The 72,089-nt window shown below is 46.5% G+C and overlaps 1 protein-coding gene across 3 annotated transcripts; it reads left to right on the top strand.

Moving 5' to 3' along the window:
* Positions 1–1,595: 1,595 nt before the first annotated feature.
* On the top strand, positions 1,596–50,663 carry LOC144805757 (uncharacterized). 3 transcript variants are annotated; one of them, XM_078672241.1, is made up of 4 exons: positions 1,596–1,732; positions 3,826–3,895; positions 24,283–24,461; positions 44,416–50,663. In XM_078672241.1, the coding sequence occupies exon 4, from the start codon at positions 45,696–45,698 to the stop codon at positions 47,484–47,486; it is 1,791 nt and encodes a 596-aa protein (XP_078528367.1). In that variant the 5' UTR covers positions 1,596–1,732; positions 3,826–3,895; positions 24,283–24,461; positions 44,416–45,695; the 3' UTR covers positions 47,487–50,663. The 3 variants fall into 3 exon arrangements, with proteins under 3 accessions (XP_078528367.1, XP_078528365.1, XP_078528366.1); XM_078672239.1 differs by lacking the exon at positions 1,596–1,732 and adding an exon at positions 2,062–2,373; XM_078672240.1 differs by lacking the exon at positions 1,596–1,732 and adding an exon at positions 2,067–2,193.
* The last annotated feature ends 21,426 nt before the right edge of the window (positions 50,664–72,089 follow it).

Below are 72,089 nucleotides of genomic sequence, written 5' to 3' on the forward strand. Positions count from 1 at the left end.
TCACTCACCCTCAACCCCTCACCCTCACCCACCCTCACCCACCCTCACCCTCACTCACCCTCAACCCCTCACCCTCACTCACCCTCAACCCCTCACCCTCACTCACCCTCAACCCCTCACCCTCACTCACCCTCAACCCCTCACCCTCACTCACCCTCAACACCTCACCCTCACTCACCCTCAACCCCTCACCCTCACTCACCCTCACCCTCACTCACCCTCAACCCCTCACCCTCAACCCCTCACCCTCAACCCCTCACCCTCACTCACCCTCACAACACATATTGTGTTACAATAGGTGTCACATTTGCGAAAGATAAAACTATCTAGAGATGTAGCATAACGACCAGAGCTGCCATATAAGTCACGTAAATACAAAACATGTTGCATTCCAAATGCTATAGGTGTCACATTCGCAAAAGTTATAACTATTGGCATTGTAAATGACAAAGCCATCAATTTAGCAATTTTAACAACGAAAAAATAAATAAATTATGTCATTTACAAGACCAATAACTACAACTTTTCTAATGCGAAACCTATTGCATTCCAACCCCACTCACCCACGCAACGCCACTCACACACACAACGCCACTCACACACGCAACGCCACTCACACACGCAATGCCACTCTCACACACCACTCATCCACGCAACGCCACTCATCCACGCAACGCCACTCATCCACGCAACGCCACTCATCCATTTGCAAAACGAAAAAAGTTAAACTCTTCTATTGCGAGACCTATTGCATTTTCAATGCTTGTTGTATATAGGGACGATCTCCGCGCCCTTCCATGATATAGGGATAGGCTGCCCTCTGCTAATTGCATTGCACAGTAAGTTGATCTACGGTGCCCATACCTCTCGGTCATGTCTAAAGAGGTCTCCCGGGATGTTATCTGGGCTGGCGCTTTGGGCGGCTTAATGGCGGCTGTAGCCTGCTTAGTATCTAAGATACTAAAATACAGTGGTTCAAACTCCTTGGACATTGTCAGTTCTTTCATTATGCAGAAGTTCTCGCTTGAAGGGGAACCCGGGCATGCATATAAATGTGCAAAGTGTCTGAACCATGTTTTAGGATCTAGATGGTAGTCCTGGGCTGGCTTGCTCGACTTATTGCCGTTTGCAACAATTGATCTCCTGCCCTTGCTGCGGCTAGCAAGTCTTCCCAACCAGAGTCCTCCCAATGTCTACGTTCTTGTACAGTCTGAGCTTGCTGTGCTTGAGATTGTGTGCCTTTTGCCTGCGTTGTTTTGATTCTATGGCTGCTATTTTTATTTTTTCCATTCTGTAACAGTTCTCTCATGTAACGTAACTGGTTCTATTGGTTCTATTGTACGGTGCTCTGACACCTTCGGGTAAAGTCCCCGCTTTACAAGACTGCATTAAATAAATGACCTCACCTGGGGTTTCATGTGGGTGCTGTGCTCTCTGTTGTGGGTCGGGTTAAAAGACCTGTGGATGAACCACTGCGCATGCGCCAGGGACAGACAGGGCTTCCCACAACGCCGGCTAACGATGCCTTGGATTACCTGCGCATGCGCGGAGGACAGACACTGCCTTCCGCTGCGGAGCGAGGGTAAAGAGGGCCTTGGATGAACAACTGCGCAAGCGCGGAGGACAGATACCGCTGTTACAACAATCCAACTCCAGAAGTCGATGCAAGAAAGATTTCATTTAGTTCACAGCACGGAGCGCAGTAAAGGGCGACAGCTCAGAGCCAGCACAGGTGGGACTCAAAGAAGCACAAGAATTCCAGTGTCCGCGCGGGGACACAATGAATGAGATATAACTGCCTCCCGCCGCAGAGCGCGAGGCGCCTCGCGCCACAGCACAGGGTGAGAGGTATTTAAATGCAAAGCTCCTCGGTCCGCTCCTCTGGGGGAAATATCTTTCCTCTGCGCATGCGCAGTGAGGCTGCGCGTCCTCTGTGCAGGGCGGTTCACAGTCCGTACCCCGTGCAAGGTCCTAACTCGGCGATAGGACGTCGTGTCTTCGCTCCGCACATGCGCAGCTGTGACGCGCGGTCCTGCGCGTGCCCAGCAGTGAGACGCCATGTTTTGTTGTGTTGAGCTCGCGCGTCACTCGGAAGGGGAATAACACACCGGACCCCACACACTCCTCACAGGCGGCCGGGCCCCCGGTGCCCCCTCCCCTAGACCCTGCAGCCCCAGCGGGGCTCGAGCAGAGGTGAGGGAGGCCTCTGACCCCAGGGTGACGCACGAGCGCGGGGCATCTTCAGGACACTGAGAGGCAGCATTCAGAGCAGGGGCTGCAGGGCTTTCCAGACTCTGAACTGCGTCATACATGTGTGACTTAAGAAAAGAAAGTGCATTCAAATCAACAGTTCCACCATCTTTCTAAAACAATGTACATATGCCAGCATAGAACAACTGTATATAGCGTTTTCCTACTTTGCTTTCCCGTGTGTGGGTCTGTGTGTGTCTGTCTGTGTGTGTGTCTGTTGGTCTGTGTGTGTGTCTGTGTGTGTGTCTGTGTGTGTATCTGTGTGTGTGTGTGTCTGTCTGTGTGTCTGTTGGTCTCTGTGTTTGTGTGTCTGTGTGTGTCTGTCTGTGTGTGTGTCTGTTGGTCTCTGTGTGTCTGTGTGTGCGTGTCTGTGTGTGTCTGTCTGTGTGTCTGTGTGTGTGTGTGTCTGTGTGTCTGTGTGTGTGTGTGTGTCTGTCTGTGTCTGTGTGTGTCTGTGTGTGTGTCTGTGTGTCTGTTGGTCTCTGTGTCTGTGTGTGTCTGTCTGTGTGTCTGTTGGTCTCTGTGTGTGTCTGTCTGTGTGTCTGTGTGTGTGTCTGTGTGTGTGTGTGTGTCTGTTGGTCTCTGTGTTTGTGTGTCTGTGTGTGTCTGTCTGTGTGTGTGTCTGTTGGTCTCTGTGTGTGTCTGTGTGTGTGTCTGTGTGTGTGTGTCTGTGTGTGTATCTGTGTGTGTGTGTGTGTCTGTCTGTGTGTCTGTTGGTCTCTGTGTTTGTGTGTCTGTGTGTGTCTGTCTGTGTGTGTGTCTGTTGGTCTCTGTGTGTCTGTGTGTGCGTGTCTGTGTGTGTCTGTCTGTGTGTCTGTGTGTGTGTGTGTCTGTGTGTCTGTGTGTGTGTGTGTGTCTGTTGGTCTCTGTGTGTCTGTCTGTGTCTGTCTGTGTCTGTGTGTGTGTCTGTGTGTGTCTGTTGGTCTCTGTGTCTGTGTGTGTCTGTCTGTGTGTCTGTTGGTCTCTGTGTGTGTCTGTCTGTGTGTGTGTCTGTGTGTGTGTGTGTCTGTTGGTCTCTGTGTGTCTGTGTGTGTGTGTGTCTGTTGGTCTCTGTGTGTCTGTGTGTGTCTGTCTGTGTGTGTCTGTGTGTGTGTCTGTTGGTCTCTGTGTGTCTGTTGGTCTCTGTGTGTCTGTGTGTGTGTGTCTGTCTGTGTGTGTGTCTGTCTGTCTGTGTGTGTCTGTCTGTGTGTGTGTGTGTGTGTGTGTCTGTGTCTGTTGGTCTCTGTGTGTCTGTGTGTGTGTGTGTGTCTGTCTGTGTGTGTCTGTGTGTGTCTGTGTGTGTGTGTCTGTGTGTGTCTGTCTGTGTCTGTCTGTGTGTGTGTGTGTGTGTCTGTTGGTCTCTGTGTGTGTGTGCGTCGGTCTGTGTGTGTCTGTGTCTGTGTGTGTGTGTCTGTGTGTGTGTGTCTGTTGGTCTCTGTGTGTCTGTCTCCCATTCCCTGTAGGGAGAGTATGTAGCTCCCCGTTGTAGAAGAGTCAGTCAAGAAGGAGCACACTGCATTGAATAATTTCTTGGTTATTATTATTACAGGAAATCACAATGATTGATTGTCTCTTTTGTATTCTTCTTTCCCACAGGGTCTTCCACTTCAGTCCCTTAGGTGAGCCTCGGCCGCCGTCGTCCCTCAGACAGAAGGAAAAGGCTCAGGTAAGTGTTTTTGCTTTATGGTTTAGTCAAGGGAGGATGTGAGGGATAAATAATAGCTATGCATAAATGTGAAGGAAGGGGGTAGAGGTTGGAGTAACCAAAAGAAAAAGAGTAGCCAATGATTTCTGCTCTTGTCTTTGTTTCCGTCTCACTTATTTCCTTTTCCCTGAGTCCCTTTCACCCCTCGGCCTCCCCTCCCATCCCTCTCTGACTCAGCCCCTTTCCAAAAGCCCCGTAGATGCCCACTCACATGTAAGAGCCACGTCACTCCGGGGCCATGGCGTGGTAACTCCACGTCCTTCAGTGAGGTCTGGTCTCCTTCTGTTTCGACTTTCCCTCCTCGCCAACAAGCTGTGACCTCCCCAAGGCTCCAGTTCTCTCTCTCGGAAGGCTGTTCGGTGTTCTCCGTTTTTCCGGTCTTCCCTGCTGGTTTCTCCGCCTTAGGTTATGGCTCACTTGAGCTCGTGGAATGCCTTTCTGGCAGCTTGGGGAGGATTTACCAAGTCTTAGTTCCTTTTCTCTTGCTTCAGTAGGTCGGTTAGTGGTGCTGCTATTTCAGAATAGTTGGGTTTAAACCAGCGGTAGTAGCCTTGTAAGCCCAAAAAGGATCTAATGCCTTTTTTGGTGGGAGGGAAGGGGGTGTCTAAGACTGCTCTCAATTTCTCTTGTTGCAGAGCGATAGCCCCATCTCCCAATAAATAGCCCAAATATTTGACTTTGGTGAAGTTTATCCTGGTCTTTTTGGAGTTCACGTGGAGCCCTGCAGTCCTAAGTGCTTGGAATATCTTCCCACAATGGACGAGATGTAGTTCCAAGTTAGGGCTAAATATTATGAAGGCTAAGGAGTACTCTTGATGTTGGGAGCAAACTTTGTTCATAAGTCTTTGGAACGTCGCTGGTGCTCTGTGTAACCCAAAAGGCAGTGCAGTAAACTCGTATAGCCCATTAGAGGTGCTAAAGGCGATTTTTCTTGGTCTTCCTGCTAATAGTCTTTTGTAAGATCGAATGTGGTTATATATTGGGCTAAGCCTAATTTCTCGATTCATCGACGGGTATGAGTGAAATTTCGAGATGGTATTGACTGCTCGGACGTTTATTCAAAAACGGATGGAACCATCAGGTTTCAGAACTATGACAATGGGGGAGACCAGTTACTGCTGGAAGGTTTTATGACTCCTAGTTGTAACATGCTCTCTATTTCGTCAGGAACTGAGTCCCGCCTAACGCCTGGTATTCTGTAGGGGTTTTGTTTTATTACTTTATTTGGTGGGGTAACAATGGCATGCTCGAGTATTGTTGATTTTCCCAGGAGGTCGGAAAAGATGGAGGAGAAGGACTCTAAGAGGGTCTGAAGAGACACTTTTTGTTCCTCTGTTAGATGTTCGTTTATGGGCAATTTATTCAATGTTGAAGGAATGGGTTTTGAGTCAGGCAAAACGTAATGGGTGTCTTTGGGGAGGGGTCCCAACCATTTCTTTAGTAGATTTATGTGGTATATCTGGGTTTTGGTTGAGGAAAGGCGTAACCGGTAAGTAGTGAGGCCTACCCTTTCAGCACCGTCATATGGTCCCTTCCATTCTGCCCGTTTTTGGCGTATAGAGGAAGGTAGGAATAGGAGCACCCAGTCATGGACCTGTAACTGTTGTCACCTCTTTCCTTTATTGTAAGACATCTGCTGGCTTCTTTGAGCTTTTTCTAGGTTTTTGTGAGCAAAATCTCACAATTTCTGTATGCGGTTTCTTAGGCTTTGGGTGTATTCTAGATGGTGTTGTGTCTCTTCTTGTTTCTCTTGTTCCCACGCTTCTCTTGTCATTTCTAGCTAGGTTTGTGGCTGTCTCCCGTAAAGAAGTTCAAAGGGAGAACAACCCAAGCTTCTCTGAACCTGGCTTCAAATAACAAAGAGGGCGAGTGGCAACAACATGTCCCATTCTTTCCCTTCGGTAGTTAGCATTTTCTTCATGGTTAGTGTTGGACTTGGCCCTTCTAGCAGGTTCACCCCTAAACTTTTTGCTTTTAATGGTGACCTAGTGATGGTGATTTTTGTGTTCTGCGCACTTTCACTGTGTCCCAGTGGAAAGTGCGTGCGCACTCTGAGTGCGTGGAGTAAGGTTGGCCTGCCCTCCCATAGGAATGCATGGGGAATGTATGTGTCCCTGGTAGTTCCTGATGCGTGGGGTGTACAGGCTCGAGTCTGGTATGTGCGGACTGGTGTGATTGAATGCTGGAAATGATGTATGCGGCGTGTATGTGTCTAGTGTGGAAGTGCCACTTCTAGACATGGCTGTGTGTGTGCTGTAAAGGTGCTGGCGTGTGATTGGCTGGAGCTGGCTGGGATGCCAGGCTCCATGAGTCATGATGGGTCTGCCCGGTGGTGAGTGTGGAGATTAGCGTGCTGATGGCTGGGGAGGAATGCACCTGGGTCCTGAATAGGGCTGGGCTTTCCCCACACAATGCTGGCTCCGCCCCCTGTGGTGCGTCTAACGGCCCTAGCCTGCCTAGTGAATAGAGTGAGGGGCTGAGCACATCAAGGGTGCTCCCAGACCAGCTGCGACTGGTTCTTCCCCCACCCTGCACACAGACAAAGGATTTATTAGTATAAAAAGGGTCTGTGTCCCCTTGCAAGTTGTTCTTTCCTGATCTTACTGAGGGGGGCTGCTGCTGCTGCTGGCGCCAGGAGGAACCGCCACTTGGGACTGCCTTTCTGCCTGGAGGGCCCAGTGAGCCCAGCCTTGCCCCCCCATCTTGCTGCATTCCAAGGACTTTCTCTGGACTTGTGCTGTCCTCTAGCGCTGGGAGCGCTGGAATTGCCTCCTAGCGCTTGGAAGCGCGTTATTTGCGCCTGGACGCGCTTTATTTTCTGGTTATAGCGCTTTATTTTACCTCTAGCGCTGGGAGCGCTTTGTTGCTGGAGGCCGGTGCCCAACCACAACCATTCCCCCCAATCTGACCTGCACCTAGTCTTGTTCTGTGTGTTTTATAAGACAGGAAGAGAAGACTTTATCCTTTCGATTTTAAAGCGCCACAATTTTAAACAATGCCAGGTGACACGTTACTTCTTTAAATCTCTGCCTGAACCCTTTGTCTGTGGTAGCCACCTTTTTGTGGGCCTGTATGAAAAGTAGAAAGGCGCGAGGTTGGTTTTAACTAATAATTATATGCAGAAATGAGTAATTTGATGTAAACTAACTGGATTCGGTCTATGAGGCACATGATGCACTTTATGGGATAAAATGTCCTGTAAAAATGATCTGATGTTCTTTTTAGATAATTCTACTTGCTCTAGGATTTTAACTTGTTATGAACTGGGGCTGGTTGTTGATCACTGATTTAAATTGTGCTTTTATGATCTGTATTTAAGAGATCGAATACAGATTTTATCGATTGATTGTTTGCATGTGTGTCTCAGAGTCTCACCCCTCTGTGCTCCCTCCACCTGCTGCTTGGAGCTGCTGCTGCAGTGTCCCTGGCATGGCAGTGACGAGCTCATGGGAATCCAAGGCCCGGGAGCAGTGTCTGTCCTCAGCGCATGCGCAGCTGTTAATACAAGGCCCTCTTGAAGGTGTCTGTCCTCCTCGCATGCGCAGTTGTTAATCGAAGGCCCTTCTTAGCTCGTGCTCCGCTGCGGGCCGCAGTGTCTGTCACCAGCGCATGCGCAGTTGTTAACCCATCAAGACCTCTTTAACCCGCGCTCTTAGTTAAGTCCTGGGGTTTTCAGTTTTTCTGAATGGAAGACAGTGTGGACGTTCCCAGTTGCGTCCCCTCTCGGTTGGACTCTCCAGGCCGTGCTTCCCTGCGGGCTGCTCAATTACACACTCTTTATGTTTCATGGGCTCCGCTATTCTCAGCGCATGCGCGGCCACAACAAGCAGACATCCTGCGCATGCGCACTTGTGACAAACTGAGTGTCCTGCGCATGCGCAGCTACAGATCAGGGCGGCCCTTGTCCAGCGCGCGCTTTGTTGTCACGTGGGGCCCTCGGTGTGTCCCCTCCACCAGGCCGACACTGCCCCCTCGAAACCACAAGAGAGGTAAGGGGAGACAAGGACTCGAGGCAGTGGTGGAAGAGCATTAACGTATGATTCCTGAGAGGGGGCGGGCCTGTGGGTGTCAAGGCGGGGCCTGTGGGGGGCGGGGCCTGTGGGTGTGGATGCTCCTCCTCTGCCGGGGGCGGGGTCAGTGAATGTGGGGGCGGGGCCTGTGGGTGTGAATGCTCCTACTCGGGCGGGGGCAGTGAATGTGGGGGCGGGGCTTGTGGGTGTGGTGTATGTGGGGGCGGGGCCTGTGACAGTGGGGGCGGGGGTCTGTGCGTTGGGGGCGGGGCACGTGGGCGTGGTCAGTGGCTGGGGGGCGGGGTCAAAACGATACACCTACACAGCCTGGAGGCATTGACTGTTTCGTGTTCCTCACTGGAGACTAGTTTGTCCTCACGCTTCAACTCTGGAATGTGTTTTTTTGGAACCCTAATCGCTCCAACTTTAGTTTGTATCGTGTAATTTTTGGTGGATTTATACTCTGTAAATATGTTACCATAATATCTAATCCTATATACTTCGCTCTATTGTAAAGCGCTCTGACTCCGCTGGGTAAAGTATGCGCTATAAAAAATGCCTAAATAAATCCAATGCCCTGCGACCAGGCTGTTGGAGGCTCGTCGTGGCCTTGGGGCTCCCAGTCACATGTCCTCAGGTCTGTAGACTAAAGACTGTTGCAGCTTGCAACTCAGAACTGGCAATTCCTCAGGCTCCGGCGGGCTGCTTTTGGAGGCTTCAGGCATGACTCTGCGAATCTCAAGTTGCACATTCTTACCTTTCTCCTGAGCCACCGCAACCACAGACTTTACCCACTTGCTGACCGCATCTATAAAATAAGTTTTTGACACAAGTGTGTCCACATGAGCATCTTTTAATTTGGCTGATCTGGGGTTTGCAGCAAATATTTTTTTTAACCCTTGCGTGCGTGCGTTGGCCAACAGCCGTCGCAAGCACTACCTCAGTAGTGCTGCGCACGTCCGTTGGCCTACACGGCCCCGGACGCGCATTCGAACGCCCACATCGCAGCGGAATTGCCACCGCAATAAACGGGTTAAAGCCATGCTCTTGTATTTACAATCAACAGAAGCTTGTGCAGTGAGGGCTGGTGCTGTTCCTGACCTCCCATTCATTTTGTGGAAGTGCCTGGACCAGTCTTCAGCGCGTTCCTTGCTCCCAAATGGTGCCTCTCAGGCCCTAGACCCTTGCTGTGGTTCGGTGGGCTCCTAAATCAAACTTTTGAACTCTTCATGAGTGGAAATGAACCCATTCGCACTGGAATCCCACTGCTCGCACGGAACTTCAGCACAAGCCCCTGCCGCCTATCCCCTTGCACGGAAAGCATCAATCGATCTGGAAGACCAACAACGTAAAGCTCCAGCCCGACCTTCTGCGACACCTGGCCTGCTCTTTGTGCCATGTCCACCACCGCCATCAACTCTCTCCTTACTCCCTGCGACCCTCTCCAATGCGAACGGGGCTCTTGGCTCAAAACTTGAGAGGGTAAAACCTTCAGCTGAACTAATCTGGGGTTCTATCTAATTCGCGCTCCATCGTGATTAGCTTGAACTTTTTACTTTAACCTGGTCCAGCATGACCAGATTGCCTCGGTTGACGCTTTATGTTTTTAGGTGCTGTATAGAAGTTTATACTTTAAAAATTCATATCTCCGGTTATACTGATTGGATTTTTGTCTTTGGGTTTCGATTTGTTGATTAAATTGAGCTCTATTTTTCTAACCTGGTGTTGATTTTGTGTGCTGTTTATGCTGTTTTACTGTTTGAAGTGTTGCACAAATATTTACACATTGCCTCTAAATTAAGCCTGACTGCTCTGTGCCAAGCTACCAGGGGGTTGACCACAGTTTAAATATGGGGTTTGCTTGTGCCTTATACTGACTAGGATTGTCAAATTCTGAAAAGGAGCATACAGTTATTACTAGATTCCTAAATCCATTATGCTCAAGCATGTAATTAAACCTCATTTCCTTTGCAAACTATACAAAATATTATAAGTTCCACCAAATCAGAAAATACAGCGCAGAGTCTTGAGATTTCTTTTTTTCAATGTATTCTTTATTTGTACTCAAATGCATCAGCCCAGCCAACGTGTTTCGTCCAACATGGACTTCATCAGGGTTGGAATAGTCTTTTATAGAAGCTCACCAAGGTGCTATTTCTGTAATCAGATGTAGTATAGATATATAGGCAATCACCGTATCATTCATGATTGATTTAATTCCTTCGATCCATATTGAAATAGTTTTATTGAAGAACACCAAGTCGCTTATTCTTATTAAGAGATGCAATATCAATAAGCTGGTAATCACCATCGCATCCACTCAGCTAAAATCATGAAAGGATTATTGCCTTTGATAAGTCCTAGCATGTAGTCTCGTCGGGTATGCAAAGCCATCTATCCGATCTGATAGACAGACGGTCTTGCATGCAGCGGTGATTGGCTATATATCTAGGATGAGACACTGGACGTTGTGCACCAATTGCTGGAGTCCAGGGAATTACATAGCATTACTCCCGTCCAGTTTATAATGGCTTGTGCCACACTGGCCATGAAACAAAACTTTTTTCAGTTCGAAGAACAAGTGTACCTACAAACATCGGGTACCAGCATGGGGAGCGTTTACGCCCCCAGTCTGGCGAACCTTTATGTCCACTGGTTCGAGCAAAATCATGTATTGAATAATGGAAACCCTTTTATCGATAACCTGAAGACCTGGAAAAGGTATATCGATGACATTTTCGTAGTGTGGAGAGGGACAAGCGATAGATGCCTGGAATTCCTTGGTTGGTTGAACAGCAGAAACAACTACCTTAAGTTCACTATTGAGATCGGACACCAACGACTGGCTTTTCTCGATTTACTAATTGTATCTGGTCCCGAGGGCCTACAATCAGAGCTCTATAGGAAGCCCACTGCTAGGAACTCCCTGCTGCTATTTGACAGCAACCATCCGAAAGCATTAAAAGAGAGTTTACCCTTCAGCCAGTTTTTACGGGTTCAAAGGAATTGCTCCACGAAAACAGCTTTTAAAAAACATTCCAATGATCTGAGCATGCAACTAGTGGCACGAAAATATCCACCTAAACTTGTTAAAAGGTCCATGAAAAGGGCGATGAACAATAATCGCGAAGCACTGTTGGAACCCAGACCTCCTAAGCCGGATCTGGACCGTCTCACTTTTGTTCATACCTTTGGTAGTCTCTCCAACAAGATTCAAAGTGTTGTCAAGAAACATTGGCCAATACTGAACTCTGGACACTTAACGCTTTCACGCCCCTTGGTTTCATTCAAGAGGGGTCCAAATCTGAAAGACAGACTAGTACACACCAGGCCACGTGAAGATCCACCAAGGGCGGTAGGGTCACTATGGAATCTTCCTCCTGTTCAGGGACATCATCCCTGTGGTAATTGCCAGGTCTGCGCGCAGACAACGAGATCATTGGAAATTGATATTGGCACTGCTAGACCATGGAAACAAATGAAATTTACCAATTGCAATAGTGACCATGTGGTCTACCTCATCACCTGCCCCTGTGGCTATAAGTATGTGGGCATGACAACACGCAAGGTCCGCATACGGATATCTGAGCACAAGAGCACCATCAGGTGTGCCAGACAAGCCACCAAGTTAACTGCCCACTTTCTGGAGGTGAAGCATCTAGCCACGGAATTTAAATGGACTGTTTTGGAGCAACCCTTCATCCCCAAACACATAGCGGATGTGACCAAATACTTGCTGACGAAAGAACAAAGATGGGTACTGAAATTGGGGACTCACAAAGACGGATTGAACGATGATATTCCGTGGTCCGTTCTATGAACCATTGTTAGTCAGCGTAAAAGGGTTTCTATGCACCATGTCAACAGCCTGGACACTCCCCTTTCCGTTTATATTCACACACTGAACATTGAGCAAACGGTTTTGAGAGGGTGTTCCGAGAGCCAGTACTTATTTGAGATTTGAGATCACCTATATTAGGCTCTTGTGTTCACTTTCCACCCTTTGAGGAAGGTAACTCACGGGGTTCTGTGGCGTCACCCCATTGAATTTGTCCACCTTGACCCCACTGCATTTGTCCATCTTGACCATTATAGGGACTTTATTCCCTTCCTAACGTCCTAACTGTTCTCTTGGAATACTCAGTACATTGTACAAATAAAGTCAGTTGGTGACGACTCAAGTGAATTTTCACAGTCTTTTGCATTTATTTAATCAGGCGTTACGGTGGTCAGCTGCCCGTTTACAGTCTCAAGCCACCAAGGCGTATTCACCGCTGCCCCCCTTTTGGCCTTATTAATTTACAGCCATGCAGCATGTCCAGCAGTAATATTACAGAAACGCTTTGTTTTCTTTTCCCTAGCCCCGTTTAACCCCCACGGAACTTCGCTAGCGCTGTGCTTGTGGTCTGTTTACACTCGCATTCGTCGTGTGTTGTTTCCGTTGCTATGACTCAAAACGACAGATCAACCAACGACTTGATTTGGTTTTTAGCCCACATAGCCAATCAAATCGCGGGCCTCTTCCACTCTCAGCTAATCGCACGGGTTAGTGAAGGGCTCCACGTGACCGCGCGACCAATGGCAGCGCGGCTTATAAACAGCCTATCCTCGGTCGCTCGCTACCTCCCCAGACGGCCAGGACGCCGGCCCAGGAGTACCGACGGATAGGTAAGAGGAACCCTCCCTTCTTTTCTCCACAGTGCTATCTTCTTTTAATGGAAGGTATCCGCTCTCGAACGGAGCCTCGACCCCGTCATTGCGGGTACGATTTTATTATTGATAAGATACTGATTCCATCTCTTGCTGGCTACTGAGATAAGGAAGTGTTTCGTCCATGTTTGTGCATACTGTGTTTTGATGTGTGTTCCACATGTCTTTTAGAGCGGTGCTTCATCTTCCCCTGAGCCGCTGCCAGGTGGGGTGAGGCCAGTCCACCTTACAGATCGAGGTAAGGACTGAGAAACGTTTGGCTTATGAAATTTCTTTCTGAATGTTTCAAAATCGGGCCATATGTGCTTTAAATACTCGTATCCCCACAATCTGAATGTGATGTTATGTTAGATCCACATTGATGGACTTTCTTGCCAGCCCACAAGATAACGATAGTTATACCTAACCTTTTTCTCTTTCCATAGTGATCAACACAGACTGTAAGGGCACCCGGAGCATTCAGGTGACAATGTTCACTTTTCTGTTTTCCCGGTGCTTCCCTTCACTTTACGTATTTCACTTGGTGCAGTAGTTTAACTTCATTGTTGGTCCTGATGAATGCAAAGACACAATAGTCCCTCAATTGCAGAAACTAGTTGACCATTCTCACCTCAGGTTGTCCACATAATTAGACAGCCTTGGGTTACATTGATTTTTAACATTGCTATGTCAGGCACACACCGAATAAATTTTGTCAAGTGCCTTTTTTCAAACCAATTTTAACGCACTCCTTCTTTGGTTTTCCTCACTCTTTCACTCTTTTCAACACTGCACACCCCAGTCCCATGTTTCTGGCCGCTCATTAACATCGAGTGGCATACCACACTGTCATTGCCATTATCCACTGAGGAACCCCCTTACCACCGGGTTGACCTTTGTGTGTGGCACCGATTTTCTCAGACGGGTGGTACGGATAAAATCCCAAATGATGAAGGGCGGATCCGTATGGTGACTGATGGGTATTTCTCACACTCTGCTGAGAACTTCTGTGGCGTATCACTGTGGTTCCCTGGTTGTGGTTGACCTGTTGTTACTTTTGGGCACATTCTTTGAGACCCTCTGGTACTTCTGTTGTTTATATATCTATCCTACATCTGATTACAGAAATTACACCTTGGTGAGCTTCCTTGCACCTGCTTCACTAATGATTGCTGCTCCTGTGTGGGCGTAGGGTAGGCTTCAGTGAGCTCTTACCCCTTATTTTTTTTAAACTTTATTTTGCGTTTAGGTATGAGTAAAGAAGTACACTAGGACAAGTAAAATCCTTTGGCAAGTACAGGTAGACATAATACACACTGTCAAGGGTTCAATCAATGCCGCAGAGTGATCACATGTTACATAAAGCAAGTCCCTCGGCTGCTAACATATTTTCTGTTACAATCGTTCTTGACTCTAATTCACATAAACGGTGTTTACAAACATGACATAGGGATACATCAACTGTACCGACATAAAAAAAGGAGTTTAGCATCCGGTGTAGTTGATTATTGACATGTATCTCGGGACAGTCTAACCCACCCCTGTTGGGACTATGCCCTGTTCTTTCTGGGTAGGGGGTCTTGTCGCTGCGCCTCTAGGTATGTTCTGAAAGGTCCCCAGATATCTTTGGGCCTGGAGGGGGGGGGGACCGTTATTGCGTATAGGTCGCTGTTTGTGGAACAGGACGCCATGCTCTTCAGCCATCCCTTTATCGATGGTGCTGTTCTGCTACCCCAATGAATGGATACCTCCCTTTTGGCCAGTAGTAAGCTTATGGCAACAAACCTGCAAATTGCCGGTGGGAACTGCTTTACATATCCCAATAGAGCAATCTCGGGCAAGGGGGTCATCGGTACCTTAACCAAGCCACTCGCTATCTTATGTATTCCTACCCAGTATGAGTGTTTGCGTGGACAGGTCCAGGCGAGGTGGGCGAAGTCTGCATTTGGAGCGTTGCGTCTTGCACAATGGTGCAGTCTGGCAGGGTCTATCCTGTGGAGTCTGGAGGGGGTAATGTATATCCTACGAAGAAACTTAAAGTGTATTAGTTTGTGTCGGCTATTAAGGGAGACATTTTTCGTAACTGCACAGCAGGCAGCCCACTGTTCGTCTGTGATCGGAATACCCAAGTCGGTCTCCCATGGATCCAAATTAGTCTGGGGGTTGCATACATATAAAATCGTGTCATCTGCATAAAATGATACTAACAATGGGCCGGTGGTGAAGTGTAAACACCTATGAAGGTGTTTCTCTTGGAAGTGCCGTATTAGTGGGTCCGTGGCTAAAATGAACAACAGAGGCGACAACGGGCCGCCCTGTCTCATTCCGCGTGAAAGTGAGAAGGGAGCCGTCAATGTACCATTTAGATGAGAAATAGCATGAGAGAATGAAATAGGGTAAGAACCAGAGCAAAAGAGAAACAAATTAACATGAAAGTGACTGCAAAATCAAGGGAATTATAGAATAGAGTGAAAAAGTCAAAGGTTAGCATTTAGAATTTGTGAGATGATGGATATCAGCCAGAGATTGTCAGATATGATGTCCCACTTATTCAGAGTGCTTAAAGGTGCACACTCTGCAAGTAGGGTGGAGGGAGAGAAAGATGAGAATGGAGAGTAAGAGGAAACCCAAAGGTATCAGAGAACAGAGTGAAAAAGAGGAAAGAAAGAGGGTGATGCAGACAATGGTTGAGAAGAAGAGCAAATAAGGCAAAAATAAAGAGAGAGATAAAAGGAGACAAAGATGAGGATGAGAGAAGAACAGAGGGAGAAAAAGAGCAGCAGAGCTAGAAGAGAACAAGATCAAGAGAGCGAAAATACAACAGTCAGTGAGACATAAAAAGTAAAAGCAAGAAAAAAAGTGAGAAAAAAACAAGATTGAAAGAAAAAAAGGGTGTTGAAAAAGAGGAAGAGAGTTAAAAGAAAACTGAGATAATACGGGAAAAAGAAAGTGAGAAGCTAGAAAGACAAAGTAAGATTTAAAGTAAGAGCATGAAGGTCCACTTGAGTGAGGGAATGAGAGGCTGAAAAGGATAGAAGAGGGACCACATTCGTGAGAGACATGTTAGGAGAGAAAGTAAAGTGGACTGAGAAGAAAGGCTCAGTGAAGGAATTTGTGATGTTAAAGTTTTTTTTCTCATAACTTGACGTACTTTTCATAAAAACTATAACCAGGCGCAGGTAGCAATGTCTTTTGCACGGGGATTTACTAATGAAAATCAAAACAATTACACTACTTGTAGGTGGTGGGAATAAAGAAAAATCAGCAATATTGATCCATTAAAAAAATTCAGGATAAACAGTTTTGAAGTTAACTCACAATAGAATAGTACATAGACTTTCAGTGCCAACTAGTTCTCACAAGGAAATACGGTCTGTAGACTGCTGTTTTAGTGGAAAAGTTTGCCAGAGAGTAATCGCAGGCACATCTGTGAAGTATAAATAGTCCAGTAATCATGATCTATACAAGACTTTAATTGCCAACGTGCTGCACTCCAAAGAGTAGGCAGTCGAAGCAGTTACAAATGGAGGCTGCATAGATTGAGAGAGAGAGAATTTACTAACTAGCCTATGGCTTAACTGGAAGATCCTATTATAAATTGATATCTGAGCGTATAGGTAAATGTAAATTAAAATGTAAATTGATACTTGTATAGCGCACTACTCACCTGCAAGGGTCTCAAGGCGCTTGTACGAAAACCGCTGTGGAACCCATCCTGGCTTTCCCTGTGAGGCGTCCACTCCTGGGCACCCCCATGGTGGAGCCCAGGCATCCTTAGCGTTGTGGGGGCCGTTGTGGAGATTAAGCAAGCTATTGCCCAGAGTTGCAGAGTGGGACTCCATGATTGGAATAGGCACCGAGGCGAGAATGATCAGGTCCGTGGAATTTTGAGCCCAAGTCCTGCCGAGGCGGGGAATTGAACCCTGGTCCCGGGCTAGACCTCTGCATCAGGGTCTGCCGCTCCAATCATTGAGCCACACTTCTCAGAGGTAAGGGCTGAGGAGCACATTGGGTGTCAGTGAGTACCCGAAAGTGGATAGGATCACTCATCAGTGAGGCAGTAAAGCCAGAGTCTTAGAAAATGCAGACCACTGCCATTGATCACATGTGAGTTTTAATTGCGACAGTGCCCTGTCCCTCAGGACCAACTAGCCCTCCTGTTACCTCCAGTAAGCCCCATACAGCTGGACTGCTGAGAGTGTTCAAAGGCCACGCCACCTTTTTACACCATTCTGCAAACGCGACTCCTGGCACACTGCTGCTCAGGGGATGAAGTTCACTTTAGTCCTGAGGGCCTCAGGACACAACAGGACCTCATTGCCCCATCAGCAATGCGCCACAAGGCGCGTTTGCAAAGTGGTGTAAAAAAGGGAGTTTTCTTTTTTGTTTTTTAGGAGGGGGCTGTGTGGCCCGCCTTCTCTTAACATTTTTTTTTTATTTCAAATCTTTTTTATTAAAGTACAAAAACATAACAGTACAAAGAAAAGGAAGGACGTCATGCAATAATTAGCTCGCAAGATAGGTACAATGAACAATGCCTGGATAATTACATTCAATGTGGTCAGCAGGAAATAAGAAGATGCAAGTAACATAACACAACCGTGGGAAATACACCATCGAGACATATAATTGTCAAGCAGAAGAAGCATTGTTTCAGATATCCAAACATACCTCTCTGTCTCTTGGAGCGGAAGGAACTAAGAAGACAAAGAAGACAAAGAGGGAAGAAGAGGGAGAGAGGTTAGACAAGGAGAATGGAATGACCGCAACAAGGTTTGTAGAAATTGTTTGTGTCCGGACATCCGTCATACCTGTCGGGAGTAATGCCCAATGTAGCAGCAGCGGTCATGTAGAGACATAGCAAGCCCTTTGTTAGTGCATCTAAGGTGGGTCATAACAGAGTTCCAAGGAGTCAAGCAAACTGCATAGTTTGGCGTGAGGCCTTTGCCAGGGGGAGGAATGTAAAACGTCGTTATCCGCACCCCTCAATGAAGCTAGCCATTCTTGCCAGTGCACAAAGGAGACGTCAGAAGCGTTCTTCCACTTGCTAAGGATAATTTTGCAAGCCAGCGTTGGCATAAGGTCTAGGAGGTATCTGTCATGTTCCCTAGTAATGTTCGGATCAATCGCTCCTAGGAGAATATATGAGAAGTCCCTAGGTGGACTGAAGTGGAAGGTGCGATGGGTGTAGGCATATATCTTATCCCAGAATGTTTGGAGCAACGGACAATAAAAGAACATATGCGCCATGTTACCCGCGTGTACTTTACAGTGCCAGCAAAGGGGACTGTCCAGAAGTTTGAGCTTGAAGAGTTTCTCAGGTGTCCAGTAGGATCTATTTATCAACATAAGTTTGGTCTGGGATAATATCGGGGATATTTTATTGTAGAAAGGGGTGAGAGGAATCTTGTCCCAATCAAAAACCAGCTTAGAGGAGTTTGTTTCCTTTTCCCAATCCTCTCACACTTTCTATGTATTTTCTGTGGTGACGGTGATATGAGTTTATATATTTTTGATACCATGTGGCCTTGTGACATAAGATGAGCTAGCTTGGTGCATAGAGTGGGTTGCTGCGGGACAATGGCTCAGGCAGAGACAAGTGCTTTAAGGCATAGAAACCTGTAAAAGTTGAGCGGTTGGAGATCAAATTGCGATTGTAAGGTGGCAAAAGGTAGCGGGGAAGTTCCGTCGTAAAGGTCCCGCATCAAATTCAGACCCTTGTTAGCCCAGTCCTCCCAAAAGAGGATTCTGCACTCATCCTTTATAGCCGGGTTAAACCAGAACGATGCTAGGTTTGATTTGGAGAATTTTATTTTAGCTTTACAGTGTCTCTTAAGGCTAAGTAGAGCCCGCCTAATGTTGAGAAATATATATTTTGATTGAGTAAAGGCTGGAGAGTCCATAGTCATTATAGCGGAGAGAGGCAGGTTGTGAATGATGGATTTTTCAACATGAACACACACAGGAGTGTATTCTTGTTGGTTAAGGAACCAATTTGCTCCTTGTTTGCACAAGAATGCCGTTTGGTAGCATCTAAAGTTAGGTAGACCTACACCCCCTTTGTCTTTTGGCAGTTGAAGTTTTTTCAGGGAAATTCTCGGTTTCTTATCCTGCCAAATAAAATTATTAAAGAGTTTATGTAACTTGGAGAGGAAATCCACAATCCCTGGGCCACTATTGGCCCCGGCGACCCCATCCCCCGGGGCCTGGTTTTGTTTTATTTATTTTTTTGCAGGGAGGGGGTCCCCATGCCCCTGGGTCATTTCTGACCCCGGGGACCCAATCCCCCAGGACCTGGCCTTGTGGTAAAAAAACATGTTGCCGGTAGGGGGGCAGCGTGGCCTCACTTCCCTGGGCCACCTCTAGCCCCCGGGGACCACATCCCCCAGGGCTGCCCTTCCATTAAAAAAAAGCAATAAACTAAAGGGGAGGCGGCTTTGTGGCCCCCCTCCCATGCCATTTGTTAAAGTTCAAGTTCAGTAATTTATATAGCGCACTACTCACCTAGGGGGTCTCAAGGCGCTTAAGGGAGGGTGGGTGCATTACTTATCGAAAAGCCAGGTTTTGAGCTGCTTTCTGAAGGAGAGGTGGTTCTGTGTAAGGCGGAGGTGATTGGGGAGGGAATTCCAGGTTTTGGCCGCTAAGTAGGAGAATGATCTTCCTCCCATGGCGGATCCATGGATGCGCGGAATTACGGCGAGGGCTTGATTGGACGATCGTAGTTGGCGGGTGGGTGTGTAGAAGGACAGACGTGTGTTGAGGCATTCAGGTCCTAGGTCGTAGAGGGCTTTGTGTGCGTGGGTGAGGAGGCGGAACGTTATTCTCTTGTTGACGGGGAACCAGTGGAGGTCTTTCAGGTGACTGGAGATGTGAGCTTGATGGGGGATGTCCAGTATGAGTCTGGCTGAGGCGTTTTGTATGCGTTGCAGTTTTTTTTGTAGTTTGGCTGTGGTTCCGGCATAAAGGGTATTTCCATAATCCAGTCGGCTAGTGACCAGTGCGTGGGTGACTGTCTTTCTTGTATCGGTGGGGATCCAACGGAAGATTTTTTTGAGCATGCGTAGGATGTTGAAGCAAGAAGATGAGACAGCGTTGACTTGTCTGGTCATTGAGAGGGAGGAGTCTAGGATGAAGCCCAGGTTGCGTGGTGGTCTGTAGGTAAGGGTGCTGTACCCAGAGCCGGTGGCCACCATGAGTCGTCCCAAGAAGAGGGGGATGATCCTAAGATAAGGACTTCTGTTTTGTCAGAGTTTAGTTTTAGACGACTGTTCTTCATCCATTCGGCTACTTCTTTCATTCCTTCGTGTAGGTTTGTTTTGGCGGTGTTTGGGTCTTTGGTGAGGGAGAGGATCAGCTGGGTGTCGTCTGCGTAGGAGATGATATTGAGGTTGTGTTGTCGCGCGATGGATGCGAGGGGACTCATGTAGACGTTGAAGAGGGTGGGGCTGAGCGATGATCCTTGTGGTACGCCGCAGATGACTTTGGTGGCTTCTGATCTAAAAGGGGGGAGGCGGACTCTCTGGGTTCTTCCATCAAGGAACGAGATGATCCAGTCCAAAGCTTTTCCTTGTATTCCGACGTTGCTGAGGCGTTGTATGAGGGTGCTATGGCAGACTGTGTCGAAGGCGGCGGAGAGGTCAAGTAGGATAAGGGCAACTGTTTCTCCGTTGTCCAGTAGCGTTCTGATGTCGTCTGTAGCAGCGATGAGGGTGGTTTCGGTGCTGTGTTTGGCTCGGAAGCCAGACTGAGAGGGGTCGAGGGAGTTGTTGGATTCAAGGAAGGTGGTGAGCTGGTTATTGACGGCTTTCTCAATGACTTTAGCAGGGAATGGAAGGAGTGAGATGGGGCGGTAGTTCTTAAGTTCAGAGGGGTCTGCTGTGGGTTTCTTCAGAAGGGCGCTGAGTTCGGCATGTTTCCAGCTTTCCGGGAAGGTTGCGGAGTTGAAGGAACAGTTGATGACATCGCGGAGATGGGGTGCGATGATGGAATCTGCTTTGTTGAAGATGTGGTGGGGACATGGGTCGGTTGGTGAGCCAGAGTGGATGGAGTTCATCAGGCGGATGGTGTCTTCGGTAGTGATTGGGTTCCAGGCGCAGAGGTTGTGAGAGTGCTCTTTTGGTTCGGAGGTGGGTGGAATGGACTTTTCTTCGGAATGGTTTTCAAAGCTGTTATGTATGTCGGCGATTTTGTTGTGGAAGAAAGAGGCTAAAGAGTCGCAGAGGTCTTGGGAGGGAGTGATGTCGTTGGTGCTGGCGGTGGGGATTGGTAAATTCATTGACGATGTTGAATAGTTCCTTGCTGTTGTGGGCGTTGTTGTTGAGTCGATCCTTGAATGCTGATTTCTTTGTGGATCGGATCAATTGGTGGTGTTTGCGGGTGGCGTCCTTGAAGGTGGTCATGTTATCAGTGGTTGGGTTTTTTCTCCAGCTTTTCTCGAGAGTACGACATAATTTCTTGGATTTCTTAAGGTCATCATTGAACCAGGGGGCCTTTTTGCTGCCTTGTTTGATCTGGAGGTTTTTCAAGGGTGCTAGTTCGTCAGCGCTGTGGGTGATCCAATGTGTGCGTTTGTTAGCAGCTAGGTTTGGGTCCGATGATAGGGTAGGAGGGTTTTGGTTAAGTGATGTGAAGAGTTGGTCGGTGGTGATTTTGTTCCAGTTTCTTCGAGGAATAGGTTGTGGGGGATTGTGGGACGTGGTCTTTTTGTAGCTGAAGTGAACGCAGCTGAGGTCCGTCCAATGGAGAGCTGTGGTGAGATCGAAGGAGATGTGCTTGCTGGAGGTGAAGATGGGGTCGAGTGTGTGTCCGGCCAGGTGGGTGGGGGTGTCAACGAGTTGTTTGAGTCCGAGATTGACGAGATTGTCCAGAAGGTTGGTGGTGTTTCTGTCGTTATTCTTTTCCAGGTGGAAGTTGAGGTCTCCCAGTAGTATGTAGTTCTCGGAGGCAAGGGCATGTGGGCTGATGAAGTCAATGATGTCTTCGCTGAATTGCGTGCGTGTTCCTGGTGGTCTGTATATGAGGGTGCCTCTAAGTGTGGTCCTGGGGTCGGGGTGGATCTGGAAGTGAAGGTGTTCGGCGGTCGCGAGCTTGTCGTTAGAGCTGGTCGTGATTTGGATGGTGTTCTTATGGACGATGGCGATGCCTCCTCCTGTTTGGTTGGTGCGGTCTTTTCGGATGATCTTGTAAGTGTACGGGATGGCTATGGCGATGTCGGGCGCTGAAGAGGCGTTCATCCAGGTTTCTGTAAGGAAGGCGACGTCCGGCGAAGTGGTGTTGAGTAGGTTCCAGAGTTCAATGGCGTGTCTGTGGACCGAGCGGGTGTTGAGTAGGATGCACTTCAGGTGGTTAGTGTTGGAGCTCTGTTTGGAGGATGTGGATTTAGGGTTGGTCCTGATGCAGTCGAGTTTGCAGGAGTGGCAGGTGAAGGGTCCATGGGTGATTCCAGGGGCGGCTTGGTAGCAGTCGTGGAGTCGGCCGGGATTGAGTGCTGAGAGGGATGCGGAATCGTACGTAATACGGGAGGAGTGGGTTTTGCGAGGACCAGGGGGTATGGCGCTGGGCGCAGTCCAGGCACGGACGGGCGTAGACGGGCTTACCTTTGGCGCGCCTTCGGCGCGCATGGGGCGCGACCGCTGCGCGTAAACGCTGTGCGCAAAAGCATCTGTCATAAGTGAATAGTGGAGGGGGGTTGGGGCGGGGGAGGATCAGCTGGGGGGCGGGGTGGAGGGGCGGGCTGGGGGGCAAACAAACAACAAAATGGCTGAGACAAAAGCGAAACCAGGTGAGTGACTAAGGCAATGCGATGTAGCGCTACGATATAGCGCTACGATGTGGCACACTTTAAATGCTACTAATGAAGCTGACCAGCGCAGTGCTACGATAACAAAATGCTCACTATGTATGCAGGCAATTTACACAGTTCTGCTCAGTAATACTAAAATAAATCGTCACAATTTTAAATGTGATCAGTGTCTGGCGCAGCAGCGCTACGATACCAATCTGCCTTGAGGGAAGAGCCCGCTGTGAAGGAAACCAGCACTGCGATGTCGGGGATCGTGGGGAGCGACCTCCTCAACAGGAGTCAGGATGGTCACAGCGCGAGTGCAGGCAGGGTGATTCCTATACTATCTGTGGGGGGGAGGATCAGCTGGGAGGCGGGGGCGGGGTGGAGGGGCGGGCTGGGGGGCAAACAAACAACAAAATGGCTGAGACAAAAGTGAAACCAGGTGATTGACTAAGGCAATGCGATGTAGCGCTACGATATAGCGCTACGATGTGGCACACTTTAAATGCTACTAATGAAGCTGACCAGCGCAGTGCTACGATAACAAAATGCTCACTATGTATGCAGGCAATTTACACAGTTCTGCGCAGTAATACCAAAATAAATCGTCACAATTTTAAATGTGATCAGTGTCTGGCGCAGCAGCGCTACGATACCAATCTGCCTTGAGGGAAGAGCCCGCTGTGAAGGAAACCAGCACCCCGGGGGCCGACCCTCAATTTAGGGGGAGCCCCAATGCCCCCACGGTCCCTGCCGGCTCGTCGCCTCCTGCGGGAGCCATAATTGCTTTTGGGCAAGGGGAGCTGCTAACATGCAGCTCCCCTTGCCCAAAAGCAATTCTGCTTTGCTTCTTGAAAGCGAGAGCAGGTTTCCTGCTCTCGCTTCCAAGAAGCAAAGCAGAGTTTTCTATGGCATGGCAGGAGACATTGCAGCTGGCCCTAGGGGGTGATATTCCCCAGGCCATCAAGGGCTCTAGAATGGGGGCTGCGCGGCCCCCCCTCCCAACGAGTACAAAGCCCCTTGGAGGTGGTGGTCCCTGGGGCCCATGGTGTCATGAATTCACCCGCCTGTACTCCGGTTTGTTCCTTCCTTGATGCTTCTATTACCCAACTCACTCTGAACTCCACCAGAGAGGCAAGGATAGGACTCACTTGCTGCCCTGATCGAACACCGGGGGAGGGGGGAATAGGGACGAGAGAAAAGAGAAGACACACTGGATTCTTGTAGACCGACTTGACAATTCAGTCGTGTAGAATGTCTCTCGAGAAAGGCAAAATTACTGGGCTTCAGTTTTCAGCTCGTGTATAATCTGATAAATGTACCCGATTAATCTGAACACCCTAAATCACTTTTTTAGGTCAAACATCTGCTTTGGAACTATTAATCAGGTATACCTGAATTACCCTTGACCTTTTCTCAAAAGGATTCTTGAAACTAAAAGAAAGAATAAACAAAAAAAACACTACAGGTGCACTAATAATCTGTGATTGCTCAAATTATCTCAAGAGTTACTGATTTCCTTTACAATATTTGCTCCGTAATTTCACATTAAATATATATAAATAATAACAACAATCGAGCTCTCTGTTTCCTTTCAGTCTTCTAATCAGACTCAAGGTATTTACACAAATGTCTGTTTTACTTTAACATTCTTCACTTACTCAATGTCCTTAAAGTCCTTGGATTGTTTCAGGAAGAGTTTCAAAACGTTCTCTTGATTTATGGAAGGTCAAGAGGTCTGCCACAGTTTTCACAAAGTTTAAATTCTTACTGGTATGTGTTCAAGCATGCTAACGCTTTACCATTCAGAGCGAGGTGTTGCTTGGCATCCCTTTGTTGATTCTCTTTTCTTTTCTCTTTTGTAGGAAATCGGAAACAGTGCCGGGAGAGGATCTGGAGCCGGAAATTCAGAAACAGGAAGGAATGTCTGAAATGTGCTCCGGGGAGCAAGAACACAGCCGAAGACACTGAGTGAAGACAGGGAAGGAAGCAGGGTGGAGCGCTAAAGAGCTTCGGAGTATTTGCCACCAAGGTTCGGAGTCAGGTGAGTGTTTAGGCACGAAGCGAAGCATCGGGAACCAAGTGGGTGGGGTTTAAATTGCTTTGGGTCTCAGGTTTTCTCACGTGTGCATGTGAAGGTGATTTGGGCCTTAGATCTTTCCCAAGTAATTCACGTGTACATGCCAAGAACGTTTACACATGCAGGAAATGCCTCCTGCCCCCCCAAAGGTCTTCGTATGTGACAGGGTTTTTCCGGATGCAAGGCATGGAAAGATCTGACCAATCTTGTAGTATGTACATGTGTTCCTGTTTCCAGGATCTTTCTGACGCATCATAACCCTTCCAGTTAATTAAATACTGTAATCGACCATGTTTACGTTTTGCATCTATAATGCGATTTTCTTCATATGCAATATTGTCTCCAACTACAACAGGTGGAGGAGGGTTGTCTTTTCATGTGGACTGATGTAATGACTGATATTTTCCTACTTTTCTGGTGTTTCAGCTAGTTAGCTATAAAGTAATTACTCATCACAGTCCCTTCCCAGAATGCCTAACAACAAAACACCACATTCAGACTACCTATCTGAGAAAGGAGTAACATAAATAACTAAAGATACTATAGATCAAAGCTCAGAGGGTATGTATAGCAACGTCCTCCGACGAATCAGAATCAAATATCAAATCAGGTCAGCAACGTCTTCCGACGATCAACGCGCACTTACGCGAGCAACGCACCCTGGTGTGAATCGATATCAAATCAGCAACGTCTTCCGACGAATCAATATCAAATCAGCAACGTCCTCCGACGAATCAAATATCAAATCAAGTCAGCAACGTCTTCCGACGTTCAACGCGCACTTATGCGAGCAACGCACCCTGGTGCGAATCAGCAACACCATCCGGTGAAAATCAGTACATACCTCTTACGCTATGTTGGGTTGGTCTGCCAGCAATTTAGGTATTCCTGCTTAGGAGCCGATTTCCCTTCCGTATCTACAAGTACTCATTAGAGGGGAACTAGCACATCCCTCTGTAAGCACTTGGTAAAAAAGGGGCCCGACCTTCCTCCACAGAGAATAAGGACAAATTATATATTCTCCCATGTAGTCATCCCTAATCATGAGCAGCACACCTTCCCATCATCAGTTACCTGTAAGAAGGGAATCACCCCTCCTTCTATACTACAGCACCTGGTTAAGAAGAATCCACACTCTCTCTTAGTGACAACAAACAAATGGAATTAATGCAAATTGGGGTCTTTTATTACACAATGATGAAAGGACATAAAAAGAAATGACTTATTAATATACATACACACATATAGAACCTGAAAATAAAGGAATAATTAGATAAAATGAGTCATACATGGAACACCTCACCATATTATTAGACATCTGCAATCTGAAGACAGGTCCGTCTCTCTTTCCCTCTGAGGTTGGGTCAGGACTCTCTGTTCCACAAACACGACTGCACGTCTGCACCGTGATGCTTCACCAGACCGCCAAAACCACCAGACAATCCTCTCACCCTCACTTGGACCCGCTTTCACTAATATAGAATGTAGCTCTCTCTCGAAGCTTCTAGAAGAACCCGCCTACCGTTCTCATGAGATTCCTGTACCTTTCCGTACCTGGCACACAACAGCAGCTGGCCAAGCTTTTGTTATGGCTCCAGCGTGAAGAGAGTACATTTCTCCGACAAGAACCGGTGCTTGCTGGTTCACTACTAGTGAACAACACATTTAAACTAAAACATTGCCTTTCACCTAAAGAGGCTTAGCAGGATGGTGTCAGAAAAGAACATAGCATCGCTCGAGCATAGGCCTTTAGGCCCGAAAAAGAGCAAAAAGCAGCATATAAGGGGACATAAAGCTGTCAAAGTCTATAGGCAAGCCCTACCAACTAGGTGAAATAAAGGTCGGGAATGGACAAAACACCATACATGTTCGATTGACAGCAGCATATATTGAGATGGTGGTGGGCAACGGTCATAACCGAGCCAAAAAAGCACCAATACCTCAGTCACTACACCGGATCATGTGGTTTGAGCAAAGATAAACGAAAAACTGGGTGATTGGCATATTCCGAGGGCAAAGTTAATCTCATTGAAACTGGATTCAAAATGTTATTTATGGGAAAGGGGCCAATGAACCTAGGTTTTAGTTTCTTGGGGCCTTCAATCTGGATATTTCTGGTTGATAACCAGACGAGATCCCCTACTTTATAGGGTGATGCTGGTGTTTTGTGTTTATCGACTGATAATTTGACCTTTTTGTTTATTTTTGGCTAAACTACGCTTGGCTTGTTCTTGAAATTCCCGCAATTCTGTTAATCTTTTGGTCACAGCAGGCATAAATCTGGAAGGATGGCAGGAATAGATCGTGGATGTAAGCCAGTTATAAAAAAGAAAGGGGAACAGCCTAAAGCTGCATGATAGCTATTGTTGTATGAAAACTCTGCCAATGGTAGGACCTCATCCCAATGAGCCGATATAATGGAGGTTAGGCACCGTAGACTTTGTTCAAGGTATTGATTAACTTTTTCTGTCTGGCCGTCAGTCTGTGGGTGAGAAGCGGAGGATAATGCTATTTCAATTCCTAAATGTGTGCACAACTGACTCCAGAATTTTGAAACAAATTGAGGGCCCCTGTCGGAAATTATTTTACTGGGAAGGCCATGTAGTTTTCCAATATGGTTTCAGAACCCTTCACTAAATTCTGTAGCTCTTGGTAGTTTTTGTAAGGGAATAAAGTGCCCCATTTTAGACAAAAGATCCACAACTACTAAAATTGCAGTGAAGTTGTGGGATTTAGGCAAATCTGTGATGAAGTCCAAACTGATAGTATGCCAGGGAAGCAGAGGTATGGGCAATGGTTGTAGAAGACCTTTAGGGGATGAATGGGAGGACTTTTGTCGTGCGCACACTGGGCAGGCTTTTATATATTTTTGGACGTCCTTGGTGTTTATTCCCTGTGTGTTAGCTTCTTTATTTGTCTGAATGCAGAGAACTGTTGTCTGAAGGCCAGTATTAAGGGCTACATAAAATAACTGGACCCTGCTGTAGCGCCTGGAAGCACCTAGATATGGGTGTGTAGGTGTGACCAGAATCACCTAACCCTCTGAAACTTTGTCTCTTTTAAATACCCAAGAAATTATTGGCATACCTTCCTGTACCATGTAGAAGCGATACAAAGCTTACCTTCGAGGGCCCCTTGAAATGACTGAAGGCATGAGTGACATAAGTGTACATTGAATGTGTGAATGAGTGTGCCTTACGGCTGAAAAGAACTGACTATAGTATCAAGCCTCTTGGGAGGACTTTCGATTTGCTTTTATCACAGTTTATCCCTTAAGCCTTATCGCCTGCTTCTGAGGGCACTAACAAACAAGATTAACGCCCTGCAAAGGATGTTAACTGCTGTTAAGTGAAAGAGCCAAAGGCGAGGGAATGCAACGAGGGGACAGACAATTAACAACTGTTAATGCCAGATGGCATGTTAAAAACAAGTTTATATCCTTTCTCCCTCATCATACCACACCCAGATAGGCACACTCTTACTTTCCGGTCGATGTCCATACTTCTCACTCTCACAGGGCCTATAATGCAGACAAATGACAGTATTAGTGGCAGCATTCTAAGCATGCTGATTGGTTGAGCCGATCTCTTCACAGTGATGGCTGAAGAGCACGTGCTGATTGGTTGAGCCGATCTCTTCACAGTGATGGCTGAAGAGCACGTGCTGATTGGTTGAGCCGATCTCTTCACAGTGATGACTGAAGAGCACGTGCTGATTGGTTGAGCCGATCTATTCACAGTGATGACTGAAGAGCACGTGCTGATTGGTTGAGCCGATCTCTTCCCAGTGATGGTGATTGCTGAAGAGTGCGTGCACTGTGATCATGCTTCTAAGTGCAGGAGAATCGGGGATAAGTTATCAAGTGAAGTACAGGTGTTATTTCAGCTACGTTTTCATTATATAAAATGAAAATATAATTATGTAAAAAGAAGTTTTTCAGTAGGCTAGTTTTAGGGACCCCAAAGTTCTTTATTCTTCCCCAGAATCAGGACCTTAGTTTTCTCTCCACTGAGTTTGAGAAAATTTGCCTGCATCCAGTATGCAATTTTACTCAACCCCATCTGGAGAGCAGATGTCTCAGACACCCTCTCCATAGAGAGAGAGAAGACTATCTGGGTGTCGTCAGCATAGGAGAACAGGGTCAGCCCGCCTCCTCTGCAATGTCAGCCAGAAGTCTGTCACTCATGTTAAATAACAAAGGGCTAAGAATGGAGCCATAGGGTTCCCCGCAGGGAGAGGAATGAGTAACAGAACTGGCCGTTGGGGCGAAGACCTGGAACGTTCAGTCGGTGAGAAAAGAGATAAGCCAGTTGAGTGCCGGCCTGGTAACACCCAAAGATCGTAAGGCTTTCACTAACACGGTGTCAGACACCGTGCCGAAAGCTGCTCTCAAATCAAGTAATATGAGGGCCATCGTGTCTCCAGAATCTAAACGATATTGCAGCCTTTCCGTAACTCCAAGAAGGGTAGTTTCAGTTGAAAAGCTGGCTCTAAAGCCCGACTGAGATGAGTGTACAAAATGTTGTGACTCGACAAACTGAGATAGCTGTGAATTAATGTGTCTTTCTGGAATTTTCAAGAAGGCCAGGAGCAATGAAATAAAAAACAAAGACCCACAATTGATGGACAGAATGCAGAACAAATCAAAGGTTCACCCCCAGTCAAGAGATCTGGGTTGAATCCATCATTCTTTTGCTCACCATGCCACCCCAGTTTAGACCTGGCCATATGCAAATCAGTCTTGACCCTGTGCCTCATGGGAACAGTCCAGTCTGAACTGCCAAGCCAGGTCCTCCCTGGACCGGAAACAAGCATCCTAGGACCGGTTTTGGACTTTCAACCCCCATCAGCCAGGATAGCTTGATTCCACTGCCACATTGAGCCTGGGACCCATGTCTAGGCATAGGCATACTACCAGCGCACTTAGGGCGAGAAAGCAAAAGACACACAATTGATGGACGGAATGCAGAACAAATCAAAACATTCACCCCCCAGTCAAGAGTTCTGGGTTAAATCCATCATTCTTTTGCTCACCATGCCACCCCAGTTTAGACCTGGCCATATGCAAATCAGTCTTGACCCTGTGCCTCATGGGAGGCCAAGTCATGTCCTCCCTTGACCAGAAACAAGCATCCTAGGACCGGTTTTGGGCTTTCAACCCCCATCAGCCAGGATAGCTTGATTCCAGTGGCACAGTGAGCCTGGAACCGCTTTTGGGCATACCCGGCGCACTTAGGGCGAGAAAGCAAAAGACACACAATTGATGGACGGAATTCAGAACGGGACTGTTCCCATTGTGTGCAGGGTCAAGACTGATTTGCATATGGCTGGATCTAAACTGGAATGGAATGGTGAGCAAAAAAAACGATGGATTTAGGCACAGATCGCTGTACTGGGGTGAATGTAAGACATTGTTATGCATTCTGTCCATCAATTGTTATTTTTGCATTTGTCACCCCAAGTGGGACGGGTATGCCCAAACATTGGTCCCTTGCTCTCCATGCCACTGGAGTCAAGCTATCCTGGCTGATGGATGCTTGTTTCCAGTACAGGGAGGACTGGCCTGGCAGTTCGGGCTGGACTGTTCCCATTGGTTGCAGGGTCAGACAAATTTACATATGGCTGGGTCCAAACTGGAATGGCATGGTGAGCAAAAAAACTATGGATTTAGGCCCAGATCGCTGTACTGGGGTGAATGTATGACATTGTTGTGCATTCTGTCCATCAATTGTTCTTTTTGCATTTGTCACCCCGAGTGTGACAGGTATACTGAGACGTTGGTACCGTGCTCTCCATGCCACTGGAGTCAAGCTATCCTGGCTGATGGGGGCTGAAAGCTGGACACCGGTCCTAGGATGCTTGTTTCCATTCCAGGAAGGACCTGTCCTGGCAGTTCGGGCTCGACTTTTCCCATTGGGTGCAGGTTCAAGACTGATTTCCATACGGCTGGGTCCAAACTGGAATGGGATAGTGAGGAATAAAACGATGGATTTAATGCCAGATCGCTGTACTGGGGTGAATATATGACATTGTTCTGCATTCTGTCCATCCATTGTTCTTTTTGCAGGAAGCAATGAAAGAGGCCGGTAGTTAGCCTTCTTCAGAAGAGGAAGCACCATTGCGGGTTTCCACTCAGGTGGAACCATTGCCTCCTGTAAGGAGGCATTCAAGAGTTCCATGATTATTGTGAGTGAAAGCGACTCAAGCTGCTGGTGCACCGAGATCGGAAGAGGGTCACAGGGTGAGCCAGATTTAATCCTGGCTATGAGTCGTATAAGGGAGTTCATATCTAATGGAGCCCACATTTCCAGTTTATTCGTGGATTCAGCGATCCTGTTGTCACTGTGAGAGATAGTTCTGGCTGCTTGAGGGGATGTAGGTGCTTGCTGATGGGGGGTACCTGGTTTTATGCCCTTCATTTCAGAGTATATTTTCTCCACTTTATGGAGGAAGAATTTCTCCACGTCTTCACATTGTAAACCATTCAGGGAAGGGGGAGTAGATTGAGTTTCAGATCCAGAAAGTTCTTTGACCATTTTAAATAATGTCTTGGAACAATTCAGCGCACTAGAGATGGTCGAGGAGACCTATTCAGCACGAGCTGACTTACAGAGAGTGTGGTATTCTCTTTTTTCCCTTTTATATGCAAGTTTGTTGTCAGGCGCATAGTTCCTCCTTCAGCATCCTTCCAAAGCTTTGCATTTGGCTTTCTCTGTTTTTAAATTCTCAGTGAACCAAGGGGCAGGGGGCTGTGGTTGTTCACCTTCTTAATAGAGGGTGGGAGACAGGTATCAATGGCATGTAAAAGCCACTTTTGGACGCCACCCGAAAGAGTGACAGACATTTGTTTTGTGATAGGAGCATTGGAAGACAGAATCTTATTGAGAGCTTCAATGTCCAGTTTTCCCCAGTTCATAGTTGGTTTCCTGATGCTAGGTGCGGCTACAGGTGAGTTCACTGAGATCTCGAAACGCAAGCCGATTGCAAAGTGATCAGACCAACATAAGGGAAGAGCTGGTGGGCTTTGAATGATGGATAAACTGGAGAAAATAGGGTGGCCGGCCACATGAATGGGACCGGAGTTGCAAAGTGCAATATTCAATGCTGCCAGATAAAAGTAGCGCTATTAGTACATGCAGAGTCATCCAAGCGTAAGTTAAGGTCGCCCAAGAAGTAGAAGTTGGTGGCATTTAAGAGAAAAGGGGTTATTAGGTCATGAAAGGATGAAGCCCATGGACCGGATGGCCCTGGTGGACGATAAACTAGTATGCCTGAGAAGGTGAACTTAGGGGTCAGGGCAAGCTTAAATAAAGCTGCCTCACAGCTCGTAAATGGCAGTTCTTCAAATTTGCACATGTAGGACTTTTTATAAATTATAGCAATGCCACCACCTGTCTTGGAGTTCCTGTCTTTCCTGACTATAGCATAGTTAAACAGTAAAGCTGCAGCTACATCAGGGCGGGAGCTCATGTGCAGCCATGTTTCAGTAAGAAACATTGCGTAAAATAAATAGTAACTTGTAAATCCAGTATTTGTAAAGCGCACAGCTACCCGGAGGCATCCCGGTGCTGGGGGCCATTGGGAAGATTAAGCGAGCTGCACGCGTCCGATCTGGGGCCATTGAGTAGGGGTTAGGCAGGACGCCTGCAGCGACTAGAGCACTGCCCGGAGGGAGAATGTGGCCGAACAAAATGGCCACCCGGGCAGGAACATCCCCTCAAAGTACAAGTGCAGAAAAAAAAATTGTATAACACACTCAGTAAAGCAGAAAAATAATGCAACAGCAAGCAACAAAACTATAAGCATCCCTAAACCTAGAAAGGTAGAAAATGGTTTTGGCAGCCACTGAACATGACTTCCCCGTCTCCCTCCAGGAATTGTGGTAACAAATCTATAGCCCTTTTGCACAGTCACTCATGCTTTCTCTCAGAGAAATATATAAGGAATACACAGCGGACCTTGCAGACAAGTGAAAACAGAGCATTAGTACTTCTTAATACTTTTAAATTTAAAGACAAAAACTTGGCTGCTTCTGTTTTTATTGTATATATGTGAGAAGTTGGCCTGATAGGTGATGTTTCCAATTCTGGAACCACCGATTATCAGACCAAACAATCCCTTATGGTGTCTGGTTGTAAGTCAACCTTATTAGACAAGCTATCCTAGGGGTAGCATGGACTAAGCAGCCTAAAGGCTTAACTTAAGAGGTCGTGTTAAGCGAGCTGTTTTACCACATACAATCCTGTAATATCAAATGAAAGGACACCACACAAGTATATATTATAAAAATATATGTGTTTATTACTAAAAACAATCCCCAGTATTCTTTATGAATAAAGGGGCACAAGCGTTAAATCAAAAGCACAGTTTAAACATACAAGTTGCACAATTATGGATGAGGGCGGGTGGCCACTCAAACCATATACTAAACAAGTGGTATAAGAGATGCCACTCGAGCAGTGGTTAGGCCTAGGGCCTAGGGAATCGCTGGGAGCAGTCGGGACAAGCAATGCTGAAGTCGGGAACGGCCCACGGGATTCGGGAGCAGTGCGGAAAGCGCACGCGTGCACCAATGTTAACCAATGGTGCGTAAAAGTTGTAAAGTTAAAGTTTAAGGACACTTCCGCTGAACCTAGAGGAACAAAACTTAAGACACAGACCCTAGAGATGTGTACCAGTGTGGGAACACCGGCGGAGCAAAGTTACCTCACCCACAGGAAGCGGGTGCATAGGGTCGAAGTTGAGTCGGGTTTCGTCACGCAGGCTCTTGGTGCTTGAAGCTGAAAGGGCTGCAGGCGGGGTGAAGGAGAAGTGTCCGGTGGAGTCCAAGGGTGGACTCAAGTCGAAAAGTACCTGAAAGCAGAGGGGACAGAGTCTGGGTCACTCCGCAGTGACCAGGGTGGAACCAGGACGGAACCAGGCAATGTCGGGCGCAATCAGGTGGTCGTCGAGGAGCTTTTCTCCGCTGTCACGTGGGCTCTGGGGCATCTGCGACGTCCAGGAGCAGGTCACGATCTGTCCCACGCAGGCTCTCGCCGTCGGCGCTGTCGGCTTCAAGATTGGAGCAAACAACACTTGGCAAAAGCAATCCACGCGGAACCGGGAGATTGCTTCTCACTCGAACCAGGAAGGTCAGAGTGGGGGCTCCTTTTCAGGGGAGCTGGTGTGGATCTGAAGCAACCAGATTCACAAGTCGTTTTCGTTGTTTCGTCGGCACAGGGACCACTAGCCAGCTGGCAAGTGACCGGGCCAACGCGTTGAGCCAAATGGAGCAGAAGGGCCCCACGCAGCACTCGTCGAGTGTGGAGGGCTGATCTTCGTTGCAAGAGTGGCTCAGGGTGGGGGCTTCTCAAACCCCGGTGCACAGCTTCGAGGGTCACTCGTGGGCTGCACGGTCAGCGTCTCGTGGTCAATTCAAGATGGCGTGCCCCACGCTTCCGGTCGCCTCCACGGGTCTCAGCTCTGCAGGGACTGTGGATCGGGCTGTTGGAAGGCAGGCAAGCTTGATCTCGTCGATCTCTGTCGCTCGAGTTCCGGCGGGAACTGCAACAAAGTAGACGTCGAGGGCTGGATGGTGCCTGCTGGTGCAGGGTGGTCACTCCTTGACCACAAGGGAGATTCTTCGGGCTTCCAAGTTGAGTAGGAGGTCCAAGGGTCCAGAGTTTCGTTTCTTATGTTTCTTTCAGGAAATCTGATGTGCATTGGCACTGCTCCCACTCTTATTCGAATCTGGGGGGCGTGATTACCTGCTAGGTCCCCCCCTATGGGTGGGACCCAGGAAGTGGGTGGATACACCCCCTTCCTTTGATCTAGGCCGCCCTGGCACGAGGGCTGGAGTGCCCCAGAACCGGTTTGGCCGGATTATGCAAGGGGCAGCCTTGTGCGCCCCAAGCAGTGTCTGGTTTCTTTCAAACCTCCCTGCTACAATCCATTATCTCCTGTCTGGAGGGCGGTGACACCCTCCTGTGACAGGAAACCCTTTGTCCAGGCCCCATTTGGTCGAGTTTCGGTCAACTGCAGGGGTCCAGACATTTGTCTGTGGCAGAGGCATCCATTTTGTGGATCTTAAGGTCTTTGGAGAAATTAACCGCATTTAAGTAAAGCAACATGTCCTACCCCTCTAGAGGGGTGGAATGCTATCCCCGTCGCCAGAACTGGCGAGGGGATAGTATTCCAAATCGTATGACACCTTACACGACATGTTTTGATAAAGCCAAACCAAAGTTGCTATTTAACCGCGAGGATTATAAGGCACTTAAGAGTATATGGTATGGCATTATCCTGGAACAGCTTAGGGAGTTGTTCCCGACAGCTGCAGACAGGCTCAGCTCATGCTAGAGCTCCATCTCACATAAAACCACGCACTCTGCCTCCAGGATTGATGAGGCCTTCCATAGGAGTGACTCACAGGTTTACATGTGTCCAGATATAGGTTTAGATATAGGTATACTATATCTAAGCAAGGGGTGATTACACCACCTTACCCCAGCTGAGTGATCAGCCAGTTGTGTCAATTTAAGAACCAGCCAGGGGTGGCAAAAGATATGCTGCAGCCCCTGGTAGGCCTTGGTGGCCCCTATGCCCTGGGCACCTATAGTGCATTATACAGGGGCTGACAAGGAGTCCATTTCCAATTGTGGTATGTGCCTATAGCACATGTGTCAGTAATTTAGTGAGAGAACAGCAGGCTGGGGGTCTGATCAGCAGGCCCACAGCCTCAGTAGTCGAAAACCAGTGAAGCAAAAAGCAAAAATTTGGGGTGACCATAGGATAGCAGACCCTACTCTCCTACAATATACCATCTTTATGTTTTTTATAGACTGTGCTGTATCTTTTTGATATCCCGGTCTGCAGGAGGACTTCCCCGATTGAGCAGAGTAAGTCTTTCAAGCCCCACATCCAGAGCTGTAGGGGCAAATTAGCAGACTAGTTGTTTGGAACCTGACTATTTTATTTAGCGACTTATGTGTAGTCATCACAAACATTTCTCCTGCTTGGGGATTTTAATTATGGTGTAGAAGATTTTTTAGATATGGAAGTAGCAAAACTATTATCAGACTTAAAGACTTGAGGACTGCAACAAAATATTACAGGCTCTACTCACTCGGCGCGCCACAATCTTGGACTTAATCTTCACCACGTCTACTGCACTGACTTGTGAAGCCCATGCCTTTGACGTGGACTGACCACTCAGTACTCTTCTTTCAAATACCTAAAGCAGGGTTGCCTGAGAAACAAGACCTGAGCAAAAGAGTCTCTTGAAAATGTCAGCGCATTACTCCTATCGCTGAAAAATTGAATTTCTCTGTAACCTCAAAGGAACACGACATAAACCACACCTTAGCGGACTAGTGTAAGGCTTTAAATTTTGCCTTTGATAACATTGCTCCTTTTAGAACGCATTCTAATAATAAACAAAGGACTGGCGCCCTTTGCTATCCTACAGAGCTGAGCCCGGAAAAGTCACTATGTAAAAATCTAGAGTGGCATTTAATTACCAACCCTTGTGACAGAGACCAGACACCTTTATTGCGCTCTTTTTTTAGGTGCTAGATTGTTGGCTACTGTGAGGCATTTCTGTTCCTTAACTCTGAGTCCTATAACTAATGTCAATCGACTGGGAGATGCGTCTGGTTAACTGAATAACGTCCAGAAGGTCTTGGGTTCTTTTTGTTAAAAGGTAAGGATGTTTTATGGGATACAGCCATGGATTGTTGTATGCAGGCTGCATTTTATGTACTGCCTTGGTATGCAGAGTATAAAGCTGACAATTCTAAAACTAATCCCCATCCTGGAATAAAAGAAGACACGCCTAAAAATAGCTTATCCTAAAAACCCACCTTCCAAAAACAAGATACCAAACAAAAGGAGAATCTTAGGAGCTTCAGGTGATGTCCCTAGTGTCTGATTACTGGTGTTTGTTTAGGTTTACAGGAGTCCAGAGGTTGCATAGCAAACCTTGTCTATGCATGCCGTGTATTTTTCATTCATTATTGTAGTATTTATGTAATCCACTCATCGCGTGCCAGAAGGGAGATGTGTGTGGCTAGAGTTGTTTATATAGCCCAGACTAGATCTGGTCTGTGTCTCCTGCTCCACAGCTTGTACCCGTAAAAGTGCATCAATGTCTCCTTCCCTTGGAAGCAAATCCACCTGTATTCCAGTTTAAGCATATTTATTCTCATAGAATCAGTTTCAAAATCCACTGATCCTCAAGTAAATTCAAATGTAGTCTTCCCAATTCATTTTGGGGGTTCTCCCTTCATCAGGGGGCGCTTGTGATGAATGTATGTTGTATGTTGTGTGCGGAAAATAGTGAAATAAGAATTAACCTGCAATGCAATCTAATCCTACATATACATAAATGAATAGTTTACTACAGATCCTAACCGCATGTCTGCGTTTGTGTTATACCAGGGTCTTACCCTTTTCAATAGTGAGAGCTCCTTCTGATTGAAGAAAATCATCCTGATCTACTGCCTTTATCACGTGGCTTAGCTAAGGGTAGATAAATGCCAAGCAACTTAATTGCGCCCCTAGAACGCCCAGTCCTGCTGCAGTGAACACATAGCATTTGTAGCACTGGGTTAGGAAAGGTGTACCTGTAGGGCCCCTAAGCCTTTGTAGCACTGTTAGGTTTACCTGCGGGACCCCAAGCATTTATGGTACTTGTAGGAACGGTGTATCTGTGTGGTCCCCAGGGACGCATTATGTTAATTTTATTCTTATTAACGAATCACATCTGAGCAGTGAGTGTTTCACTGAGGGTTGTGGCCTCTTTCTCCTGCAATATATGGGATGACATTGTTCTCTCTGAGTGAGTGTGAAGACAAAAGACTTCTGTTATCTGGTGAGTTGCCAACCTGTTCATTGGCTCCTGTACAGATCCTGGCCCTGCTTTAACAGTTCAAGATTAATGTCCAGTAGTGGCAGTCACAGTATAAGGACTGTGAGCAAGACCTGCTGTAGAGTTTCCGCTGTCCTAGGAAATATGTCTCAATGTAGGAAAGGGCCTGTTTTGGACATGGTTAGCCTTCACTTTTTACCTGGAAAATGATATAGTATTTACTGGAAGGGCACAGGGTCCCTGCCAACCAGGTCCCCTGAGCCCGATCTCCTTCCCTTAAGTGTACCTGTCGTTTCCACAGTTGTCACCCCATTAGCTCACTTATAAGTCCCTTGTAAAAGATACCTCTGGTACCAAGGGCCTTGTTGTTTAAGAGGGTCTCTAAAGGCTGCAGCACAAATTATGCCATCCTAAGGGACTCCTCACCAAGCACATATATACATACATTCATACACACTGCCTCTGCAGCTGTGTGTCTTGGTGCAGACAAAACTGAAGAGTCGACATGGCACTCATCCCTGTATGCGATGCCCATAGGGACTGTCTGAGATATAGGTAAGACACCCCTCTAGCAGGCCTTATGGTGCCCGCTGCTTTAGGGATACCTCCTTCAATGTCCTTGTTGATTCCTGGATATTACAAGTGACCAGGCAAGCTCTATAGTAAGCACATTGGCTGGACACTTGTCATTACGAGTTCACCAGCCTCATGAAGGTTTCTCTGAAATATGGGATATTTGATACCAAACATCTCAGCATATTAAAATTGCATTGATTGCAGTGTCCGATTTATTAAAAATTACACACAGAGTGCCCCTTAGATGGGTCCCCTAAGATCTACCAATCCTTAGTGTGATCATCGACTGGCCTGAGCCAGCCTGCTACCACCAGACAGTATCCTGTCCTCATGGGGAGAGTGCCTGCGCACTTTGAGGTCGAGAACAATGCCTTTCCTGGGTGGAGGTGTTCAACCCCAGCCTCTTCTGTTAGAGGGAGCAAGCTATCGTCCTGGCCTCACCCCCTTTTAGGTGCAAGGACAGGTGGGAAATCTTAGATAGAGCAGGAGGTGCGCCCCCCCCCCCCTCTGCCAACTCCACCCCTCAGGTGCTGGAGGCGAGGTGAGGCACACTTTGTAGTGCCCACTATCTTGAAGATGATGGGACTTATCCAATCAGGGCTAGGACTGTGTCCCCTTCGCACAGGAGGTGGGCATGATAGAGGGTATAGACACCCCAGGAAAGTGGCCCATTAGCCTCTACCTGTCACTCCCTTGTAGCACCCTTAAATCAAGATTTTAGGTGGCATCCCCAGACCCTGAATTTCAGTTCTTGGCGACCTAAGAAGAGCCGGGCTCTGCGGCCTTCTCTGCTGGTGAGGCTCTGTAGAGAACTATGGACTTGGTCCCAGTCCTACTGGCCTGTCTGCATCCCTGGATGATCCTGAACCAAAAGGCAAGTCGTCTTGCAGCCCAGCGACCTCCAGAACCTTGGGAGGACTACCTGCCTTCGATAAAGGGCAATCTAGTTTTATGTAGTGGGATTTGGCCAGGGAGTGTCAAGACAAGCCAAGCTATGTTACTCACTCTATATTTGCAGACGTTTTGTTTTTGGTCTAATCACTTTCACTAATGTGCACCGTATTTTCGGTGTCAACACCATCGATTGAGGACTAGTTCAACAAAAAGAATTTTAAAAAGTACCTGTGTCTTGGCAAGATAAACAGTGTGCTGGTCATTTATTCAATCAAGTCTATTATTGAGCTCTGAATTCAAGCTGCCATTTAATGTAAACAGGGTCATTGATTTGGCAGTATCAGTATCTGTAGTTAAATTAGACAAAAATAAATTCTAATTGCCACCTCCCTGGCACCCTGAATGGCCGTAACCCAATCACCATCGCCAAGCGTGCCTAGATCCCTCTCCTGCACAGCTCTCCGTGTCCCCAAGGCATCCAGAGAATTGTAGATCAACTTCTTAAAGATGGGTGAGATTGCTTTTTCAGTCGGGGATTAGTTATCAGCTGTTCCTCCAGTGGGGATGCATCAAGCAACTGCTCCCCTACACAGATGTGACCTTGCAGAGCGTGACTCATCCGAAATGTCAGAACCGTTTTTATTCACCTAATTTATACTTTTGTTGTAGGGTCGTGAAGGATACAAGCGCCTGTCCCCTCCACACATCGCCGGGCTGTTCTAAGCTAATCAATCCCCATTTTGTGAAGCCCTGCCATCCTCCCACTGCACTTAAGAGATCACCATCATACAGTGGAGTAATTTCAGTCAGCTTACCTTCTCAGCCTAAATACTTGGTAGCCTCTCTCCACACCTTTACCAATGTTTGGGTGTGAGTAGGTAGGGTGCACTCATACTTTCTTCGATACAGCACTGGGGTGGGGTAACCTCTCTTGCCCATGGCCAATCTATCTACCCAGTAAGCAGGATCCTCACGGTCCATAAAAACCCAGTTGCTGACTGCCACCAGCTGCCTGGCCCAGTAATACTTAAGAATGCTCCGGACCGCCAGTCCACCCTAATAAACTCCCCTCTGCAACTTACTCAGTGTGAAGTGCCACCACCCCACAACAGGACCCGAAGTTCTCAGTTTACCTTTTGAAAAAATAGTCTGGTGGGATCTTAAAGGAAGTTTTTTACACAATGTGCAGGAGACCCTGGAGGGTCATCACTTTAATTAGGGCCAACCGGCCCAGTAAGGAAAGCGGGAGCGCCCGCAAGTATGGGGCATCCCTGCGAAGCCGGTCTAATTTTGGGACTACGTTCCTGCCTGTGGCGCTCTTCTAATAAACATGCCCAAATATTTGAAGCCATGTAGTGCCACCCGAACTGTGCACCTAGAGTGCAGCCGCAGGGTCCCTGCCACCAGCAGGAATATTAAGGACTTCTTTCAATTGATCTCCTGAATGATCTCCAAATATGTGAAAAATTTGTAGAATTTGTTTACTCAAGAAGACTTGTTACGTGTCATATAGCAAAAGGTCAGCGTAGAGGGAGATTCTCTCATCCCACTCCTGATCAACTGGAATACCTCATATGAGAGGTCCTGGCGAACCCATGCACGTGTGAAGAGCATAGGAGACAAGGAGCATGCCTGTCGGAGGGCAAAGACTCAGGAGACTGTATTATTGACGCGCATGCAAGCTAGAGGGGCCACATACAAGAGCTTGACAGCAGCACCACTGGTTCAGCAAAGGAATCCCCTGTTGCATGAGATACTCCATTAAGGTGTCGGAGATTTAAGCGCGTTCCCTGGTGTGGCATAAAGCCTGATTGATCAGGATCAATCAATCAATCACAGCATTTATATAGCGCACTACTCACCCGGAGGGTCTCAAGGCGCTAGGGGGGGGGGTCCGCTACTGCTCGAACAGCCAGGTCTTGAGCTGCTTCCTGAAGGCGAGGTGGTCCTGGGTCAGGCGGAGGTGGGTCGGGAGGGAATTCCAAGTCTTGGCGGCCAGGTAGGAGAAGGACCTTCCCCCTCTGGTGGCTCTTCGGACGCGGGGGACGGCGGCGAGGGCGTGGCCGGCCGATCGAAGCTGGCGTGTGGGAGCGTAGAAGTTGGGGCGGCTGTTGAGGTATCCGGGGCCTTGGTCGTGTAGGGCTTTGTGTGCGTGGGTGAGGAGACGGAAGGTGATTCTCTTGTTGACCGGGAGCCAGTGCAGGTCTCTCAGGTGTCCGGAGATGTGGCTGCGACGGGGGATGTCCAGGATGAGTCGTGCTGATGCAATTACTTTCTGCAGGCAGATCGCCAGGGCCTATGCAAGGACCTTAGTCTCAAAATTAGGCAGGGAGATAGGTCTATAAGACCCCCACTCAGTTGCTGGTTCGTCCTTTTTTGGGATGACCACCACCTCAGACGTTCTTTGGTCCTCTGGGAGACACCCTTATTTTCAGGCAGTCTTAAACCTCCTCCAAAGGCATTCCCTGATTTTATCCATCAGGAATTTATATAATTCTAAGGGGAGCTCATTAGGCCCCGTCCCTTGCCCTGTTTGCAAGGTTCTTATTGTCTTATTTATTTAGTCTACTGTCTGTTCTTGGTCTAGTGCGTCTCGGTCCTCATTCGTTGGCATTGGCGAGGTCAGGTCTTTCAGGAAGTATTTCCGTCCCCTTGTTGTCAGTGTCCTCAAGGATCCAGTACCGTCCTTTGTCTTGTCTCTCTAACCATGCAAGCAACTCATTGGCTTTATCACCAACATCATAGAGACAATGCTGGGTAGCCAGCGTATGAGTGCACGCTATTTTTCATTAGTGTGTAATGTGTGCTGCTTCAGTAGACGGTGTAATGGGGTAGAAACTGATTCCCCACATGCCAAGCACATTCCCTGTCCTGAGCCTCGCCATTCAATTTACGTTCCTTCTGCATTCCCCCAATCAAGGCTTGTGTCTGGCCTCGAATCACTGCCTTGAATTCATCCTGTAGCACGCAAGCTGATTCAAAAGGCCGCCTTTTGTCCTTAAAATAGAAGTCTGCTCCATCTCTCATATGAGCTTTGAACTTCTTGTCTTTTAAATATCACGGATCAACCCTTGGGGGTAGCATGAAGGCCACAACCGGACCATCGAGTTGCAACTCCACCAGCGAATAGTCTGAGATCGACCCTGCTATGTGTGTAGCGGCGCTAAAATCATCTTTATGGACAGTCTGGGTGAAAAGATAGTCAGACTACCAGACATGCCAGACTACCATGTGCGGCAGACAGGTGCATCCGGTTCTGATATCCTCTTCCCCTCTAGGGGCATTTAGGAGTATCATGGAATATAGTATAGGTGCAGTTCTGGCACTCCAGTCACCCCAATGCGTGTATGCTCTGTCGTAAGCGTCTTACCCTTTCACAGGATGAGTCAATCATGTCTGGGTCTCTTTCCTGTTTCCTGACACTTGAATGGACTCGAGAGAGCAGTGACCCACCAGCAAGCTTTTGTCCTGGATGTAGTACTGCATTTAGTAGGGCACCCACTCTGTCTTTTCTTTGCAGTTGCATGAAGATCAGCAGTCCCAAGGTAGCAGTCACACCTGGCCTGTTGGTAAGTGCAGCCCCTCTGGAGGCCCAACCGTCAGCAATTGAGCCCACACTGTGGCCGGCGTGTTCGACACTGGAGTAGTTGTCGTCCCTCATGGGCCTTTGACACAGAGTAGTCAGAAATTCAGCAGCTAAAAGCCCAACACAGGCTCTCCTGGAAGTCAGTAAATTCAGACTCCGTTGTGTTAGGAATTTGGCTAATGCAACCATGAATGGCCGGTTGGCAGCACACAAATGTCCAACTGGCCCTCAACAATCATGTTGTCGTAGAGTTTTATTTTCTGCCTTGAACTGTTGGGAGAGTCTTGGTGGGGGAGGGCAGGGGGGGTTGTCCCTCAGATTAGCTGGCCCTCCTGGATGGCTTTCCGGCCCGCCCTACAGATACCGGGGATGTGTCAGACCTTGCTTCTTCCAGGACAGCCTTGTACTCCGGATGGATAGTCACCCTCCCTTCCCTTTCTTACCAGACAGGCAGGCTTCTAGGCAGACTTCTAGGCTCTTTAGGACAGGTACACAGCTTCTCCATTAAGTAATTCAGCCTGCAGGTGATGTCCCTTCAACTTAGATAGACTGTCAGGCTGACACCATCCCTGGTGGCACAGCAGGCACCTGAGTACTTTGTAGAGCACATTATTCCTTGGTTACAGAGGACTTTGAATGAGGATATAAAAGAGGGATAGATGGTCGCACTTGTATACACAACTGGCAGGCAGGAGATGCATTTTACTCTGTCGCACTCGCACATTACATTTATGTTACGCACACCAACACCCTAAACACTCACTTGATGTTATCGCAAAGTCTGGGCACAGGCATAGAAATGGAGCATTGCATGGGTGTGTCAGTAGAAAGCCACTCCACTGACCATGATGCAAAGATCTCATCAGGCTATTGATCCTTACAACAGGGTGCATTGCCACCACCGCTCTAGCTGTTAAACCCATGACAGTCCTCTGCCATAAATGAGGGCACACTTAGTGTGACCCTCCAGGTCACAGGACCGGTCCAAGATCTCTCATAGTCACTTGTTAGAAGTTGCACAGTACTGGGGTGGCAGAAAAATTACACGTATTTTTTTTACTTTGTGGTAGATTTACCCCAGTAACGTGCAGTCACAAGTTTGATGCTATGAACTAGGTAGTTGCCACGAGGAACAGATTCTTCTGCCTGTCAAACCACATGCCATTCACTATTTCATAGTGTGTTTCTGCTTTTATTAACAAAGTGTTTTAAGCAGGTGGTATATATATGCATGTGGTTGGTTGGGGGGAGAATGGTGAAGCAAGGGAGGGAAGAGGAAAGCATTTTCTAACAGAGGGAAGAATTGTGTGTTTCCCCCAGTTAGTAAAAAAAACAGCATACGTCTTGGCTGCTTCTGCTGCACCCAGAGTCTTGTGCGTCTTTTCAGTCTAATTTTCCTGTCTGGAAAACAATGGTGTCCTGTTTTTCTGCACCCAGTAAATCCAGGAGCAGAAAAACCTAACAACTGATAATCAGGTGGAATAAAGTGAACACATGAAAGTACGCCTTAATTTCCTTTCCCTTGATTCATACTCTGGACCATAGTTGAGGGAATGGTCTAGGCATAGTCCTCGCAGCACACAACAGATTGTCCTCTGCCGCACGCAAAAACTCAAAAGTCAGGCTACCAGATACAAGTAGGTGGTAACTCAGGACAGGGGAAAATGACTGTTGTCCGTGGAGGGGAAATTCCCGTACCAGAAATCTACATTAAAAATGAATTAATAGTATTCTTTTTTAAATATCTGTTTGGTACCAGTCCATATGACTTTAATTTCTGCCTTTGGGATTCTATGTTACAAGTCCATAGGGTACATGTATCCTTTGTGAACTTAATAAAATGTTGAAAATTCTACAAATCCTCACTCCTACATCCACGTACTTTCAGGCTACCATTCTACACTCTGCTCTGTCTGAAAAACAGCTCAACATTTTCAAAATTCTGCATTGATTTGGCTTGTAAATATTATTTTTGGAAATTTACATGTATTAACTATTTGATTTTAATACTATAGGTGATTGAAATTACTGACGAAGAAAGCAAGATTTAGCACCGGGCAACTGAATGTCAGTGCCATAAGAAGGGTTATTTTGAAAAACTGAAGGACATCCAGCATTCTACGTTTAAACAATTTCCAAAATCTAGGTGTGGTGAGGAAGTGAGAGCTGAGGAAAGTACTATACCTGTAAGCCAAGTCTCTCATTTTGCATTTCATTAACCCAGAGCAAAGTCATATCTGTGCACAGAATAACGTTCATCTAAAGCGTCGTGTAATTCCAGAGAGGAAGCACACACTGCATAAAAGAAAGTTATAAGAAAAGGTTTCTTCTGCATACCATCAAAGAAAAGACACTGAAAGAAGACTCCGAAGCTGAAAATCACCTTTGTTCGACAACCGTTTTTAACCAGTTACGCAAGTTTGAGACTATCTGCCTCTGGATAGAACACCACGACCCACTCTGCTCACTCTTGCAAAACCCTTAAAAATTCACCACTTTATTGTGTCTATGACCATCTCAGATTGTTTCCTTTTTATTGTGTAATGTTCTGTAATTCTATGTAAATTGCCTCAACATTATCTGTTGTGCAGGATGATATGTTAAACTGTTAAATATAAAAATGGATTAAATGAGCACCATTGTGCTATATCTGATGTAAATAAAACCTCGTCTTCATAACTACAAACCTTAACCTTACACCAAACATAGAAAGGGTAAAAGGAAATGTTGTTCTGTGACTGATGATCCACAAAAGTACTGTGCACGTTCTAACACCCTCAGTTACTGCCATTATGTCAGTGCAAAAAGGTGCTTATCAGTTTAATCATTAAATATCAGACTAACACCTTATCACTTCATTGCTAAGAACCTATACAAATAGATTTGAGAAAAACTTCAGTCACAAAATAAGTTGCTGCCGGAGAGACTATAACCTAAAGACTATTATCTGCTAGAAACATTTCAACAGGTGTTATAGGGCTGCTTCCCCACATTTCTTGCTCAATTTAAGTGTTGAGAAGATTACACACAATTTCTTTTAGAGATAAATGCTGAACATTATCTAAACAAGCCCGACTGTAAAATCGGGTTAACTTTTACCGTGGCATATAAGCAAGAGAAAACTAAACATAGAGATATTAACTCTAGGAATACACCTTATAAAAACACGGGCTGTGAGAACAAATTCAGTGTTCAAGCCCGCCTCAATCAAGGCAAAATAACCGAAGTTGGGGAATAAAGATACCTGTGCCAAAAAAGATACAGGCATAAATCTCATCTCACAGAATTTGACAGAATGCACCCTGGGAAAAAACTCTCTCAGTGCTTTGTATGCCAAAAAAGTTTCAGCCGTAAATCTTATCTCACTGAGCATATGAGGATCCACACTGGGGAAAAACCTTATGAGTGCTCTGAATGCCAGAAAAGGTTTAGTATCAAACCGAGTTTATATCGACATGCATTAACCCACTCTGTGGAAAAACCTTACCTGTGCTCTGAATGCCCAAAAAGTTTCTGCCGTAAATCTTATTTCTCTGAACATATGAGAGTCCACTCTGGGGAAAAACCTTATCAGTGCTCTGAATGCCAGGAAAGTTTTTGTAACAAACAAAGTCTTTCTCGACATGTAATAACCCACGCTGTGGAAAAACCTTATCAGTGCTCTGAATGCCAGAAATGTTTCAGTGATCAAAGCACTCTCGCACGGCATACAAGAACCCACACTGGGGAAAAACCTTATCAGTGCTCTGAATGCCAGATATGTTTCAGTGTAAAAAGTAGTCTCACACGGCATACAAAGATCCACGCTGGGGAAAAACGTTATCAGTGCACTGAATGCCACAAATGTTTCAGTGAAAAAAGCTGTCTCAATCGGCATACAAGAACCCACACTGGGGAAAAACCTTATCAGTGCTCTGAATGTCAGAAATGTTTCAGTGAAAAAAGCCATCTCATGCTGCATATGAAAACCCACACTGGGGAAAAACCTTATCAGTGTACGGATTGCCAGAAATGTTTCATTGACAAAAACAGTCTCACTCGGCATAGAAGAACCCACACTGGGGATAAACCTTTTCAGTGCTCTGAATGCCAGAAATGTTTCAGTTACAAAATCAGACTCACTGAACATACAAGAATTCACTCTGGGGAAAACCCTTATCAGTGCTCTGAATGCCCAAAACATTTCAAACTTAAATCACTTCTAACTGCACATTTGAGATTCCACACTGGAGAAAAACCTTATCAGTGCTCTAAATGCCAGGAAAGGTTTCATAACACACAAAGTCTTTCTCGACATGCAATAACCCATTCTGTGGAACAACCTTATCAGTGCTCTGAATGCCAGATATGTTTCAGTGTAAAAAGTAGTCTCACACGGCATACAAAGATCCACGCTGGGGAAAAACGTTATCAGTGCACTGAATGCCACAAATGTTTCAGTGAAAAAAGCTGTCTCAATCGGCATACAAGAACCCACACTGGGGAAAAACCTTATCAGTGCTCTGAATGCCAGAAAAATTTCAGAGACAAAAGAAGTCTTTCTCAACATACAATAACCCACACTGGGGAAAAACCTTATCCATGCTCTGAATGTCAGAAATGTTTCAGAAACAAACTCAGTCTCACTCAGCATATAAGAACCCACACTGGGGAAAAACCTTATCAGTGCTCTGAATGCCCAAAAGATTTCAGACTTAAATCACTTCTAACTGCACATTTGAGATTCCACACTGGGGAAAAACCTTATCAGTGCTCTGAATGCCAGAAATGTTTCAGTGACAAAAGAAGACTCACTAAACATACAAGGACCCACACTGGGGTAAAACGTTATCAGTGCATTGAATGCGACAAATGTTTCAGTGAAAAAAGCCGTCTCACTCAGCATATAAGAACCCACACTGGGGAAAAACCTTATCAGTGCTTTGAATGCCAGAAATGTTTCAGTGAAAAAAGCATTCTCACTCAGCACATAAGAATCCACACTGGGGAAAAGCCTTATCAGTGCTCCGAATGCCAAAAGTGTTTCAGCCGTAAATCTAATCTCACCGAACATGTGAGAATCCACACTGGGGAAAAAAATGATTAGTGCTTTAAATGTCAGAAAAGATTCAGAGGTAGAGATGGTTGCAAGTGCAGCACTGAGGTCCCTCCTGAAAACAGGTGAGTAAATTGAAATTCGTTGTTCGGCTGATTTTAGGTGAATATTTTAAAGTTCCTAAACTCCACACTTAGAAGTGTGGGTTTAATGTGCTGAGAAGTTTGATATCAAACTTGTCAGTCTTCCTCCAACCTTCAAAAACATCTCTACAATTGACTATATTTTCCTCTCACCATTTTTAGGAAACAAAATAACTAGGATGGAAGTCCCTTACAGTCACGAGGGTGACCACAACCCCTTAACGGTAACAATTGAATTGTTAGTGCCAGCCGCCGCAGAAATAACAGCTGCGGGGCACACAACGTAAGCTGAATTCCACACTTTAGTCAGGAAAATCAAATGAGATTCATCAGGTTCTACCAAGGTGAGCACTTGGCTTACAGGAGAGACTCCAAATTTTAGGCCTAGCTCTTCAACGGACTTACATCTTCGGTGGGACAGCGCAATTAGAAAATTGCAAATTCTCTTAACGGGAACTGAGGCCCAACAAAAGTCTTACGAGCTATGCCCGAAGCGGATCTATGACCCAGAGCTAACCACCAAAAGAAAAGCCCTCAGGAGGGCTGTGCGTCTGCACAAATTGAATGGCACAGCGCGCTCGGCCTACAATATGGCATTACTGCGCAAGTCCTTCAGAAAATCAGTATGGGCTGCGAAGAGATTAAAAGAACAAAAAGAGTGGATACAAATATTCGCACTGTTACAGGGCAAGAACCTATCCCAGTTCTGGAATTATATGAACAAGCTCCGCTCGTCGAATCACAACAGAGGGAACGCAGTCTGTGAAGAAGTCTGGGCCCAGCATGTAATTCAACTATACGGCAGAGACACGTCGGACTTCGTGGCGACCGATTTAAGAGATAATGTCGATCCAACGCTGACTGAACCCCATGAGCTGACCTCTGCAGCCCAAGTCTCCAAATTTCTGACGGCAATGAAAAACGACGGGGCCCCCGGGCCTAGTGGCCTTCCAGCAGGGGTTTTTAAATGTGCGTTTGGCAGAGTGGGCCAAACTTCTTGCCTCATTATTTAACAACGTGTTTATGACCCGCCAGCTACCAGACTCTTGGCTCGGCTCGATTTTATGCCCCATTTTTAAGAAAGAAAACCCTATGCTCCCAGCAAACTACCGACTTATTGCCTTACTAGATTTTGAGGCGAAGGCATATGCCCGGTGTCTTCTCAAGCTCTTAGAAGACTGGGTAGCAGAAAACAATATTCTACATACTTTCAAACAGGGTTTCGCTCCTCAGCATCCACCATAGACAACATCACAATTTTGGCTTTCCTGAGTCAGCAGGCGGCACACAAAAATCATCTTCCACTATATTGCTGCTTTATTGCCTACAGCGCAGCCTTCGATAAAGTGTCTCGCGACATTCTATGGAGGAAACTGGACAAATCGGGATTCCACAGAACCTGCTAGGAGCCCTTATCTCCCTGCACAAGAACACCTGGGTGCGAATTAAAACTGGCCCCAAGACAGTCTCCAGAAAAATTGCCATCGGAGACGGTTTGAAGCAGGGCTGTGTTCTCGCCCCGCTTTTCTTCAATCTCTATACTGCCGATCTGGGAACATATGTGAAGAAAAGCAATTTACTCCCGCCAAAGCTGGGTCCTGCAAAACGGGATCTGCATATTTTACAATATGCTGACGATATTGTCATAATGGACCAGACAAAAAACGGGGCTCCAACGAGCATTAAGTAAGCTTCATACATATAATACGGCCAACGTGCTAAAAATAAACTAAGAAAAGACCAAGGTGATGATATTCGGCCGTTGTAAGAACAAGAGAAGTTTAAGGTGGCACATTGGGCCCGCAACGATCAACTCAACAGCAAAATACAATTACTTAGGAGTATGGTTCTGCGAGACCTCAAGATCAACAGCTCATTTAGCTGCCATGAAAAAAAGAGCATGTAATGTAATGTAATGTATGTATACTTGTAAAGCGCACTGTTACCTCGTTACGTGGCGTCCTGGCGCTGTATACAGCTGGGGAACCCGTCCTGGCTTTCCCTGTGAGAGGGCACCCCAAGGTGAAGCCAGGCATCTCCGGCGTTGCTAGGGCCGTTGTGGAGATTAAGCAAGCTATTGCCCAGAGTTGCAGAGTGGGGCCCATGGTTAGCGTAGGCACCTAAGTGAGAATTATCGAGTCCGCGGATATTGACCCAAGACCCTGCCGCGTCGGGAATTGAACCCTGGTCCTGGGCCGACCTCTGCTTCAGGGTATGCCGCTTCTAACCAGGGAGCCACCCTTCTCCACTTCTGCAATAACATACTCCCTGACTCGTTTGAATCAGTCTCTGAGCAGCCCCTCTGCAGAACCTATCTTGAAAGTGATCAAAGCCACACTACTCCCCGCCTTGAACTATGGACATCAGGCCTTTCCAGGTGCATGCTGTGTCTGCCTTGACCATGCCCAAGTTTCCATTTACAAAAAAATCTTTCATCGCCTGAAATTCATTCAGAGATCAAGACTACGTCTGGAGCTGGGACTACAAAGGCAGTCCATCTACTGCGAGGCAGATACATTGAAATATTTTATAAAGTCATCAAAAGCAGCAGATACCACCCTAAAATTCTGCCTAAAAGAGATCTTTACCAGCCCTAGAAACCCATAGAACCGTCAAATGACAAAGGCCATTAAATCATTAGAGATTGGCAGCTCCCTGCTAATCTCAGACACAATTCCATACTCAGTGTGGAAAAAAGTCATAAATAAGCAGGCGAAACTAATTTCCCATCGGATGGACCTTCAGGCTTTAAACACACCAACTGTCTTGCTTCCCTTGAATGTCTCATACCAGCCTGGGGTACCGCAATTCTATCTACTGGAAAACCTGAACGCAGTGGCACGGAAGAACATATTGTCTATGCGCCTTCTAGGCCTGTGCTCTACGGCGTCCTACAGATGGGCTCCTTCAAAGGAGGGGGGGCCTGCAGACTGTGCTCATATCACAAAGAATCATGGCTGCACCTACTGTGTTGTTGCCCCGCTATGGATGGCCCCAGAAGGCATTTATTAAAACCTTTATTTTTAAAATGGGGCACTAGGTCATGCTGTGAGGCGACGGCTCTGTGTTTTACCTCCACAGATATTCAAGCGCTTGCCAGGGTTGGAAAGTTTGTGAGACTCTTGGCAAACTTCTTTTCACCCTCCTCGGCTCCTACGCTTACTGCCCCCCCCCACCCCCCCCCAAAACGTATTACTGACTTTTTTCGTCCCCTTGTCTAGCACCAGGCCACTCAGTCTGCAAAGGCAGTGTGTGGGTGTCAGGGTGCAAGGCCCCTAAGGGTGGCACAAGAAGTGCTGCAGCCCTTAGGGGTCTTCTCTGGTCCCAATGCCTAGGGTACCATTTACCAGGGGCTGACATGTGACCAGAGATGCCAATTGTGTTTCAGCTTCAATACAGTTTTAGGGAAGGAACACAGGCCCGGGACACCTGATTGGCAGGAGTCCAGGGCACACTCAGTCAAAGCACATCAGCAATTCAGCAAAAAGTGGGGGCATACCAATGCAAGAAAGATGGCACTTTCTCACAATAAGCGACTCCATACTGATGAAAAACCTCATGAGTGTTCTATGCCAGAAAAACTGCTGAGAAAAGCGCTATCTCACCATGAGAAACTCCACACTGGAGAAAATCCTTATGCCATAAACGCTTGAATCTGAAAGACAGAGTTATGCTTCATGAGAGATCCCACTCTGGGGAAAAACCTTACGAATGCTCGAAATGCAAGCAAAGTTTTGGTTACAAATTACTTGTCATGAGCAAACTCACACGGGGGAAAAAAAGCTGTATGAGTGTTCTGAATGTCAGATACAATGTCACTTCACATGAGAGAATTCACACTGGACTAAAGCCTAATACAGGAGGGGAAAGCCAGAAACAAACAGAATAGGTACGTTTCATGACAATATTGAAATGGGAAATAACAGGAACAAATATTTACACCACATGACAAAAATATTAGAGACTAAATTTCAGCAATATAGGAAATACTGAAGTTCATGTTCTAATTCCGGGTAGGTGGCAGCTTCCCGGCGCCATTTGGAGGGTCTATATGCACAAGGGCAGCTATTTAGAACAATCTCAGCGCAATTTTGTTGTGTGATTTTAACTGTGGCATCCTGATTTACTAGGCTGCTAGCGGTGACTCTTTTAATTGTATTATTTTCCTGCGCTGCACTTTCAGAGCTTTTTCTTGCATTTCTTCTGCACTCTGCGAATTCAGGCAGACGCATAGCGGTGACACGCTTTTCAACACATGTATTGCAATTTGACAATTATTTTAATTTCCTACCTGTAGCAATCGGCCCCCCCGCCTCGGTCCACCGCGGCTCCTTTGCCGTTTGAGTGGAGGGCGGCTCTCCTACCGCGGTTCCCTGTGCCGGTCTGGTGGCGAGAACGGGCGCCATATTGGGAAGAGCCGTAGAGCACTGGGACCAGAGTCAGCGGTCCAGTTGCTCGAGGCTCACTCCCATAAGACGACAGGAGGGCGCTCCTGTCTCCGTGGATTCCGGGTAGGTGGCAGCTTCCCGGCGCAATTTGGAGGGTCTACATGCACAAGGGCAGCTATTTAGAACAATCTCAGCGCAATTTTGTTGTGTGATTTTAACTGTGGCATCCTGATTTACTAGGCTGCTAGCGGTGACTCTTTTAATTGTATTATTTTCCTGCGCTGCACTTTCAGAGCTTTTTCTTGCATTTCTGCTGCACTCTGCACTCTGCGAATTCAGGCAGACGCATAGCGGTGACACGCTTTTCAACACATGTATTGCAATTTGACAATTATTTTAATTTCCTACCTGTAGCAATCCGCCCCCCCGCCCCGGTCCACCGCGGCTCCTCTGCCGTTTGAGTGGAGGGCGGCTCTCCTACCGCGGCTCCCTGTGCCGGTCTGGTGGTGAGAACGGGTGCCATATTGGGAGGAGCCGTAGAGCACTGGGACCAGAGTAAGCGGTCCAGTTGCTCGAGGCTCACTCCCATAAAACGCGATGTGTCAGAGGGAGCGCAGCAGGCGTGACTTAGGCGCGCCGCAGTTGCACTTGAATTAAGCTCGTCTGCGCTCGTCCGCGAGCGTTCGGGACCAGGGGCCATGGACTGTGCCCGTTCCTACTCTTACTCATCCGCTGAGCTATTAGATTTAAGACCTACTTCCACAACGTGCCCCCCCTTGCCCTCCAACACGATAAAACGAACATCTCAGCTTGGGATCATTAACACCAGCACTCTTACTGCTGATCCCTTACCTAAGCACTTAATACATACCACCATTTCCGGCACAACATGCAACTTCAGTTGCATCTATCTAAACACCCGATCTCTGACTAAAAACTAGATCGATATATTTTTACTGTTAACTGATAAAAAACCGGACATGTTGCTGTTGACAGAAACATGGCTTACTCCAGATTCCCTACCGGACATTTTGTCCGCACTACCAGCTGACTATTACATCGTGTCAGCAATCCGTCCATCAGGGAAAATTGGGGGAGGAGTGGCCATTATCATCCACAAAACACACCAACTACCATCCTTACTTTTGCCGAACTCAGAAAACATTGTTGTTAAGTTAGATACCGTTAATGGAGCATTAGTAGTGGTCTTACTTTATCGCCCACCACAAACGATGGCCACATTCCCTTCCATTTTAGCAGAGCAGCTTGCCCTTCTTGCTACAAACCATTCTAAATTACTCCTGATTGGAGATCTAAATTATTGGTTTGACAATGTAACACTGGATCCTCAAGCAGCCGAGCTGAGAGACCTATTAAATGATATTAACCTGACCCAACACATTAACACATCGACCCATCGACCCATCAGAAGGGTCACAGTCTCGACCAAATTTGGACCTTGAACTTACCTGTCCACTCTATTAGTATAAACCCTTGTAGCTGGTCAGACCATTTTAGTATAGTCTTCTCTTTTCATATGGGGAAAGTCACTCAATTCAGGCTACAAACAAGCAGGACCATTCGGAAATGGAAAACAGCGGACATGTCTGCATTCTTAAACTCACTGAGCACATCTCTCCCTTCGCAGAGCACTGATGTGGAGGTTGCAGATCCTAGGCTTAAACAATGGCTGAACAAAGCCGCTGATGATTATGCTCCCTCTATCAGCTTTAGCAATTCGAGAAGCATTGATGCCCATAAGTGGTTTACACCCGATCTAAAAAAAAATTAAATTGGAAGTACGACAGAAAGAGAGAGCATGGAGATCCAATTATCACCCACAAGACAGGGTGGCTTATTGCTCGGCTAAGAAAATGTATCAAAAAGTTCTTCTTCATCAGAAGGCCGAATATTTCTCGACAAAAAATTTAAACTCTACAAACAGGTCGAAGGAAATATTCAGCATTGTGAACGAGCTGTGCAACGATGACAGAACTCCCCCCCCCCCGGTAGTCCCCACACAAACACTCTGTGACTCCTTGAATAACTTCTTCAGTGAAAAAATAGCCGCCATAAAACAAAATATATCTCAATCCCCTGTCTGTGCCATCCTGGACTCCTCTTTTTATAACTCCTCTACATTACACTCCTTCCCCCTTATTGACCTAAAAACTTTCTCAGCTTTGTTGACACGAGTAAAATCAGGATCCCCTGAGGATATAGGCCCACCTCACATTATGAGGTAAATTGGACGTACCATCCCTCATGGCATGATACCACTGCTTAACGAATCCCTTATTTCTGGCATGGTCCCTCGCAGTTTTAAACAGGCTTTACTAATTCCACTCACAAAAAAGCCCGGTATAGATCCTCTCGACCTCACAAATTATCGGCCTATTTCTCTCCTGCCCTACCTCTCTAAAATTTTGGAGGCTCATGCTACCAACTGCCTCTCGAAATTTATTGAAAACACTGAGTACCTGCAACCTAATCAGGCAGGCTTTCGGCCTTGTCACTCCACCGAGGCAGTGATACTCGCCGTCCAGAACACCCTAAGGTCCAATGCTGACAAAAATCTCCATCAGGCTTTGGTGCTTCTCGATTTGTCTGCAGTGTTCGACACGGTTGACTATTCCATTCTGGTCAACCGTGTCGAACAGGCCGGCCTTAGAGATTCTGATTTGAGCTGGCTGCAATCTTTCATATCGGAGCGCACCCAGTCTGTCCGGCTAGGGTCTTTTATAGCCCCCAAAATCAATTCTTTCTGCGGAGTCCCTCAAGGCTCCTCTTTGTCCCCATTATTATTTAATTTGTATATGCGGCCCCTATTGTTTTCCTTGAGAGATTATAAAGTCACCGCATATAATTATGCTGATGACTTACAGCTTGTTTTCACCCTGAACTCCTCCATTGCTGCTGGTGACTTCCAGGCTACTATGACCCATATCCAGAGGTGGATGACCTTGAACCATCCCAAGCTGAACCCGGGCAAGACCGAGTTGATCTTTCCCGGGAAGAGTGAGATCAGCTGGGGCCCCCATTTCTGGCCCCTGGATATGGGCCTTCCTCCTAAAAAATCTCACTCAGTAAAAAGCTTGGGAGTGACCATCAGCGAGGATCTCTCTCTGAAAACACGGATTGGAACAGTAGTCTCCTCGGGGTTCTTCCAACTGAGAAAAATTAAGAAAATTGCTCACCTTCTTACCCCTTCTGCCCTGATCCAAGCAGTTATCGCCTTAGTTCTGTCCCGCATTGATTTCTCCAACAGCCTATACTTGGGCCTGCCTGCAGGTCAACTTAAAAGACTGCAATATCTTCAAAATCAAGCAGCCAGGCTGATTTGCAAGTTACCCAAGTGGGAATCCATCAAACTAGGACTAGAGAGACTACACTGGCTACCTGTGGCCCAGAGAGCCGCATTTAAAGCCGGTTGCATTATTTTTGAGGCCTTACAAGGCAAGGGCCCCCTGTTTATAAGACAGCTGATAGGGACATACACCCCCTCGCGTAGTCTGCGCTCAGCCCATAAAGATCTATTGGTGGTGCCCCGGTTTAAGAAGAAGCGACAAGGAGGCAGCTGTTTCCACTTCTTGGCAGCCTCCTTATGGAACTCCTTGCCTCTGACTCTTAGACAGAGTAAGGATCTCCTTACCTTTAGACGGGCATTTAAAGCCTTGCTCTTCACACAGGCTTTCGCTGTATAGATTGTTGTTAACACTTTTCCCTTGTTATGTTGTTTATCTGATCTTTCCAATAGCGCCATGAAGCCCATGGGCGTACGTGCGCTGTACAAATAATAATTAACATAACATAACATAACAATAATCCATTTGGTAAAAGTGGTTGCTTGTAGAATCAGCACACTACTGTGTCTGTGATTGCTTTTAAATAAAGGCATTTTAATGCACCCCATTTTACTTTCAGATTCACAAATGTCCCCTTGGGTTACTACCTCCTGTTACTGTTTGTCAGCCCTCATATGGTTTCAAATCTTAATACATACCTTAAGGATGTTTTAAATGTGTATTAAATATTCAGAAGGGACACTAACATTCCTCTTTCGAAATCCGAATTGTTAAATTGGCTTAGTACATTTTAAAAAGGGGTTTAACATTTGCAAACTCTGTGAAATACTGAACCAGTGGATTTTTGAACAATAAAACCCTTGGTACATGAGGCCATGTTTCTCAATTCCCTCCATATTAAGTTTGCTACTAATGTTAGTTTAATGATAACCGTGCACGTACCTATTTAGTGTTAGTGTTGCTTCAGATCAAATAAAAACCATTACGCATAACTCTTACACAATACTTAAAGACAGAATTTCTGACATCCAGCTTTAATGTTTTGTTAAATATATTTGCAAATGTCATTTAAACAGGAAAGCAGCTAAAGCAGTCTATGGACATAAAATAGGATGTAATCATAATTTTTAGATACCTTTTCTGAGTTTCAGGAACAATGAGTGTCTTCTGGGTTTACTCTAAACCACTATAATAAACATATTCAATCCTTTTAGATTTAATCTGTTTGTACTGGTTTCTATTGCAGACAATACTCTAGATTTAGACCAAGGATCAATTCCACCCATGGCTTTTAAAATCTTTTTATCTCTATTAGTGTTATCACAACTAAAACTGTAATAGAACTGATCTGAGAGATGGACCTTCAAGTATTCTAATGTAGTAAACTATGGAGTTAAATCTGAATAGATTAGATCCACAAGCATTGCCTGACCACTGTATTTTACATCAATAGATTACTTATCAGCACATTTTCTCTAAGTACAATTCACTTATCTTCTATTTTTCGTAGAGCTCGTGCTGGGTCTGTTTGAACTCTTTTAAAATATGACATTTACATTTTACAAAAGTGTGTGGATTTTGTATATATTTAAAATTGTTGATCTCCAAAAAAGGCCTAAGTCAATAAATTGAATTGAAATTCAAGTTTATCATTTGAATCCTATTGTTGGAAAATATGTGATTTTGAACCCCATGAGGTGGTTCCTTTCCACACAGCATTCAGGTTGTAATCATGAGTCAAATAATGCTGAGGAGGTTAAAATATTCAAATTGAATTCTAATTACACATGAAATGTTCATTGTTCAATATATTTCTCTTAGTATTTTAGTGTGCGGACTTTATTCCTTAAGGAAAATAATTAGTATTTGTTTTTCTATATGTAGGAAGCATTACATTAATGAAACCACTGTATCCCACCTTCTTTCTTTTTTTTCCTGTTCTTTATGCACGTTTCTATCGTTGAACTTTAAAGATTGCCCGAAATTAAGAATTGTGCTCTACATACCTTTGCTGTGTTACAGTATGTTGATTTTTATGTACAACTTTTGTCTCTTGTGTGTATGGCAACTGATGTTTTGTTTTGCTTTAATAATCAGCTTATGTTTATTAGGTTTTATTATTCAATAAAATGTTTCAAACACAACAAATGGTAGTTGATATGTATTTACAACTGCAGCATTTTTATTGTATGGGCGCGTTCAAAGGGGCCAAAAATATGGTCTGCGGGTTGACGGAGGACCACATTGCCATCAGCAGGGAGAGGTTTGGGCAGGTGATTAGGGGTACATGTAAGGTTGGAGTAGGGGTAACAAAGCATGTACATTGTGTGGACTGTGACTCCTGGAGTTATTGTGAGGGATACCATGCTACCCTGTAAATGAATCCCCTAGTGATTATTATCAACAAACTTTATTCAGTTTTTTAAAAGAAAACCATAAAAGTCAAACTACACAAAAATTATCAGAGGGTCTAGTGAGAGAACTAATGTGTACGCAAAATGTAACCTGACAGAAAAACCTAGATGTCCCTATCATGTATGTATCTATCTAGGGTCATCCCTTCAACAAATCCACATGTGGTCAGGCAAGGATGCCCATCAGTCACCACACGGAACCGCCCTTCATCATTTGGGATTCCTTCAAGACCACCACTAGGAGTGCCACTTAGCTTTCACGGAAGAGGGCCCAGATGTTGGAAAGGAGCCCTCAACTCGTCAGATAGGTCTTACTGAGGTCTTGCTACTCAATTATGAGGATATTGGCACACAAAAAAGGGGGGGACTGATGTCGCAGTGCACAAGTTCTTCCGTGAAAGCTAAGTGGCACTCCTAGTGGTGGTCTTGAAGGAATCCCTAATGATGAAGGGCGGTTCCGTGTGGTGACTGATGGGCATCCTTGCCTGACCACCATGTGGATTTGTTGAAGGGATGACCCTAGATAGATACACACATGATAGGGACATCTAGGTTTTTCTGTCAGGTTACATTTTGCGTACACATTAGTTCTCTCACTAGACCCTCTGATAATTTTTGTGTAGTTTAATATATGTAGGGAACCTATCGGAGCTCGGTCTTAAAAATTCCCTTTGGTTCTAACCAAGTGTTTTTGTTCGTTTCAACCATAAAAGTCAAACAAAAAAGGATACAACATCTTCCAAGTTACAGATCGACAAATATAATATGTCCAAGTTAATCAGAACACAAGATAAAAATTCATGAATTTAATCAGAAGTTAATCGCAGCTTGACCTGAGTCTAAAAGCGACCCGTAAAAAGTTAAGCGTATGCAAAACAGTGTCAGAGAGGAGTTGTAAAAAGATAAGAGCTGGTCTCACCCGCCTAAACCCTACTTTTTTGTGAATGGGAATAACCAATAACTTTCTAGGGACAGCATAAAAACTACAAAACATTATAAAGTGCATCATGTCCTGAGGAGACTCACCGTCGCAGCCACAGGGCATGAGGCACTGGCCTCTGTGGGAGCCACGAGGGTGTGCCAAGAGGTAATGGAAGAGGTTGAGCCGTAACCGGGTCAATAGAAAACGATAATGGATGCTTTTAAGCCCTAGAAGATAAGGTTTGGTGGTTGGTACAGTTTTTAACACTATGTACTTACGCAACTAGGCTTACACAGCTCATTTCCCTCTCTATCGCAGCAGCTCATTCTTAAAAAACACTCTTTGACCAGAGAAAGGTCCTTCTTACATATGCGCTCAGGGTTAGCAAATAGTTTCTACCTACCCTGGAGAGGCCAACTCTTATATACTGGAGCCATCGGATGCTTGAGACATGGTCAAGTGAAAGGCTTTCCCGTAGGACGTCTTTGCTAAGTGTATTTTCTTAATTAGCCCAAATATTAAGCCACAAAGCCAGGGGACGGAAAGCCAGTACATCTGAGAGGAAAGGTATCCCAAACTCTTCGTGCAAGACATAAAATGGGGTGCTTTGTGGGACAGGAGGGGCCCATTGCAGTAAAGAGTTTTCAGCACTTTGCACTGCCCCATCCCCAATGTGGCCCCATATCTCACTCCCATAACTAACCTTTGAAATATATTTGGCTTCATATATCTTCAAAAGAGCCACTATTGGCTTCCCTCCCACTCTGCTGACAAAGTTAAAAACAGCTGTAAAACCTTTCACTACATCCCCTTTCTTCCAAGTAAGCAAAGGACACCAACTCAAGGAATTGTCAAACACAACTCCCAAATAAGAGAAAACATTGGCCTTCGGTATTGACGAAAGTCCAAATTTAAAAGTGAACTGCTTAGCTTTACGAAGTCCCACCTGCATAATGAACAACTTGGAACGATTAAACGAAAGGTCCAAGTCCTTCATAAAAAGGACACATAGCTGTCGGCAAGAGGACTGCGTCGTCCGTGTTTAGGAGGACTGGCAGGCTACGCTTGCCTACCTGGGGACAATCCGCATTTGTGACCAAGAGGGCCTTCTTTAAGGAATTAATATATAGGTTAAAAAGAAAGGATGCTAAAATGCACCCCTGACACACCCCTCTCTTGATGTCAAGCTGACTGGACACTTTCAGGTCCTTTGAATAGCGGACAACCGCGGTTGAATCACGGTGAAGATCCCTCAGAAATAAAACAATATGACTGTCAATGCCAATGGAGGACATCAACTGCCACAGCTTGAACCTATTGACCCAGTGGAATGCTGAGGACAGGTCCATGAAGGCTAGGTATATTGGGCTGGAACGAGCCACAGTTTATTTGTTCAGAACCATGTACAGGTTCAAACACTGTTCCACAGTGGAACGACCTGGCCGAAAGCCGTATTGGATGTCGGATATAAAGTTATTTTCATCTTCCCAAGATACAAGTGTGTCAAGTACCATGCGGCCCAGCACCTTCACCACAGAGTCCAGAAGAGAAATGAGCCTATAACAATAGGTACTGTACCGATCTCCCTTTTTAAATACAGGGACTATATAAAGCCCAAGAATCTGGGCGGCCAACCTGGACTGCAGCATTGATAACAGCTGTGTGGACAGGCATCCAGGTTTCTACGTGGGCGATGTAGAGATATGGCAAGATCCCATCTGGCGCGTGGGCCTTGTTTTTAGACAGACCTTGCGTGGTGAAAATAAGTTCTGACTTGCCTTCCACCCTTTCCTGCCCCTCGGTTGGCGGGGTATCCGACTGGAAAATACTCCCTGAAATTATGTACTCAATTGTCCTCAGTGATATGGGCATCCAGTAAATTAGCATTATTTCCATATAGAAATGGGCTGTTAATAATGCCCCAGACCTTTGAGCTATTACGCAGTGTACTAGCCTCCACTAATTCGATCCTGCCCTCAATCTTCAGGGCCGACTCGCGAGTTGCTAGAGCAGCCTTATATGCTCTTCGTAGGCCTTTGACCGCCACCCGGTCTCGGGACTTAACACCCAAGGCCTGTCTCAGGTTTCTGGAAGCCTGGGAGCATGCCGAACCATTGTGGACCTGGTTGCTTACAGCCCCCACCGAGGCCTGTAGTAACTTCCTTATGACAGACATGGATCCAAATGCACCCACGATGTCCAGAGCACTTGCCTCATCATCGAGACAGGTTGCAAACTTGCTGCGACACTGAGTTAAAAGGGACTCGTGGAGTACCTCTGGGACAATACACCCCCACTTTACGCTCCTTCTCGCTGAGAAATCGCAAAAATTGCGATTCCTTACATTGCGAGAGCCAAAAATCTGAGAATTTCCTTGCGAATCCTTATTTAGCGATTTCTCAGTTAGCGAAATTTGCAAACGGGAAATCGCAAAGTAAAGAATCACAATGATATGTATGAAAAAATCGCAAATTGCGAATTCAGGAATATCGCAATTACCACCAAGTAGGAGCAGGTGGTAACCAGGTGCAAACTATTTAAGGAGTCCCAGAATGCAACAGACTTCTATCCACAAAGGCTGGGCTGTACGTGATAGAAAGGAGGCTGCGACTCAGAGCTGCTGCACAGAGGAGGAGACGCCAGGAGAGGATATTCTGTGAGCACATTTCCATCTTCCAGCACACAGAGGAGGACATCTACACACACTGCAGACTGGATGAAGAGAGTATCCTTGATTTAATTGAGGACCTCAAACCCTTCCTTGAACGCCCCACATGCAGGACACAATCCATCCCCACCCACATCCAGGTCCTGTGCTCACTCCACCTCTTGGCATCAGGTAGTTTCCAGGGGGTGATAGCCTCAGCAGGAGGGGTGTCACAAAGTGCACATTCGCGCTTTTTCCACGCATTCCTTGATGCCATGGTACAGAGGCTGCATCACCACATTCACTTCCCAAGCACACCACAGGCACTAGCCCAGACCAAGCAGGACTTCTATCAGATTGCCCAAATCCCCCACGTCATAGGATGCCTAGATGGGACACATGTTGCAATCTCCCCTCCCTCACAGACTGAGTACGTGTTCAGGAATCGCAAAAGCTACCATTCCCTGAGCATACAGGTGGTGTGTGATGCCAAACACATCATCACAGACATTGTTGCAAAATACCCAGGCAGCACGCACAACGCTTTCCTCTTCCGTCATAGTGGGATACACGGTAGACTCACAAGTGGGGAGTTTGGCGAGGGATATTTACTAGGTAAATGCACAGAGGCCACATTTTGTAAGACTAGCATGTGCAGAACTGTGTGTAACCATGTCCATCCTACCTCACAGGTGACAGTGCGGATGCAGTCTAGGACTTCATACTGACGCCCTACCTGAATCCTGCCAACGCTGGGGAGCGGCGATACTACAGAGCACCCATAGCAACCAGAGGCACCATTGAACGCACATTTGGGATACTCAAGAGCAGATTCAGATGCCTCCACAAGAGCGGATGGGCACTACAATACAGCCCCAAGACCTGTTGCAAGATAGTGGTAGCATGTGCCATGCTGCAAAACATTGCCACCAGGAAAGGCACACCGGTGGAGCTCAGTGAATCCGATTCATCTGACGTAGAGGGGCCTGGCCCAGGACGTATACCAGCCGGTGTAGCTGGTGCAGCTGCTGGGTGTCAGAGGCGAGATGAAATAACACGCAACTATTTCTAGATGAGTAAATAAGACACAATGCTAGATCCCATTAGTGCGACTGTATTTTACTCCTTAACTGCAGGATCAATTATGTCACACAGCCTGAATGACACCCAATGTCTCTCCCAATGTCCACCACATGTTATTGTCACAGTGCTAAATTTTAACAGGAGCAATTGTATAAGAACAATGGGTAGCTGCACCCATCCAGTATTCACATATGCTGCACCTCACATGCAGCGCTGTCGTGAGGAAGCCCCTGTTTGGGGTTGCACAGATCGCTCCTCAGTTGGGCCAGTAGGGTTAGTGTTACGGGCACTACGGTGCATATCCATGGTGGGTGGGGGGGTGACGCTGCTCCTCCCTGATAGTGCGTCCTCTTCAGTGGGAGTCAGGACACCAGGCCCAGCGGTGTGAACTGCCCGCAGCTCGTCAACTGCTGATGTGATTTGCACCTGTGCCCTAGCAACGTCCTGGCTGTTGTGGGCCACTTCGCGCTGCATGCAGATGCTGCACCTGGATAGGACTTTGGTGGCAGAGGACAAGTGGTTAACTGCACGTGTGTATAGGTCCAGGCGCTGCATCTCTCTGCGCCTAGCAGCACGGTCAGCCATCATTTCTTCACAGAGTGCCTTCAGGGCACCTGTCATGCCTCTGAAGCCTGCCCTCACTTCCCTCTGTAATGCTTTAATGTTTTTTGCTTGCAGGCGCTGTACCTGCAACATGTGCATCTCCAGGCCTGCAAATACTGTTTCCTCCCCAGGATCTGCACCTCTGCTAGATGTGCGTGACCTGCGCCTGCTTGGGACTTGTAGTAATGGGTCAGCATGTGCAACTTCTTGTCGCTGTGGCTGTGTTGCCTCAGGGGGCACATTATCATCGCTGTCCTGGCCCTCGTCCTCCAAGGGGGGATAGTGGCCGGACAACATGTCTCCTGCGTTGTTTTGGAGGGTTGACGGGGCTTTTGTCCTCCTCTGTGTCCTCCTCTTGCCCTGCTGCTTCAATGTTTGGGGAACCTGCCTGTCTCCCACTGCCTGTAGGCTCTGTTCCAGATGGTGCTGTGGATGTAAAAGCACATATTTATTTACCGTTCTGACTTACACTTGACAATTATTAAATGTCACTGTTTTGTATTTCATGTGTCTTGTATTTGCCTTTCCTGAGGTGCACATTCTATTGGGGACTGGCTGGGTGTACATGCACCACAGTTATGTACATGTGACTACATCTCCCATAATGCATTGCTGTGTGTGATTGGGTACCTTCCCTTTGTCCTTCCCCTGGCTTGCTGCTGGGGGGAGGGTTGAGGGGTGTCAGGGGTGTGATGGCATGCTTCTTACCTGGTCCTAGTTCCTGATGCTCTGAGCTGTCTAGGTCAGCAACGCCCATTACACCTTCAGGTAGCAGGGTCCCCTCCACCAGTTCATCCAGAGGTGTGCTGTCAGTGGCTGTGGAGCTTCCTCCACCGGTCGAACTGGACTGCTCCTGCCTGGCAGCCACCTTCTCCTTGGAGCGCTGGCGCAGATAATACCATCGCTTCCTTAGATCGTCAACACTCTTGTGTGTCACCCCTACAGCATTTACTTTCTGCTGAATGTCAGCCCAGATGCGGCACTTGCGTGTTTCAGGCACCTTGAGAGATTTTTTCCCGAATAGCAATTCATGGCTGACCACCATTTCTTGTATTAAAACCTCCAGCTCTGCCTCAGAGAATTTCTGCTTCCTCTTCCTCTGCATTTCAGCCTGCTGTTGCTGCTGTGTTTCCTGGCTGGCCATGTCTCCACTTTCTGCCATTCTGTTCAAAACTGCTGTGTTCACTCTCCAAAACTCCTCTCTCTGACTGTGAATCAGCAACTCAAGTGCAGCATGGGTAGTCACACTTCCTGGTTGTGATGTCATCAAGCTGCACCTGAGTTTCCGATTGGCAAATTCGAAAAAATCGCAATTTTGCGGGTTTTTTGCGTTAAGGAATCGCAAAATTGCGATTTTTTTCCGTTAAGGAATCGCAAAATTGCGATTTCTTAGATTAAGGAATCGCATTTGGGGTTCTCGCAATTTAAATAGCGATTTTTAATGAATCGCTATTTATTTGCGATATGTTTCATACATTCCATTTTGCGATTCCGAAATTGCGATTCGGTAAAAATCGCAATTTCAGAATTGCAAAATGGTTACTTGATACATATGGCCCTTGGTCTTTATTTCGGTAAAAAGAACCATAAAAGGTTTTAAGCAAAAGATAAAACAATACAAACATTCCCACTATACATCGTATTAAACATAACATACAGTACTACTAATTCCTGGATTCTACATGGATTTGGCTGACCAGTTTTGTGATGTTCTAAGATACTTCACATTTCTCAGTATTACATGATAATATAAAAAAAAAATTAAAAAGCAGATTTGAGGAATAAACATATCAGGTCACTTAATAAAACACCAATACAATCAAATAGATATCTCTAAAATAGTCTTAAAAAATCTTATTTCAATAAAAAAAGACAATTTTATACATGATATTTAAATCAATGTATATTTCATATTATACTCATAAAGTGCACGTGCCAAGCTCACTGAATTTCCCTTTCGGGTTCTCAGCCTAGAATTTCAGACCTTCCCTTTTCCTTATCAAGCTTACGCCAAACAGATACCGACTAATGCTAAAAACCACTGTTTGTGTGGTATCAGATCGTAATAATGTTCCTGCTTCAAGGAAGTATCTAGTACCGAGCAAGCGGCAAATAGGTTTTGTCCATTTCTTCCTACATCGCGCATAGGCTGAACAGAGGAACAGCAGATGTGTTTCATTCTCTATTGCACCTAGATCACATAAAACACATCTGCCCTCCTCCACCTCGCCCAGCGCCAATTTCACAGTATTTGACTTTATTTGTAGGATACCATAGCGATATTTAAGGTATAAAGATTTAGCTAGCTATGCCTGTATTTCATCTAGGAAAGGCTCAAAGTTCCAAACTATTTTCATTTGTAGGAACCGTGTTGTCAATGATCCCACCCTTGAGGAATGGGAAATGGAATCATGTATAAAAGACCAATAGGTTTCCTTTAGGAGGCCGTTGTCAAGCCAGACGGATCATCCCAATAATGCCTTAGTCCCAATTTAAAAAAAACTGTTGTGAATATGCTTTTACCAGGTCAAACCCACACCTTTATTTAATCCTAACATTTCCTCAAGACCCTCTCTATAATGGATGAGCTCCTCTGTGCACCACAGGTGAACACAAAACAACAATGGTCTTAGGTTAGCCTGATCATCCACACTGACAATTTAAATCCATCAATCCAGGAGTCAGTGGTGTTCGTGTGGGGAGACTTAATATTTTCCTAAGAAACTTGTTTTCGCCCACCTTGAATGTTTCATTTGTCAATGGGCAATGGGCCCCATAGGGGTCTGTTTGGAACTGTCCTTTTCAGGACTGCCCGTCAGTTGTGGGTTTTTTTAATTTCTGTTTTTATTAATTGCAAATGGCAAATAGTAGTATGCATACAGTTCAACCTTATGACATCAGGTGCATGTTGTTTAACAATGAACAATTAGTCAATCAGTCAGTCCAGATACACACTTGTTATTCCTCGACAGTTTCATTTCTACAGATGGTGATACACACAAGTTCCCTCGATATATGTTCCACCCACCTCATTTTTTATCCCACTTTTTGGGGCATCCTCTATATTTATACACTCTTTTTTCTGCAATCATACATTTATCCAGTTCTGCAGCCCAAGTCCCTGTCAATGGTCTGCCTGCTACCCCCCCAATGCATTGCTATTGCTCTTTTTAACAGTGTGTATCCCAAAGAAACTAGCTCCACCTCCGTAAGATCAATCGCTTTCCAAATGTTAAGAAGTTCTAATGGTGGTGTAAGGCCGATCTTTTTCCCTAGAGTGTCCTGCAAGTGTTGCCGTCTCCCATATGGGTCGTATGAAGGGACAGTCCCATATTGTGTGTCTTAAAATGTTGCCTCTTGGTGATACCCATGTAGACCTACTTAGTTCCTATTCTCGTTAAGGTAACCCCGGTGAAGTACGTTCTATGCACAATTTTTAATTGTATCAAACGAAAGCGAAGTGCGATAGCTGCCTCTCATCAGTGCCATATGCCAATCATTGTCTGCTATGTCTGCTATTTTTTAAACCCATGTTATTTCTGAACACACAGCACCTGAGCCTCCACCCCCCCCCCGATCAGTGCAAGGTGTTGTAGTGCACCAGACGTTGTACAAGTACCTAAAGGATCTCTATGACAAAACCAGTAACTCATTGCTATAATCTTCATAAAATACAGTCATGTTTGTGATAAAAGCCTGGTACACATTCTTTGGAGCAGGATAATTAACCCTCAGAGCTACTAGCCATGCTGGTCAGTCAAAACTGCCACTAGACAACAAAACTCCAACCTATCCGCAGGGACATTAGTATTTGACTTACATGTGTGTCTCAGAGTCTAGCCGCCATCGCCTGGAGGAGGGAGAGAATGCAATTCCCGCAATCCCGCAGATGGAGGACTACATCTCCCGACCCTCCTGCTGCTGGACTCGCGCTTTTAAGCACAACGTGATCCCGCAGCTGTTGTAGCCGCCATCGCCTGAGTCACTGGAGGAGGGAGAGGATGCAATCCCTACAATCGTGCAGGGAAGGTCTACAACTCCTGACCCCCCTCCTACCGGGGTCGCGCATTTAAGCGTGATGTGTTCCCACAGCGCGGTCCGTGCCCGGGTGAAGCCCAGGCCAGCCCACGCCCACGCCCGTCGGAGCCCGGAAGAGGCTGGGTGGAGGGACTGCAGCCACGCTTCATGCATTCTTAACTAGGGCAATGAGTGTACTCGTGCAAAAAACTGAATTAACTGAGCGGTGTTTATCACTGGAGCCTCTTGTCTACCAAATGCAGTCCTCCTTAGGGGACACAAGTGTCGATAATATTACCACTCAGCCATTGCAAGTACTTCCATCTGAGAACCCGGTGCCAAGCCTCTTGGAAATTCTTCCCATTATACTTGCCCTCAACGAAAGACCTATTAGGGAGCTCGACCTTTGTACCCACCCTGATCTTAATAATGAACTGCCAGATAAGAGGTGAAGGGGTGGTGGTGTTCATAAGCCAAAACCTGTCAGAACCATTTGAGCAACAAACTCAAGGTGGGCTACTAACATGGTAAACACAGGAATTAGTACACCTCAACCCTTGACTTTGACCACTTTGTCCACAACTCCTTTGCCATGGTTAACTGATGACGCCTTGTGGAAAAGTGTAGAAAAAATGATGGCTACCTTACTGGACCCTATTCTACAAAAATGAACACAGATTGAAGAGAGGCTCTCTCGTATAGAGGGTCAGGGTGAAATAACTGAGTGTCCCACAGAGCGTCCGTGGCTTGGCCTGTGCGACCAGCCGTGGAACTCAACCAACTCTTCCCACACAGTAATTTGAACGTGGCCCCACCTTCCAATCTTTGTACTGTAACTGGACCTCCTACACGGTCAAGTTTGTTACTTCCGCAAGTTAATGTACACTGTAAGACGATAACGGAAGAAACAACCTCACCATTATCTGAGAAAAGTATTTCAAATTGTTTGGCGGTTCCGCTGACGGGGGAGAGGGCTGATCCTCGGTTGTTAAATCATTACTCACAGCAGGTCCTCCATTTTCCACCAGCGGCCTCTCCACTGGTATTGGTTTTGGCAAACATACCAATCTTGAGAGAGATCACTACGCAGTGACTATAAGTCAGTTCGAAGGAACAGAGAGAGGGATATGAGGGAGGAGGCCGGGGAAGGCCTCGAGCAGGCGGCTAGGACATGCAATAGCAGAGATTTATAGAAAGTAATAAACACTCCCTATTTAAAAAAATACTAAGGATCCAACACTGGACTCATATGTAGGTGAAGAAGCATGGGTGGCACACTGTGAATTTATTTTCACCTCAAACACTGCTCCTGTGATGCCCTCTAGTGACAGAGATCCTAAATTGCAGGGTTCTTTTTCACTCTCAGAAGTCAGAAAAGGGTTGGCGGCCTGTGTTGCTGGGAAAGCCCCAGGACCTGATGGGGTGCCGATAGATCTTTTTCAGGAAAACCAAGATTTGTGGGCTCCGCTGCTAATTAATGTTTTTAACAGCATAGCTATAGATGGGCCTCTACCTTCCTGGAAGCATAGTGTAATTGTTCTGATATACAAAAAAGGGGACTGGGAAAGCCCAAAGCACTATAGGCCCATCTCCTTATTGGACACAACTGCCAAACTTATGGGTTGGCTCCTTTTCTTCAGACTGGAAGAGTGGACCCAAGAAACATCTTAATGCAGGTGCAGTATGGCTTCCAGAGGGTAAAAGCCACTACAGACCAATGTCTAAACCTGTCACTATGTATAGACAAATATACCAGAGCGAAAGACTGGAAAATCTACATGGCTTTTATAGACTTGTCAGGTGCATTTGACTGCGTGAGCCATCAGAAACTTTGGTATGTAATGGAGGAGATGGGGATTGATCCACTTATAATAAACTTTATCCGCCAACTATATGTAAATGCCACTGCATGTGTCTTGTATGGCAAAAATGGGGAATGAACCCGCCCCTTTAAGATCGCTAGGGGAGTTAAGCTGGGATGTGTCCTCGCCCCGTTTCTTTTTTTCCAGCTATACGAACGGGGTTGAGGCAGCCCTCTCTGGCTCATCCCCGGACGTGCCCGTGTTTTACACCAACCCCCTACCAATGTTAGCTTACGCCGAGGATGTAGTGTTAATTGCAAGAACGGGGGTAGCTCTCCAATGGCTCATAACAACAAATGCATCATTCATGGCTTCGTTGGACCTTAAAGTAAATGATACAAAATCATCTGTCATTATAGCAGGATCTGGCAAAGCTGATTAATCCCCACACTTCCATATGGATTGCCAGAAAATAGAAGTGGTAGAGTCCTTCTCACACCTGGGAGTCTTATTTGATAAAAATCAAACTTGGAAGAACCTGGTATCAGCAAGAGCACCAGGAATGGAAAGAAGTCTGAAAGCTATTAAGGTCTTCTCCAAAAGTTAGACGTTAGCCCCCTTGACCCAATTAAAAACATTTCTCAGGCCAAGATGAAGGAAATAGCCACATAAGGGGCAGGAGTCTGGGGTATGGCGCCTACCGGCTGTCTCCAAAAACCTGAAGATCATTTATAAGTCCCTAGTGTCCCTACCATCCACTTATTCAAATGATATCCTACATAAAGAATTGGGGTTACCTTATATGTTACATACCATTAGACTAGCGCCAATATAATACAAAACATATTTAAAGATTGTTTAAAATTGGACCATTACAATAAGATCAGATGGTTGAGTTATGTGGAATCAGAATTAATGGCAATTTGGTTGGGAGAATTATTTAAGGATTAAACAGAATGCAGGAAGATTTCAAAACAGTAATTAATTGAGATTTTTATGCGGAGGGCTCATTATCTTCGCAGGGAAAGGAATTACAGAAAAAAGATGGACCTCGCATATCATTTGATTCCCCCGGGCCAGAGGGAGGATATTCCTATCTAGCATGAACCACTACGTGCTGGATAGGAACTATTGAGATTTTGTCGGACTCTCCTCCCCTTGATGTTAGGTTATACGGAGAGAAGATTCAAACACTCAGATTTGATCCTGTGCCCCTGCGACAACCATTCCCCCCAATCTGACCTGCACCTAGTCTTGTTTTGTGGGTTTTATAAGACAGGAAGAGAAGACTTTATCCTTTCGATTTTAAAGCGCCACAATTTTAAACAATGCCAGGTGACACGTTACTTCTTTAAATCTCTGCCTGATCCCTTTGTCTGTTTTTCGGTAGCCACCTTTTTGTGGGCCTGTATGAAAAGTAGAAAGGCGCGAGGTTGGTTTTAACTAATAATTATATGCAGAAATGAGTAATTTGATGTAAACTAACTGGATTCGGTCTATGAGGCACATGATGCACTTTATGGGATAAAATGTCCTGTAAAAATTATCTGATGTTCTTTTTAGATAATTCTACTTGCTCTAGGATTTTAACTTGTTATGAACTGGGGCTGGTTGTTGATCACTGATTTAAATTGTGCTTTTATGATCTGTATTTAAGAGATTGAATACAGATTGTATTGATTGATTGTTTGCATGTGTGTCTCAGAGTCTCACCCCTCTGTGCTCCCTCTCCCTGCTGCTTGGAGCTGCTGCTGCAGTGTCCCTGGCGTGGCAGTGAGGAGCTCATGGTAATCCAAGGCCCGGGAGCAGTGTCTGTTCTCAGCGCATGCGCAGCTGTTAATACAAGGCCCTCTTGTAGGTGTCTGTTCTCAGCGCATGCGCAGTTGTTAATCCAAGGCCCTTCTTAGCTCGTGCTCCGCTGCGGGCTGCTCAATTACACACACTATGTTTCATGGGCTCGCTATTCTCAGCCCATGCGCGGCCACAACGAGCAGACATCCTGCGCATGCGCACTTGTGACAAACTGAGTGTCCTGCGCATGCGCAGCTACAGATCATCAGGGCAGCCCTTGTCCAGCGCACGCTTTGTTGTCACATGGGGCCCTCGGTGTGTCCCCTCCACCAGGCCGACACTGCCCCCTCGAAACCACAAGAGAGGTAAGGGGAGACGAGGACTTGAGGCAGTGGTGGAAGAGCATTAACTTATGATTCCTGAGAGTGGGCGGGGCCTTTGGGTGTCAAGGCGGGGCCTGTGGAAGTGGGGGCGGGGCCTCTGGGTGTGGATGCTCCTCCTCTGCCAGGGGCGGGGTCAGTGAATGTGGGGGCGGGGCCTGTGTGTGGGGCGAGGCCTGTGAGGGGCGGGGCCTGTGGGTGTGGATGCTCCTCCTCTGCCGGGGGCGGGGTCAGTGAATGTGGGGGCGGGGCCTGTGGGTGTGAATGCTCCTACTCTGCCGGGGGCAGTGAATGTGGGGGCGGGGCTTGTGGGTGTGGTGTCTGTGGGGGCAGGGCCTGTGGCAGTGGGGGCGGGGGTCTGTGAGTTGGGGGCGGGGCACGTGGGCATGGTCAGTGGCTGTGGGGGCGGGGTCAAAACAATACACCTACACAGCCTGGAGGCATTGACTGTTTCGTGTTCCTCACTGGAGACTAGTTTGTCCTTACGCTTCAATTCTGGAATGTGTTTTTTTGGAACCCTAATCGCTCCAACTTTAGTTTGTATCGTGTAATTTTTGGTGGATTTATACTCTGTAAATATGTTACCATAATATCTAATCCTATATACTTCGCTCTATTGTAAAGCGCTCTGACACCGCTGGGTAAAGTATGCGCTATAAAAAATGCCTAAATAAATCCAATGCCCTGCGACCAGGCTGTTGGAGGCTCGTCGTGGCCTTGGGGCTCCCAGTCACACGTCCTCAGGTCTGTAGACTAAAGACTGTTGCAGCTTTCAACTCAGAACTGGCAATTCCTCAGGCTCCGGCGGGCTGCTTTTGGAGGCTTCAGGCATGATTCTGAATGCCGCCGTAGTCCGCGAATCTCAAGTTGCACATTCTTACCTTTCTCCTGAGCCACCGCAACCACAGACTTTACCCACTTGCTGACCGCATCTATAAAATAAGTTTTTGACACAAGTGTGTCCACATGAGCATCTTTTAATTTGGCTGATCTGGGGTTTGCAGCAAATATTTTTTTTAACCCTTGCGTGCGTGCGTTGGCCAACAGCCGTCGCAAGCACTACCTCAGTAGTGCTGCGCACGTCCGTTGGCCTACACGGCCCCGGACGCGCATTCGAATGCCCACATCGCAGCGGAATTGCCACCGCAATAAACGGGTT

This window comes from Lissotriton helveticus (genome assembly GCF_964261635.1).
Source record: "Lissotriton helveticus chromosome 1_1 unlocalized genomic scaffold, aLisHel1.1 SUPER_1_unloc_23, whole genome shotgun sequence".
In the NCBI taxonomy this organism is placed as follows: Eukaryota; Metazoa; Chordata; class Amphibia; order Caudata; family Salamandridae; genus Lissotriton; species Lissotriton helveticus.

Coding starts and splice junctions, on each gene's coding strand:
- LOC144805757 (XM_078672241.1), top strand. CDS start 45,696: ATGCACCCTGGGAAAAAACTCTCTCAGTGCTTTGTATGCCAAAAAAGT.